The 71,500-nt window shown below is 47.1% G+C and overlaps 1 protein-coding gene and 1 pseudogene across 3 annotated transcripts; both read right to left on the bottom strand.

The window, feature by feature from the left end:
• Window positions 1-23,368: 23,368 nt before the first annotated feature.
• Window positions 23,369-60,902, bottom strand: NT5M (5',3'-nucleotidase, mitochondrial). 2 transcript variants are annotated; one of them, XM_082706856.1, is made up of 5 exons: window positions 59,972-60,902; window positions 56,714-56,814; window positions 44,547-44,607; window positions 25,799-25,931; window positions 23,369-24,207 (listed from the first exon to the last, which is right to left on the bottom strand). In XM_082706856.1, exons 1-5 carry the CDS (start codon window positions 60,239-60,241, stop codon window positions 24,065-24,067), a joined length of 708 nt encoding a protein of 235 aa, XP_082562982.1. In that variant the 5' UTR covers window positions 60,242-60,902; the 3' UTR covers window positions 23,369-24,064. The 2 variants fall into 2 exon arrangements, with proteins under 2 accessions (XP_082562982.1, XP_082562983.1); XM_082706857.1 differs by having other exon boundaries at window positions 25,817-25,931.
• A 2,114-nt stretch (window positions 60,903-63,016) lies between these two features.
• LOC309851482 (serine/arginine repetitive matrix protein 1 pseudogene) lies at window positions 63,017-66,435 on the bottom strand (annotated as a pseudogene). The gene has a single exon. The product of its transcript is annotated as a serine/arginine repetitive matrix protein 1 pseudogene (transcript).
• Window positions 66,436-71,500: the final 5,065 nt, after the last annotated feature.

The raw sequence follows: 71,500 nt of genomic DNA, 5'->3' as shown, positions 1-71,500 counted from the left end.
CTATCCAATGGAAAAAAGACAGTCCCTTCAACAAACGGCATTGGGAAAACTGGACAGTCACATGAAGAAGATTGAAACCAGGCTATTTCCCTATACCATACCTACCCACAAAAATAGACTCAAAATGAATGAAAGACCTAAATGGGAGACAGGAATTCTTCTAAATCGTAGAGGCAACAATCTCTGTAAGCTTGGCCACTGCAACTTCTTGCCAGACACGTACCCAACGGCAAGGAAAACAAAGGCAAAAATGAACACTGGGACTTCATAAAGATAAAAAGTTTTTGCACAGCAAAGAAAACAGTCGACAAAACCAAAAGACATGAGATGCTTGGGTGGCTCAGTCAGTTAAGCATCTGTCTTTGGCTTAAGTCATGGTCCCAGGGTCCTGGGATTGAGTCCTTCATTGGGCTCCTTACCCAGTGGGAAGCCTGCTTCTCCCTCTGCCTCTGCCTGTCACTCTCCTGCTTGTTCTCTCTCTCTCTCTGACAAATAAATAAATAAAACTTTATTTAAAAAAAGACAATGGACAAATGGGAAAAGATATTTGCAAATGACAAATCAGATAAAGGGATGTATCCAAAATCTATTAAAAACTTATCAAACTCAAAACCCAAAGAACAAATAATCCAATCAAGAAATGGGCAGAAGAGGGGCGCCTGGGTGGCTCAGTGGGTTAAGCCTCTGCCTTCTGCTCGGGTCATGGTCTCAGGGTCTTGGGATCTCTGCTCAGCGGGGAGCCTGCTTCCCTTCCTCTCTCTCCCTGCCTGCCTCTCTGCCTACTTGTGATCTCTCTGTCAAGTAAATAAATAAAATCTTAAAAAAAAGAAAAAGAAACGGGCAGAAGACATGAACAGACATTTATCCAAAGAAGACATACAAATGACACATGAAAAAATGTTCAACATCACTTGGTATCAGGCAAATGCAAATCAAAACCACAATGAGATAGCATCTCACATAGGTCAGAATGGCTAAAATTAACAAGTCAGGAAATGACAGATATTGGCAAGGATGTAGAGAAAGGGGAGCCTCTTACACTGTTGGTGGGAATGCAAGCTGGTGCAGTCACTCTGGAAAACAGTATGGCAGTTCCTCAAGAAGTTGAAAATAGAGATACTCTATGACCCAGCAATTGCACTACTAGGTATCTACCCCAAAGGTACAAATGTAGTGATCTGAAGGGGCACTTGCACCCCAATGTTTATAGCAGCGAAGGCCACAATAGCCAAACTATGGAAAGAGCCCAGATGTCCATGAGTAGATGAATGGATAAAGAGGATGTGGTATGTATACACATTGGAACACTACTCAGCTATAAAAAAGAAATCTTGCTACTTGCAAGGATGTGGCTGGAACTAGAGGTTATTATCTTAAGTGAAATAAGTCAATCAGAGAAAGACAAATGTCATATGATCCCACTCATATGTGGAATTTAAGAAACAAAACAGAGGATCATAGGGGAAGAGAGGAAAAAATAAAACAAGACAAAATCAGAAAGGGAGACAAACCATTAGAGACTCGTAATCATAGGAAACAAACAGGATGGGTAACTGGGTGATGGACATTAAGGAGGGTACGTGATGTAATGAGCACTGGGTATTATATAAGACTGATGCATCACTGACCTCTACCTCTGAAACTAATAATACAGTATATGTTAATTAATTAAATTTAAATTAAAAATTAAAAAAAGACTTGCTGTAAATTTCTATTCAGTGAGATGGTGTGGGCTTGACACAAGGATGGCCAAATACACTGAAAGAATAGAATTGAGTCCAAAAACCAAAACAAACAACAACAACAAAAAAGAATTGAGCCAGAAACAAGTACACATTCAGGTTCCCTAAGTTGTGATAAAGTGCGATGGGAAAAGGTGGTCTTTTCAATAAATGGTGCTAAGTCAATCGGATATCCTTATAGAAGAAGTAGTATCTTGACTCTGACCTCATACCAGATTCAAAAGACAGGCTCCAGATGGACTACAGATACAGACAGAAAGTAAAACATTAAACCTTTAAAAAGAAACCATGGGAAACATATGCCCATGCAGGAATTTTTACATAAATGTTCAAAGCAGCCCTATTTATAGTAGACAAAATGTGAAAGCAACCCAAGTGTCCATCGGAGGATGAATGGGTAAACAAAATGTGGCATACGTATGCAATGGAATATTATTTGGCAACAAAAACGAATGAAATTCTGACTCGCGTTATCACATGGATGAGCACTGAAGACATTACATGAAGTGAAAGAAGCCAGATTACAAAAGCTCACATAGTGTAAGATTCCATTTACATGAAACATGCAAAATAGAGAAATCTATTGAGACAGGAAGTAGAACGGCCACTTAGGCCTGAGAGTGAGGGAGGGATGAGGGTAATGGTGTGATAGTTTAAGGATTTAGGATTTCTTTTTCAGGTAATGCAAATCTTAAATGGACTGTCATGACGGTTGCACGACTCTGTGAATATCTTACAAGTCACTGAATTATACACTTTAGATGGATGGATTGTATGGTATGTGAACTATTTCTCAATAAAGCCAACTTTTTTAGGGGTACCTGGGTGGCTCAGTTGCTGAAGCATCTGTCTTTGCCTCAGGTCATGGTCTCAGTGTGCTGGGATCAAGCCCCACATCAGGCTTCTTGCTCACCAGGAAGTCTGCTTCTCCCTTTCGCTCTCTTTCTGTGTTCTCCCCACCCTCTCTCTCTCTCTCAAATAAATAAAATCTTAAAAAATAATAAATAAATAAAAATTTTAAAGGGAGAGTATTTTCATGGTCTTGGAGAAGGTAGTGGTTTCTTAGGACACCGAAAGTGCTAACCATAAAGAGAAAAGTGATAAATTGAACTAAGCTAAATTAAGAATGTTTGTTGATCAAAAGCACTATTCTGAGAATGAAATGGCGACCCATAGCCTGGAAGAATATACTGCAACTCATATCCAGAATATATAACATATCCCATTTTTAGGCTAATTTTTTAAAGTATTGTATTTATTTATTTGAGAGAGAGAGTGAGAGAGAGCATGAGAGGGAGGAAGGTCAGAGGGAGAAGAAGACTCCCCATGGAGCTTGGAGCCTGATGTGGGATTTGGTCCTGGGACTCCAGGATCATGACCTGAGTTGAAAGCAGTCGCCCAACCAACTGAGCCACCCAGGCACCCCTAGGCTAATTTTTAAGTCCCTTTGCCTATTCTGTGTATGTCTTGATTTTGAATCCCTTCACCAACCTGGTTGTGTAGACACTGCTGATGGCTCTGCCAAAACCCACCAGCAGCCCCTCTTTCTTTGCAACTTCCTACAACAGAGCCTGGGAAGCCCCCAGTTCACTTCCCCAGTCTTCCTTCCAGTTAATGTGATCATCTTATCTCATTTTCCCAGGGCTTGTCCAGTCTTAACACCAAAGTCCCTGGATCTCCCTCCGTCCCAGGCAAACCAAGATGGTTTGTCAACCTACCTACAAGTTCAAGGACCTATATAACCCAGTTCTGGACCAAGACCTAAATGAAATTTCTTCAGAAGATCTGGAAAGGCTCCTGCACCCAATAAGAAGGATGGTGTGGGAAGGGAGTCTGCAGGTTTGATCTGTACCCCATCCCCCTGCTTGAACATAGGTATTATTTCTGGGGCTATGACAGTCATCAAGCAATGAAAGAATAAAGGTAAGCACACCAAGAGTGGAGACGCAAGAGTACAGATGGAGCCCGGCTCCTTGGGGGAACGTTGCTGGACAGTTCAATTGTGCCAGCCACTGGGAGATCCTAGGATTCTGTCTGTTTTATTCACTGTTGGTTGCATTTTCTGTGATTGGCAGCCAAAAACATTTCTAACATCTATACCATTTTTTTTTTCATTTGTTGTGATATCTCTTAAAATTCAGCACTCAGAATTGATCTCAACATCCATTTCCCTTCCCTTCCTCTCCAATAATCCCCGGTTGCAATTGGGATGCATATAGTTCTGGCTCCACACCTGGATCCTAGGGTAAAACTAATTATAGGACTCCATCTATGCTAATTAGAACATTCCATCCCCAGCCAGTGTCAAGCCAGTCCACCTGAAATCCCTTCTTCCTGGGAACAGTCCTTCTGAAACTGAGCATGGGAATAGTCAGCACCCATCATAGGGCCAGGAGGAGCTCCTCCTCCTCCCTAGGACAGGTCTCCACACAGAAAGGAGGGCAGAGAGACAGGGAGTAGGACCTCAGAGACCTCACTGAAACAACACTGTTGGGTATTTTCTTTCAAGATAGTTGAGACAATGAATTCCCTTTCTTTTTACTTGAAAGTAACATAACAGACACAGCAGCCCCACCAACTTCTTTGATAGAGGTAAAATACCTAGAATACCTAGCTATGGTCACGTCAGACTTTTAGCAGTTGTGTCCTTATTGAATTATCTCCTAGAACTTCACCCCACTTGGGACTCCCATTTCCTCCCATGTGAAGTTAAGAAGCCTGGATTAATCCTCCCCCTCCAGGGGTGGGTCACCAGGGCCCCAAGCCCCACAAGTGATAAGGGAAGCCTGCTTCCCCCTGGATTGCCCCTCTCCTGGGTCCTGCTACCAGTCATAGCACACCACCCCACGACAGCCCTCACTCCCCTCCAGGCTTTGTCTCTGCAATGCCACTGCCTGTAAACCCCTCTCCACCCTGCCCTCCTGGGAGGTCCGGCTCAAAAGAAGTCTTCAGTTCCTCTGTGCAAGTATTTACTCCCCACTCTGGCTTCCTATGACATTTTGTTCAACCTCTCCTAAGACCACATTCATCGATACATTATATTTTAAATGTGTCACAGGTGTAGGTTTTTCCACAACACCATGGGCTCATATGTTACCTTGTTATTTTTGTCTTGTGAATTTTACATATACATTTTCACTATGGTAAAATACACATAAATATTTTACTTTTTTAACCATTTTTCACCTGTTCCATTTCTGACCTGGGTAGATTCAGCTCTCCTTGCACAACCTATGGCTTCTGGACTCAAACCCTCCTGCCCCAGCCTCTCGGATTGCTGGGACTACAGGTTTGCAGCACTGGGCCCGGCTTAACTAATTTTAAGTGTATAGTTTAGTAGAGTTAAGCACATTCACATTTTTGTGCAACCATCTTTATCATCCATCACCAGAAGTTTTTGTACCTTCCCAAACTGAAACTCTGTCTCCATTAAAAACTAACTCTTCCTCCCATTTTCTCTAGCCCCTGGCAACCACTATTTAACTTTTTTTTTTTTTAAGATTTTATTTATTTGACAGAGAGAGATCACAAGTAGGCAGAGAGGCAAGCAGAGAGAGAGAGGGAAAGAGGGTGGAGGAAGCAGGCGCCCCGCCTAGCCGAGAGCCTGATGTGGAACTCGATCCCAGGACCCTGAGATCATGACCTGAGCTGAAGGCAGAAGATTAACCCACTGAGCCACCCAGGCAGCCCCCACTATTTTACTTTTTGTCTCAGGTGTCTCAGGTAAGTGGAATCAGACAGTATTTGTTTCTTTCTTTCTTTCTTTCTTTTTTTTTACTCAGTATAATGTCTTCAAGGTTCAGTCATGCTGTAGCAGGTGTCAGAATTTCTTCCTTTTTTTAAGGCTGAATAATATACCATTGGATTGTAGGCCCTATTTTGTTTATTCATTTCTCTATCAATGGACACTTGCATCATTCCCACATTTTGGCTATTGTGAATAATGCCTCTGTGTACAAAAACCTGTCTGAGTTCCTGCATGTAATTCTTGTGGGTTTTTTTTTCCCTTCGTTCTGTGAATGTGTTATATTATTTTGACAGATGTTTGTATATTAAACCATCCTTGTATTCCTGGGATAAATCCCATTTGGTCATGGTATATAATCCTTTCAATATGTTGCTGAATACAGTTTGTTAGTATTTTTCTAAGGATTCTTGCATCAATATTCATCAAGGATATTGGTCTGTAGCTTTCTTTTCTTGTAGCTTTTCTTTTCTTTCCTTATAGTTTCTTTGCCTGGCTTTGGTTTCAGGGTAATGCTGGCCTCATAGAATGAGTTCCCTTCTCTCCAATTTTTTGGAAATATTCAAGGAAGGTTGGTGCTGGTTCTTTAAATGTTTGGTAGTATTCACCAGTGAGGCCATCAGATTCAGGGCTTCTCTTTGACAGGAGGGTTTTGGGGTTTTTTAAAGATTTTATTTATTTATTTGACAGAGAGAGACACAGCAAGAGGGAACACAAGCAGGGAGCCCGAGGCAGGGCTTGAACCCAGGACCCTGCGATCATGACCTGAGCCAAAGGCAGACACTTAATGACTCAGCCACCCAGGAGCCTCTGACAGGAGGTTTTGATTACTGATTCAATCACCTATTCAGATTTTCTATCTCTTTGTGATTCAGTATTAATAGGTTGCATGTTTCTAGAAATTTATCCATTTCATCTGGGTTATCCAATTCATTATTGTAAAGTTTTTCATGGTTCACACTACTCTCTTATAATCAGTTTTATTTCCCTAGAATCATACTAATGTCCTCACTTTCGTTTCTGATTTTAATAACTTGAGTCCCCCCCCCCCACTTGGTCTCTCTCAGTCCACTTAGCTAATGTCTTGTCAATTTTTTAAAATTTCTTATGTTTTAAAGAACCCAGTTTGGTTTTACTTATTTTCTCCCTTTTTTCTTATTTCTTATTTCTATTTTATTTATCTATTTTTATTTTATTTTCTACTTTATTCATCTATCTGTTTCATTTATTTATATCTAATCATGTTTCCTTCTTTCTGCTAGCTTTGGGCTTAGTTTATTCTTTTTCTAGTTCCTTAAGTTGTGAAGTTCTGTTGATGATTTGAGATCTTCCTTCTTCTTTAAGGTAGTCATTTACCGCTATCAACTTCCCAATTAGTCCTGCTTTTGCTGCATCCCACAAGTTTTGGTCCGTTGTGGTTTTGTTTACATCCATACCTCTTCAAAGTCATTTTAAATCCTATTTCAGCTGTCAGTTGCCCATAGATAAGAGGAAGTCAGAACCAATTAATGTTGGGATCTCTTCGCTCCCAGACGTGCAGAACAAACAAGAACTTGGTGCTCCAGAACCATGGGCAGGTCCTGACTCTCAAGTGAAGGTTTCTCCATCACCCCATGCTAAGGCCACACTGAATGCCTGGTGGCCTCCAATTCTCCCAGTCTCCAAGTGCCCCATGGCCCAGTCTGGTTTAGTCAGGTGCACGTGGGCGACGGGCAGCAGAGAGGCAGAAAGATGAAAGGTGTCATGGATGCTGGCACCGGGCAGGAGTGAGGCTCGGCGACTGGGGCCCAGCCGATGTGCAAGGGGCTCACTCACATGGCACACGGTCACAGTCACTCTTGCAGGTGCATGCCAGACAGTCCCTTCCTGCCCAGCTTTCCGTGTTGGACCCCGAGGCCTGTCCTGGTGTGCACTTCTCCCACCTGGAGGGCAGGCGATCCAGGCCAGTCCAGAAGTTAGGGGGTTGGGGTTGAGCTCCGGTCTGCAGCACCCACCTCTGGAGCCCCACCTCCTGGCTGTGAAAGCAGATGCTTCCCCTGCACCCACATTCTGCTTCTCCACTCTAGCCCCTGGTCCCTAGACCCCCCACCACCCAGCAGCCCTCAGCTAAAGAACAATGAGTGTTGAGGGGCAAATCCCCATCTCCCTCCCTTCGGGGTTGGGACAACTTGATGCACGCTGAGCGGTCTCCCAGAGGTCTGGGAAGAACTGAACCCCAACTGCACACAGCAGTAACTGGCTAGTGCCTACACACTATAACTGAACCCCCCTTTCTTTCCCATCTCATTTCCACTCCCCTATCTATGCTCCTTGGAATCACTTTCCAGATACACTTCTTGCATTCAGATCTTTGTCCCAGCATGTCCCAAGATAGGCAACTGGTATTTTAGCAAGAACTAGCATTTAATTGAATGCCCACAATGACTCAGACTCTCAACAATACCGTGAGAAACCTTTATTATTGTTGGTTTTTATCAGTGCATCAGTCAAGATAGTTACTTCATGCTTCAGGAACAAACCACCCCCACATCTCAATGGCTTCATACCACAGAGGTTGGGCTTAGTGGGAAGGGTCTCTCTCCTTACAGAACTTCACAGAGTAAGATGTGTTTGGTGTCTTGTGACACCATCATGGTGACATGAGTCCAAGTCAGAGGCCATGGAGGACCACACGTGGGCGTTTCCTCGAGGATGTGTCAGCTGTCACTTTTGCTTTGGTTTCCCTGGTCAAGTGACGTGGCCATACCTCCTCCGGGGAGTGAGGTAGGGGGGAGGGATGGAAGTTCGGGTGAGCACCAGTAAAGCTGATCACAACCACCATCTTGCCATCACTCCCTTGACTGAAAAGGCTCCCGGAGCCCCAGAGAAGCCAGTTCAGCAAGGGGTCCACAGCTAACCAATGTCAAAGCCACCAAGGAATTAGAAAACTCATTGCCTTTTTTGTCCTAAGCTTCAGATTGCTTTGCACACTCTATTGCCCCTAAGCGAGTTCACGTTCACCCAGATTCAAGGGGAAAGTTGAGGAAACTTTGCAGAGAAGATGTAGGAGAGAGATATTGCTGTGGCCACCACATCCTGCAAAGGAAGAGGTCATCGGGGTGAGCCCTTACCCCATCCTGGCGACCCCACCCCCACAAGGGGAACTGAGAGGAACCACTCCTCCTCACCAGGATGACCTCAGAAATCACCTTGCCCAGGTAGCTGCCCCCATCCTGAGTGTCAACCCTGACGAATTTTTCGGTACCTGAAGTGCTCCATTGGTATCTGAACTAGAGTACATGAAATTTGGTGGCATTGAAGGGACCCTCAGTCTCATCAACTACATACATTTTTTGTGACACTGGAGTCCCACCACTACTATGTAAAGTAAGCAGAGTAGGCACTGTTATTCCGCTCCCCCCTTTATGACAGATATGGAAACAGACCCAAAAGTTTGCAAGGTCAATACTAGGACTTGGGAGTGCCGATCTCTGTCCCCCAGCCTCCCAACCCATCACAAGGGTCTTGGCAGGACCTCTCTTCCAGGGTAAAAAGTGAAGTTTTTTTTAGGGGAATTAGTCAACGGGATGGAGAAGGAGGGGATGTTGAAACAGAGAAAGGAAGCTGCCTCCCCATCACATCTGTCTCCCGCAGGGAAAAACTTCTTGAATCACCCAAATTTAAACAAGAATCAACTTGTCCAAATTTCTTTTTTATTACATAATGGAAACTGAGGTACAGGACAGGAAGGGGCTTAGCTAAGGTCACACAGAGGGTACATGGCAAAGTAGGTGTTTGAACCAGGTTTCTGAAGCCCCTGGGCTCTTAGGGTGGGGGTTGGGGGCAGGGATAGTGTCCCCTCCCATGAGACAGAACACAGATGTCATCCTGCTTTCCAAATAGAACAGCTGGCAACCTGATTTCTAAATTTTTTAATTTTTGTGTCTCTTTAAATGTTTTCGTCAGCCATCCCCAGGACTGTAAAAATAGAGCTGCACAGACGCAGGCAAGGCTGAGCCAGGAGCCAGCCTGAATATTCAACTAAGGGGTGCAGAGCTTCAGAAAGCGGCAAAGCCTGATGAATTAACCAGTGTCCCTGAGCAAGGCGACTGCCTTGTTCCCACTTCCTGTTGCTCCCTCCCAGGCCACAGACCAGAGGAGAGGAGCCCCTGCCAGAAAGCGAATGGGCTGGGTCTCTGGGTTCAAGGGAGAGTGGGTCAGAAGCCCAGTGGGGCAAGAGGAGCCAGCTACATTGGGATCGTCTCCTCCAGGGACCCTCCAAGTTTTCAAGAAGGTGTTTCTTATGAAACCTGATTTCTCTTTCTCCCTATCTGGCTCCTTCCTTCCTTCCTTCCTTCATTTTTAAAGATTTTATTTATTTATTCGGGAAAGAGAGAGACAGACAGACAGACAGACAGAGTGAGAGAGCAAGAGAGGGGAGGTCAGAGGGGGAAGCAGACTCCCCATGGAGCTGGGAGCTCGATGCGGGACTCGATCCCAGGACTCTGGGATAATGACCTGAGCCGCAGGCAGTTGCTTAACCAATGGAGGCACCCAGGCACCCCCGTCTGACTCCTTTAAACACTCTTTGGCATCTGGAAGCTCCAACCAGGGGGCTGCCCTATCCATTGCAGGAATTCAGGGTTATAGCAGGGACACGGTTCCCTCAACCTCACCTAATCCTGGTTTTTATCTCTCTGTGAGATTGGATGGTTCCTTCAAACATCTATTTATGTATGGGTCCTGTAGACAATCACCAGGCGCCAGCCAGTCCCCGTGTCGGGTACAGATGAGGCTAAGAAGGGCAGGCTGACCTGGAAGACACTTACAGTCACCCAGGGGGATAGGGTGTGGGCGGGTCACTGGAATAAGCTGGCTGATAGCTAAAGGTGCCATAACAAGCTAGGGACCAGGTAGGGACACAGCGGAGGCTCTGCCTACCCCTGCCTCTTCCCCCACCTGTTTCCTGTCCCTGTCTACACTAGTCGCTATACGGGCCTTGGTTCAGGGCCCCACCCACCAAGGTCATGTCCCTCCTGCCCCGGCGTCTTCACACATCATCCCTTTCCCATCCCCATGACCACCTCCTCTGCCGAGAGAACTCCTTCTCCTCCTTCTTGTCCCAGTTCATATGTCTGTCCCTCCCTCCCTTCGGCCCTCGTTCCCTCTCACGGAACCCACAAAACAGTGGGTGCCCATCAAGGTCTCCACCATCAGGAACTTGATCTTCAGGTTCTCGGATCCAGAAACCATTTTCCAGAGGCTCCAGTGGGGAGGAGTTTCCGGGGCCTGGAACCTGGGAGACCACTATAACCACAGGAGAGCCGAGGTCCCCCAGCCAACTGGATGGCTCAGGTTCAAGGTCCTGGTGTCCTCTCAGTGCTGGCATATTTGCCCTGGGGCTCTGGGGCCTCTTGAGCATCCTTGATGTCCACCCCTACTCGGAATCCATACAGGGGAGAGAGTGGGGCTTGTCATGGCCCACCATCACCTTCTCCTTTGCTTGTGTGGCCTATGCTCAGGAAGGCAGGGTTGGGGTCTGTCTTCCTACATGATCCCGCACCTAGGACAGGGCTCGGCATACTGAAGACCTCTTTTTTGCCTTCCGCCTACAGGGATCAGCTGGAACCTGAACCAGAGCCCAGACTGAGAAGAGAGCAGGAGTCCTGGCTCAAGTCTAATGCAGCCACAGACGAACGCCAAGCCTTCCTACCAAGGAAGAGGAGGAGGCCCACCCAGAGGCCAGTCACTGCCCCTGGAGGCTGGTTCTTCATCTGGAGGAAGGGCTTGGGGAACGGCCACCAGCTGGGTGTTCATGTTGTGTTCAGGCCTGGGCACATGTACATGTAGGCATGTAGGCACCCTCTCCCACCTCCATGCACTACCTGGGTCCTTGATGGGGCTGTTGGGGTGTATCCTTTCACTCACAGCCTGCCAGTAGGGATACAAACCATCTCACCAAGAAGTCGCATGTTGTGTCCCAGTCACACTGGATAAAAATCATAATCTCAGCTATCTCTCAACTCCCCCCAGGCTCAGCAGACCCTTGAGGGCCATAGTAGCCAGGAAATATGGGATCTGATGACAGCCGGCCTGAGAGGACCCTCACTCTGACCTCACTACTCCCACTCACCCAGAGAGAGACACTTCTCTCAAAAGCCATCATCTCTCCAATATTTGCCCAGGTCCTAATCTCTGACCTTTTTTTCTGAAAGAGGGATTTTCTGTTGTTCCCAGGAGCTCACTGATCTGTCTTAACTCCTGAGGAGACAGACTGCTTGTTTCAAGCCCACACTCCACCCCTTACTAGCTGTGTGGTCTTGGGCAAGTGGCTGAACCTCTTTGAGCCTTGGTTCCCACATTCACAAATGGAGACAATACTAGTACCTGCATCAGGCCTTGCTGTGAAGATAAGTGGGACAATATGCATAGTTAGACCAGCAGCACACAGTAGGTTACCATCCTTACCCTCATGACCTGTGGCCCAGGTGCCAGCCTGAGGCGGGGGCTTGTCACCTGCTGGGACCCATGCTGTAGCAACACTGAATGTCAGAGAAAAGAGGCAAGCACAGTTGGAGCAGATTTGAGAAAGACAATGCATTTGGGAGGTCTGAGGGGTCATGCAGGCCCCAGAGGTGGGTGTGGAGCCCGGGAGAGCAGGTGGGGCTGCTGGGGGCGGGGTGCGGGGGCGGGGGGGGGGGGGGGGGGAGGGTGCTGTCCAGGAAGAGGGTGCTGAACGCAGAGAGGAAGGGCCAGGAAAAATCTGGTCTGTTGTGGACTTCAGTTTGGTGGTTCCTCAACAAGTTAAGCATAGAGTTACCATATGACTCAGGAATTTAGCTCCCAGGTATACGCCCAAAAGAACTGGGAGCAGGTGTTCAAACAAAAACTTGTACATCAGTGTTCATAACAGCACTAGTCACCATCGCCAGAAGATGGAAACAACCCAGGTGTCCTTCAAGAGAAGAATGGTAAACATTAAAATGTAATCTGTCCACACAATGGAATATTATTAGGTCATAAAACGGAATGAAGTCCTGGTGCGTGGCATAGCACGGATGAACCTTGGAAATATGCTAAGTGAAAGAAGACAGACATGGAAGGCCGTTGTTGGATTCTATTCACATGAAAATCTCCAGAATAGGCAAATGAGCATACAGAAAATAGGTTGGTGGTTTCCAGGGGCTGAGGGAGGGAAGCATGAAAAGTGACGGCAAATGGGTTTGGAGTGATGAGAAAGTTCTGGAACTAGATGGTGGTGCTGGCTGCACAGCATGGCAAATGTACTTAATGCTACAGAATTGTGCATTTTTTTAATGGTTAAAATGGTAAATTTTATGTTATTTGTATTTTACCACAATTTTAAAAAACCAACCCATTTGGCCACAGGATGACCTATTCTTCTGGTCCCTTTGCTGCCTCACAGGTTCCCTGTAGAACTGGATTCTTCCTTCAGCCCTGGATATCACATCATCGGAGGAGAGGCTGGGCCATCGAGATCATAGCAGTGAGATGGGAGGGTGTTGACTACTCAGCTGCTGTGACCATCAGCCACTAACCAGCTATAGGACAACGGGTGACTGGGGCACCTTCTCTGAGCTTCAGAGGCCTTACCTGTGATGGCAGGGTTGGACTAGAAAGAGACTGTCAGAGAGTCTGTCTCTCCTTTCTCTGAGAGCTTAAATGGAACCATATGTTCTGTCCTGACCCATGAGAGCATGAGAACAGGCAGCACAGTCTATCCCAGGACATCTTGCCCAGGCTTACAGTGGCCCCAAGGGCTGTGAGGCCAAGACCCTCCCCCTGCCAGGCTCTCAGAGTTCCTCCTTTCAAATTCTGGAAAGTAGCCCAACATGGGAATCGGGGATTCTCAATATTTCCTGGATCATAGACTTCTTTGAAAGTCAGATAAACCCAACAGACACTATCCCTAGAAGGGTACACAGAGCAGGGTTAAAAGCACCTGTTTATGGGATTTATATTCTTCGTATGGTTTAGAGATTAAGAGCAGTGTCGGTATAAGATGGACCAAGTCCAAATCCCAACCCTACTATGATTCACTATCCCTGTGTACATCCTGGGGTTTCCATCTGCAAAATTGGTGTATTAATAGTACCCACCCAAAGATTAGATAATTCATATATACCACTTGGGAGATGCTTGGCACTCACTAACCATTGGCAAGCCCAGATTCATCTGCTCTGTGCCTTCCCTTCACTTGGGAGACAATCCATCCCAGCTCTCACCTCTTCAGCCAGAAAAGGCTTCCCTTTTTCCTCTTGTCCTCACCCTCCCAGGCCCCTTTCCCTGCTTTCCAAATGTCATCCCTCCTAATTGTCCTGCTTTTTCCCTTTCCCACTGCCAGGGAATCAGTGGTTCTCGCATGTGGTCTTACAATCCAACAACTCTGCCATTGGCTCTTTCTCCCTTTTCTAAGAAGAAATATTGTCTAAAAAATATTGTCTAAAAAATAATTTGCTTTATGTCTTCTTTTTCAAGACTTCAATTTCATTCCCAGCCATTCCATGTATATTTGAAAATAGTGTAATTTCTTTTTTGAATTCTCTATATAAATATATGTGTAATATACATATATTTTTGCCTCTTTGATTTGTCAGTTTCTGAGAAAAGTGAATTCAAGTTTCCTGCTCTGATTGCGAAATTTCCAATTCCTGGTAGATTGTCTCTTTTAGCAACATGAATCCAACTTTGTCCCCTCTTAATGTTCTTCTTTGAATTTTGTTTCATCTGATATTGATGTACACTCACCAATAACACTTTGTTAGGACTCGTGCAGTATGTCTATTATCCTATGCAGAAACTTCCTGGTCATTACCATTTATATGTGTCTCTTGAAGGCAGGATTGTTTTTTTTTTTTTTTTAGAGTTAAAAAAAAGAGTTTTATTAACATGTAATGTATTATTAGCCCCAGGGGTACAGCTCTGTGAATTGTCAGGCTTACACACTTCACAGGACTCACCTTAGCACATACCCTCCCCAATGTCCATAACCCAACCACCCTCTCCCTACCCAGGATTGTATTTTTTATGTGGAGATTCTTCTTCAAATTTTAATCCATTCACATTTATTGCAAATATTGAAATGTTTGAAATTATTCCTGATATTGTTTTCTAGTTATGTTTTTTTTCTCTCAGTTGCTAATATCATGATCTTAGCTCCAGATTGTGATTAATTCTTACACAATCAACACTTACTTAAATTTAATAACTTTTATTGGCTCTTGGTTACTCATTGTTTCTTGTACTTAATTTCTTGGATTAATTTTTCTTCTTGCTAGAGCACATCAATTAGCATTCTTTTTAATAAAAGGGAGTTTTTTCTTACATTTAGCTGGGTATAGAATTCTGAGTTTGAAATTATTTTCCCTTAGATTTTGAAGATAATTACTTCATTTTCTTCTTTTTTCTAACATTATGTTGCTTACATGTAGCCTGGTTTTTATCCAGAAATATTTAGAATTTGTTATCCTCAGTGTTCTAAAATTTCAATACTCTGTCCAATAGTCAATCTCTTTCATTCATCCTTCCTGGCACTGGTGACCGATTTTAGTCAGAATTCTAGGACACTGTCAAGCCTCAACCCTGGACAATTTCTCCCCCACATTCTTGTCTCCTTTTGGACTAGGAAACATAATCTCATTCTTTGTATCTCCTTTTATTTTATACCTTCCGTCTCTTTGTCCTTTTAGTGTTGCATTGTAAGAGTCCTCAGCTTAATCTCCCAACTCACTATTTGCTATTCCGCGATGTCCACTCTGCTATTCAGCCTATTTATTGAGGTTTTTTCCCCATGACTAGATTTTAGTTTTCTAAATTCATTAATTGATCTTTTTGAGGGTCCCGTATTCTACAACATCTCTCTAAGGACATTGACCACACCTGTTCCAAATTGTTGTTCTGGCTACATAACTCTCCTTCCTTGGGTCTCAATTCTCTTGTTGAGGAGTGTGATGCCATCATTCATGGACTCATCTTTGTATCTATATTTCACTCTAGCTGGAGGCACCACATCGACTTCCCACAGCCTGCCTTCACTCATTTGGGGAGAACAGAATGTACCATTATGCGATCTCTAGTGTTCTGTGTTGGGGGGGTCTCCATTCACCCTGGATGTCACCAGCTTTCTGGGACACGCCTAACTCTTCAGCTGCAGCACCCACACTTGCTCCTCCACACTTCCCCAAAACCCAGATACTGGAGTTCTCTGTTTGGCCCAGTTGTGTGCATGTGTGCATGTGTGTGTGTGTGTGAGAGAGAGAGAAAGAGAGAGAGAGACAAGCATGTGGGTAGTAGGGAAGAGGGTTCAACTTACCTGGTGGCTCCCGCTGTGGTACCCTAAACAGTTAAATAGTTATTCTGCCAGGAGCACAGGGCCCTCTTGAGCCTGCAGATCCCCCCTCCAGGACCTCTGGCCACCCCTCTTCCAAGGCTCCCTCCTTCCACAAGGCCCAGCTACCTTCCACCTTTGAGGTGTTAGGCATGTCTGTTTCACCAGCAGCACCACTCTTGTTTTTCACATCGTTGGGATTTGGGACCATGCTGGGAGGCTTCGGTGTGAGTCAGCTGCCACTTGACTCTCCACTGGTGTGTGCCTGTGGGTGTTTTCCTTTCTACTCAGAGCAGCGGCTCTGGATAGCAGGAATGGTATGGCCTTCGGAGTTGGACAGAACCCAGGCTCCACTTTCGCAGCTTTAATTTTCACAAAATTAAAACCAGATTATCCTGGTCTGACTTCGTAGTCATGTGGGAAGATTAATGACGTGATAAAGCGTCTGGAGTACACTCAGTAAATGTGGGGTCCTTTCCCTCCTCCCGACTCTTTCATCTGCTAGACAGGAAACGCCTCCCTAGTGGTTCAGGCGGTTAGTGCTGAGGGGGTCAGAAGAGGGAGATGTCCCTGCAGGGCTAGGGCAGTCTGTGAGAACTTTCTGGCGGGGGGGGGGGGGTGGCAGAGACAAGCAGGGGTGAACTGAGTGGAGAGGAAAAGGGGGGGAGTTGCAGGCTGTGGGGGTGGGGGGGAACAGGACAAGGTCAAGAGTGGGCATGTTGGGCAAACAATGGTAAGCCTTTTTAGGGTCAGAGGCCAGGGGCTCAACTGCCACCAGGGGCCAGGAGATGACTCAAATGTGTGGAGAGGCCTGGGTGGGTCATGGAGGGAGTGGAGACAAATCCTCCAGGGCACACAGGCGTGAGCCCGTTCATCCATCATCTCTGCCCAGCACTGCCCACCCAGGACAGTCGCCAGCTGTCCCTGGCCAGGCTTGGGGCACTTGAGTGGGAGGGTATAAAAGCTCCCCTGAAAAAAAAACACCGTTAGCCAATAACACGTGCCTCAAGACTCCAGCTTGTGCCTCAGGTTTGTGTGGGGCACCTTGTGAAGGAGAGAATGCAGCAAGCTAGGATGGGATCCCGCAGCAATGCCATCTCCGTGGAAAGAGGGGCCCATAAGGTCTCTCAGCGCCTGCATTCTCCCCTAGCCAGGCCTGCCCAGGACTACAGTCTCCCACCTGCTCTCTCCCTGGAGCTTGAACTGCTCCCACTGACTCTGCTCTCTTAGGTCAAGGTTAGAGCAGATGCCTTTGACCCATCTACTCAGTAATCAGTAGCTGAGGTCCCCTCCGGGCACAGCCCAGGCTCAGCCCACAGGAGTTTCCAGAGTGTACAGGGGTTCAGAAAGAGAGGCTGGTGGTTGGGAATACCAGTATGGGACCAGAATATGGGAAAGTCTGGTCCAGGAGGCCAATGTCTCTCTTGGGATCCCAGGGAGGCATGGAGCTGTCGGAGCTGGTCCTCTGGCTCCATCCTGTGGCCATCTGTGTGAACTGCAACTCCCGCTCTCCAGCCGGTCTGAGCCCTAGAGGATCCCAGCCAAGGTAGAACACTGAATGCATCACAGGCTTGGTCACCTCAGTCCCGCTTCTCCCCTGGCCTCTAAACTTTAAGTACCCTGATGATGTCTGCCCTTTTTTAGACTCCAGCCTATGCTTCTGAACCAGCTTCGTGGAATTTAACCCAGGATTTTAAAAAATTTATCCAAATTGCCAATAGGGCTGAGGTGTTTGCTGGACAGGTGATTTGGTTCCTATTTCTATGAATTTCTATCCTAAAGAGCCATTTTGTCAGCCTAAACCTCATCCTTGGAGGGCTGCCACTCTGGGGCTTGGGCTGACATCTTCGTCTCCAAGGCCTGGCCCCCAGGGCCTGGGCAGCTTTGGGTAAAGACCTGCAAATGTGGTGGGGGGTGCCTTGGTGGCTCAGTCAGTTAAGCATCTGACTCTTGATTTCCACTCAGGTCATGAACTCAGGTTCATGAGAACTCATGAGATCGAGCCCCGCTTTGAGCTCCACAATGAGCATGGAGCCTGCTTAATATTCTTGCTCTCCCTCGCCCTCTGCCCACTGCTCACAGTCCCCCCGCCCCCGCTCTCTCTCTCTCACACACACACACACACCCCTGCAACTGCAGCCACCAGCTCAGTCCAACCCTTCATTCCTGCAGATGGTGCAGGGCTGGGAGAGATGGCAGTCTGCCTCCCCACCATGAGGTCAGAGGTCAGGGTTGGCCCAGAAACCCTCCAGCAAAGGGCAGCAAACAGCACGTGTGAAGACACAGATAAGATGCATTCCAGGAGCTGCAGGGGTCCAGGTATCTGGGAGATGCAGGCAGAGGCAGGTGAGGAGGGGTCTTTCTTGAGCTCCAAGGAGTCTCCCCCCGTACCATCAGGGAGCCAAGGCTGACTTGGGATCTGCACAAGCTCCTGACTTTTCTCTTTGGGCCCCCTGAAGTTCTTGAGGGTGGTTAGTGTTTGAGGTTTTTGGCCTGAGGGTATCCTGCCCACCAGGCAGGCTGGACAAGGGTCCTCGGCCTGACACCCAGGGCTCCACCTTGTCCGCAACAGCCCAGGAGGAAGGGGCAAGAAGAGCTGGTCCAGGAGGGATCAGGGAGTTTAGGGAATCTGGCCCTACCCCCCCCGCCCCCCCCCCCGCAATGGCCTGAGTACTCACTAATCGCTAGCAACCCGTCCCAGCCCCGCCACCTAACCCCCAACAATTCCAAGAGTGGGCTGTGCTGCCACCTGGTGGTCAAGCCAGGATACGCGCCCCTGGATCCCATTCAGTGTCCAGAACTCACCCCTCTGCCCCAAGGTGAGCTCCCCGCTACCCACTACCTTGTTTCACGGACACGGAGCAAGTCAGTTTCCTCCAGGGACCAGAAGCATCGTGGAATAAAAGTCCCTATTTCCTGCAACCCTTTCTCATGCCATCATGGAAGTTGACCAACTCTGGAACAGGTTGAGAGAATCGTGGCTTTGCAGAGCTCCCACAGCAAGCGGGTAGCAAACCCACGCTCCAGATTCCCTGTTCCCAGGTCCTCCCGCTGCCAGGCTGCCCTCTGGCTCTTTCCTGCAGGCTCTGGGAGCTGCCTTCAGAGCCCATCTCCGCCCACTGGCTGGCCCAGGGCTTGCTTATCAATTAACCTCCCTGAACCCTGCTTTCTGGGCAGATTGTGGGAAAAACCAAATAAACCAAATCTCTATAGAGCTAAAACTCTATAGATAAGCAGACACATATTTGTTATTATTTGTTATTAACTATAACTGATAATCATTTTTTTAATTGCCAACTAGAACTAACTCAGCCTCTTTCCACCTAAAATGGCCTTCTTTGGTGTCATCTAACTCAAAGTCCTCATTCCTCGGAGGGGCTGATATCCCCCGTGGCTTTTCAGAGGGTCTCCCTCGTTTCCGTCCTGGCCAAGAGGACGTCTGGATTCAGGAGCTGGCTTCTGTGTGGGGCAAGGGTGAGGTCTCATGTCTCCTGGTTTCAGGTCATGAGCTTACCCTACCTTTCGGCCTTCCTGAGTCCCTCCTTCAGGGGTAATGAGGGTCTGCTCTGGGCCCCAGCCAGATTGGGGGGGGGGGGTCCCCCTGCAGCCCTCAGCCCTGGGGCTACTTGGTCCCTCCTTGGTGGCTGCCTAATGAGCTCCCAGCCAGGGTCCTCCTCCATCTTCTTGTATAGGCATGCGGGGACCCTGAATTCATTCCTTTCTGGGCCACAGGGAGAGCCAGGATCTCAGGGGCCACCTTGGCCTCACCAGCTCAATGGCTCCCCTGCTTGTGAGACTAGCCTCCTCAACCAGCTGGGTTGGCTGCTGGAATTGCTATCATGTCTCTCCCACACCTGACACACATTTGCTAGAGGGTGGGGGGGGGGTCCCTTTCCAGGAACCCTGCTCATCCTTGCTCTATCTGTGGTCACTTTCTCCAGCAGGTCACTTTCTCTCTAGTAGGGACTGACCCAGGCCATCTCCTCCTTGCTCACATCATGCGTTTTCTGATCTAGACAACCTGTGCCTGACTTCCCTTGGGACAGTGGGACTCCAGGCATTGCCTGAATGCCAGGATGTAGGGGAGGACCACAGGCAAATCAGGTCCACAGGTCATGTACCAAGTGTCACACATGCTATGTTACATTCGTTCTTCTGCCTGGCTTGCAGGGGAATCAGTGAGCTCCCCCTCCACCCTCCCCTTCCTCTTTCTCCTTTTCTTTCTACCTCTTCCTCTTCTCCCCTCCCCAGCACCCCTTTCCTTGGGCTTGTGACTGAGGGCCAACTTGGCCAACTCTTCTGACTTCTAGGCAATGCACAGGTCTGGCCTGATCCTTTCCCACCTCCCATCAGGTCTACTCACCTTCAGATAGAGGCCCATCCCTGGACCACAGACACCGTTTTCCCACGGACACCTGAGCCCTTAGAGAATTCTGGATTGGAGTACGGTGTTATATAGAGGTCACAAGCCCCAGAGCACAGACACCTGGGCTACAATCCTGGCAGCACCAATGATGCGGCACAGCCTCGGTCAGGATCCCAGACTCTGCTGAGACCACAGCCCCGTCAGTCAAGTGGGAGTGACCCCAAGGGTTATGAGGCCACAGAATATGCCCATCAGCTTAGGGTCAGTGCAGAGGAAATGATCATTACGACAGTTATGATAGTGGAATGTGTCCCAGTGGGGATAGTGTGACCCAGAAGAGTGAAGGAACTGTACTGAGTTTTTTTTTTTTTTGCCTAAAACCCCTGGCTGACCCAGAGGTCGTCACTCCTTCCAGGGGCTCTGGTCCTAGGACCCAGACCATTTCCAATATTTTCGAAGGGGTAAATCTCCACTTCTGACCAGGGCCACCTCATCTCAGGGCAGGACAAGCTGGCTTTCCTACTGGGAGGGCGGACTTCCTTCCTTGTAGGCCATGCAATGGTTCAAAAGCAAAACATATGCCTCTCAGGCTTCTAAGAAAGTCACCTTCATCCCAGTTGTGCGTCTCCGTTCGGCAGCAAGAACAAAATCACGACGCCATGCAGTCCCGGTGTCTGTCATTGGCTATTGCAGGTGTCCCCCGCCCCTCCTAGCATCATGAGGGCGGCGGCCAGTGCCTTGGCAGAATGAGAGCCACCGGGTGGGCAGCCATCCGCGCTGGTTTCAGCCCAGGTTCCACCTCCCACCTCCCCTTTATCTTCTCCAGCTCCCCGTTCTGCGGATTCCTCCCTCCTGTACTCACTCCTGCTCTTTGGCCACACTCTCCAGCCCCAGGACCTCTGCACGGCCTTCCCTCAGGCCAGAGGGCTCTAACCTCAGCTACCCAGACCCCAGCAGTGCCCCCTGCCGGAAGGGGCCTATCCGGGACGTCAGGCAGACCAGGGTCCCACTTTGCTTGACCCCGCGCAATGCCCAGGCCTCTCCTGGACCGCTGGCTCTAATTACAGTGAGTTCTGGATGGCCTGGGGGTGGGGGGCACTTTCCCAAGCACTAACTACAGCAACTTTGCCCCGCAATTATTTTTTCTCCTTTAAATGAACGAGGCATCTGAAGTGGTGAGTGTTACCTCAGGGCGAGTGTGCCTTGAGGAGCCAAGAATGGATTCAGCCATGTGTAGCTCTGGAGTTTTTGGACTGGCCTTTAAAGCTCCTGGTGCCCATCAGCTGAAAAGGGAACGCTCTGGAAGACTCAGAGCACTGCGCTCTTGCCGTAGCTCCATGAGGAGCAGACCTAGAATCAGGCCTCTCACAGGCTGGGAGCGGACAGCAGGGGCTGGCAGATGCAGGGGAGGGAGACCCTGAGAGGAGGCTGTGACCTGGCCTCCAACCCCACCCCTGCTCAAGCCCATGGCCCTAGATCTCTCTCTAGGAGCCAGGAGCAGGGGGAGGAAAAGCTGCAGGAGGTGAGCAGGCAAAGGGGTCTCCCTGCCCCCAGCAGGGTACAGTCGGGGCAACTGTTTCCCTGGGACCGAGGTGGCCCATCCCCCAGACACGGGGCCCTAAAGCTGACTTCGGGGAGACAGGCGATGCCAGTGCCAGCACCCATGGGTCCATTGACACCAGAGCGAGGATGAGGAGGGGGTTCCCTTCACCGCTGCCATCACTACACTGAGAAAAGTGCCCCCACATCCAAACATGCCCACCGCTCCATACTGGAGCCACTCCCCAGAGAATCTCAGATGTGGTTGAGAAAAGCCTGATGGGGTTATGTTTCCGTCCTCAGCAGAACGAGGCCCCAGGACAGAAATGAGCAAGTGGCTTTTTTGTTTTGAGGGCGCTGGGCTGGCTGGGTCTGGTCCGCTGCAGTAGCCTTGAGCTAGCCCAACCCCACGAGCGGCAGATGCTCTGCGGGTCCTCCTCCCAGCCAGGTCAAGTCCAGGGAGATGGTGGTTCTTGCCAAGCCAGCAGCTGTGATGACTTTCCAGTCCCGGGCCGTGGAACCCCAGGGGGTCCCTGCCCGACCACCAAGTGGGGGAGGATTTTAGGAGAGGGCATGAAGGCTCAGTGGGCAGGCCTCTGCCCGCGACTGGGGCTGGAGGCCACAAGCCCCAGACACAGGCAGAAAGTACATCATGCAGGTGACATTGTCTCACGGCTCTTAGACAGTGGCCTGGTCCTCGAGTGGGCAGCAACGGAGGGTCTCCGGGGAGCAGCTGGGAGCCAGCCTTCCGGGTCTAAGTTCTTCCCAGAGCCTCAGGCTGGCCAAGACCTGCCCACCCGCCCCAGACGCTGCCCAGCTTGGTCAGGTGACGCAACCCTGAATACACTCCTCGTAGGTGGGGACCTGTAGAGCCGCTCGCCACTGCTGGAGGGATACAGCCGACGTGGGGTCAAGGTGGGGCCGTGCCACGGAAGACTGCCTTTGACCCAGAAGACTGTGCTTCCTCCTCATCAGGATGGCCAGGCTGGCCCGAGAGCCACGGAGCCAAGACGGTCAGCCAGCCCGAGCCTCGGAGACTTTCTCTTGATGTCACCAGAGACGCCACCCGCTGGGGCAGCCCAAGTGTGTCCGTGATGGGACAGTTAGGGGTTCTCTGCAGGGCAGTGATGGGGAGGATAGCAAGGGAGCAGCAGGGGGGTGGCAGGGCGAAGGCCTGAAAGCCTGGGCAGGTGAGGATGGGTTCAAGTTGCCACTTCCCAGTGGGCTGAGAAGAGAGGCCGGAAAGAACAAAAGGAAGATAATAACATCACCCAGACCCTCCCCACACAGCTTTTGGGATTTCAGGAGGAACTTGGTGTGGGAGGGGAGCAGAGAGTGGGGGGCCTGCTCTGAACCGGGCAGGGCAGGGGAGCTGAAGGCTGGAGGGCGGGGCATGCATGGGAAGGAGGCATGTTGGTGGGGGGACAGGTCAGCATGGTGGGGGGCCTACCCAGGTGGCCACCATGGCCACCAGCTCCTCCTTCAGCCGCTTCCTCCTCGGTCCCATGCAGCGCCCGTGGCAAAGTGGGCGGTGAGGCCGCACCCTGCTCAGCCCCCTCAGGAGTGCAGGGGGCCACCCAAGCACTTACAAGATGTGCAGCGCAGTGCCCGGGGGCCAGATGTCAGGGCAGGGACTAGAGGGGGCCACATTATGGGGCAACACTTGAAACCCATTTATTTTGCCAACTTTCGACAAATGTACAAGGCTGCTGACTGCTGGGCCCAGAGCAGGGCCCCCGGGTCATGGGTACGAGAAACTTCTGAGCAGGTCCAAGGCAGGGCAGCCTGTGGTGCCAGCACAGAGCCTGGCATGCCCTGGAACTCAAGGAGTGTTTGCTGAATCCATGGTGGGCCCCCGCGGGGAACGGAGACCGGGTGGGAGGGCAGGGGAGGAAGGGGTCGCGGCCCAGAATGTGAGGGCTCGCCCCATCCGCTCCTGCTTGTAGCCTTCTCACCCCGGAAGCACCTCACTGCTGGCTCCCTGGCCGAGGGGCCGCAGATGGGGGGACTTCCCTGAGGGACGGGAAGAGGCCTACCGGCCCTCCGCTCCTTGAGGTCTGGAGCCCCTAGTCCCAGCCTGGCCATGGCCTGAGGTCGGCCTGAGCTGCCTGGCTGGATGTGTCCTGTCCAGGGACCTTGGGCGAGCCAGCCCTGCCCCGAGATCAGTTTAAGGCCTGGCAGGGCTGGGGAGAGCGGAGAGACATGCAGTGGGCCTGGGCCATGTGAGAGGGAGCCCCCCGCCACCCAGGGGCCAGAGTTCTAGGCGCCCCCCACCCCCACTGGGGCCCTGAGCTGGGAGCCCTGAGGTCCAGGGCCCCCTGGAGAAGCCCAGAGCACAGTCCAGCTCAGCGGGGCCGCTTGCTGTCCAGAATGGCCTTCCAGTCGTCTGCCCATGAGTGCAGCCTGCGGCCGGGGGGCTGCAGCTGCACGTGCCGGTTGTGGCAGGCCGTGAAGAGGATGTGCTCCCAGCTGGGGTTTGGCTCGGCCCCTGTGGGCAGGAAAGCAGCACTTCAGTCCCCCGAGTACAAAAAGTGTCCTCTTCCCCATCATGAAAGTGGTGACTGAGCTCGCACCTGTCTTGTGGCAGGTGGCCCGGAGTATGGGAGCTGGCCCACGGGAAGCAGGGGCGTCGGGGAGGGCTGTACCCAGCGGAGGCACAGCACACGGGGACTTCTGTGCCAGCCACCATGGCGGCCAGCATCAGAAGCTGAGCCCCGCTGAGGCCCGGCCCGTCCCCTCTGGCAGGCTCAGCCTTCCTGCCCCGGCCAGGGCCAGCTCCCGCAGCTTCCCTGCTCTTGGCCATGAGCCCCACGAGCCCCCCTAAGCTCCCATCCCTCATATCCACCTGTCTACACTGGCAAGCCGGTGCTGCTCCTGCTCCTCTCGTTCTGGCCTGACCCCCCGCCCCCATCCCCACCCCCATCCCACTCCCCATGGCTGGACATAGAAGCGGCTCAGGGCGCTGTGCGCCCCATGTGCTCTGACTCTCCTTGTGAAACCATGTGGTTTGGGAGGTCACGAGTGGGCACATCCATGAATTATCCCCTCTGGACACTGTGACTAGTGCAGAGATGGACATGCTTCCAAAAGCCATTAGGGAAGCAATATTCTGGAATCTTCCACTGAGGTGTCCAAAAGAATTGGATTTATCCCCCAAACTGCTAATGGCTGCCGAGAGGAGAGAGCTGGCCTGCGTACAAAGAAAGCAGAGCAGAGTTGGGAGACAAAGAAACTGAATTTAGACTGATGTTGTTTGAGCTCCTAGATTCATCGTGCCCAAAGCCTTCCTACCTCACCTTGCCAGGTAGATACGCTGATATATTTCCCTTCTCCTTTCTAAGTCAGTTTAAGTTTTGTTTGTTTGTTTGTTTGTTTGTTGGGAAGGAGTCACCTATAAGGGATAAATACAATTCCAAAACCACCTTCAACTAAAGAAATGAGGCTTTGGGGGCGCCTGGGTGGCCCCAAAGTGGGTTAACCCCTCAGTGGGTTAAGCTTCTGCCTTGGGCTCAGGTCATGAGCCCAGGGTCCTGGGATCCAGCCCCGCATCGGGTTCTCTGCTCAGCAGGGAGCCTGCTTCCCTTCCTCTCTCTCTGCCTGTCTCTGCCTACCTCTCTGCCTACTTGTGACCTCTGTCAAATAAATAAATAAAAATTTTTAAAAAAATTTTTAAATGATGCTTTGCATTTCCATTTTATACAGTAGGTTCACTCCAAATTGCTCTTGGGGGGGGAAATGGCTTTGAGGCTAAAACCAAATGTTTGGAAGCCAGTCTGGCCCTCATTTTACATAAGAAAGGCAAGGCCTAGAGATATAAAGGGAACTCATCCTAGGCCACCCAATGAGTTACCCCAGGAGCTAGGACCTGCTTTTCCTGACTCCTAGGAGCACCCCTTCCAAGGCTGGATGCTGAGAACAGCCTTGTCCTCCTGGTAGGGAAGGTGGTCAGTGCTGGGCTGGAGGCTGGAGGCCCACTACACTGCTGGTAGCCAAGTGGGGACCACCCAGGACAGGGGCCGTGAGGCCAGCCCCATGTGCTGTTTGTCCCGGCGGCTCTCAGCTCCGCGCTCACTCCTCACCTGCCGCAGGCCACTTGCCTGTGATGTCTGGCCGGTCGTCTATGAGAAGGTCTGCAGAGACCACAGTCTTGTCTGCGGCCAGCACGACGTGATCCAGAAAGTCAGGGCCAAAGTGCTTCTCCACCCAGGCATACTGGAACACAAACAGGTAGGGGGGAGAAGAGAGTGCCATCAGACCTGGACGCAGAGGGAGCGGGGGCCCAGCCAGGCTTTCTCCAGGAAGAAGGGCCGCTGTCTAGGATCTGTGATGATCCCACTGGCAGCAGAGCAAACGGACACTCTGGAGATGCTGTGACTTGTCCCTGGCCCCACAGTTCCAGTCCTACACAACACCATCTGCCCAGGCCTGGTCTACACAATCCAACACTCGTGCCAGGAGTGCCTCCTCCATTCCCCATGTGTATGCACTCTGTTGGGCTCCAGGGACAGAGACAAGGGGGGACAAAGCTTGAAGACACATTGAAGCAGTTCATTAGATGACACAAAGGAGACTGCCGCCCAGCAGTGTGGGGCAGCATGGTGGGAGGCAGTCATGGCCTGGGGTCCGTGTTTCCAGCATACCTACTCCACAAACTCACCTCCCATCACCGTATCTAAGCCTCACACAGCCAATACAGCAGGCAGCGCTCTCTGCATTCCATCCTTATGCACTAGTGCTACTGGGCATCCACTTGGACGTGGGAGCCCATGGTGTGTGGGAGAGATGCTCTCACACGGTCCGCACTCTAAATGCAGGAGACACGGCCCAGAAACAGACAACCAAGTTCAGGTGGGATGAGGGCTCCAAAGGAATACAGCCAGGAGCTCTGACAGAGGGAGGCGACAGGAGGCCTCTCTGAGAAGGGACACCTGCCATTGACTGGGCATGACACGGTGGCGACTGGGTATTAAAGGTCTAGAAAGTTCCATAAAGAGAGAACAACAAATGCAAACGGTGCAGGGCAGGAACATACTTTGATGTTTATCTGAGTGGCTGGAGTGCAGAGAACAGAGCAGCAGGAGGAAAGAGAGAGGCGGGGGGGGGGGGGCAGGCCAGGTCCCGTGGGGCCTCGCAGGACTTGTGGAGAGAGACCCCTTGTTCTAAGTCTGCCAGGTTATCTATTAGAGCTCCGTTTCACAAACTGCCTATGGCCGAGGACTGGCTGTTTTCTTAATTCCCAATTTCTTGTGGACCCCTTTGTCTGTGAGATATGAAACCCATGTCTTCTGCCCATTTCTTGATTGGACTTTTTGTTTTTTGGGATGCTGACTTTGATAAGGTCTTTTCTTCAAAGAAGACACACAAATAGGTCAACAAGCACATAAGAGAATGTTTCACATCACTCGATCAGGGAAATACAAATCAAAACCACAATGAGATACCAATTCACACCAGTCAGAATGGCTAAAATTAACAAGTCGGGAAACAAGAGATGCTGGCGAGGATACAGAGAAAGGGGAACCCTCCTACACTGCTGGTGGGAATGCAAGCTGGTGCAGCCACTCTGGAAAACCATATGGAGGAGGTTCCTCAAAAGGTTAAAAATAGAGCTACCCTACGACCCAGAAATTGCACGACTAGGTATTTATTCAAAGGATGCAAGCATAGTGATCCAAGGGGGCACTTGCACCCCAATGTTTATAGCAGTGATGTCCACAAGAGCTAAAATATGGAAAGAGTCCAGATGTTTATCAACAGATGAATGGAAAAAGAAGATACAGGGTGTGTGTGTGTGTGTGTGTGTGTGTGGCTGGATACAATGTCAACACACAATAACTACTTGTATTTCTATGCATTTGGATATTGAAATGAAGGAAATAATACCTTTTATAATAGCACCAAAAATATGAAATAGGATGATTACACACTTAGAAATAGTTCAGATGATACATTCCATGTTATACGCACTTTGCCACAATCATCAAACATTTGTGGGGTTTTTTTTGGAGATTTTATTTATTTATTGTAGAGAGAAAGAGAGTGTGAGCAGGGGGAGGAGCAGCATCAGGGATCGAGTCCCGCATCGGGCTCCCTTCTTGGCGGAGAGCCTGCTTCTCCCTCTCCCTCTGCCTGCTGCTCTACCTACTTGTGCTATCTGTCAAATAAATAAATAAAATCTTTTTTAAAAAATGTGACACAGCTAGACATCCCATGCCCTGCTGGTGAGCATGCAAGATGGGACAGTTGCTTTTAAAACAGCTTGACAGTTACTTTAAAAGCTAAACACACATCTATCATACAAGCCAGCCAATCCCACTCTCACTATCTGCCCTAGAGAAATGAAAGCATACATCCACCCAAAGATGTGGACCTGAATGTTTATAGGAACTTTATTCATAAAAGCCAAAATCAGGGAACATCCCCAAATGTCCATCCATTAGCAGATAAACAAATGATGCTACAGTCATACAGTAGAATTATATTCAGCAATAAAAAGGAATGTGCTACTGATATTTGCAGCAACAATGAATGAATCTCAAAAATATTATGTCTTTAAATGAAAGCCAGGGACAGACTGTATGAGTCCATACTATATGACACTGTGTAAAAGGCAAAACTGTCGCAATGGAGAATACATCAGTAGCTCACTCATACCAACAACACCCAGAGAGGGAAAGCACAGGGAAAAAGGCTGATTGAAAAAGACACAAACGCACTTTATTTTTTTAATTTTATTTTTTAGAGCGATTTCAGGTTCACAGCAACTGAGCACAAAGTACAGAGAGTTCCCATATAATTCTTATCCCCAAATATATACAACTTCCCCCTTACTGACATCCAACAACAGGGTGGGACATTTGTTACGCTCAAGGAACCTACACTGACACATTGTTATCACCCAAAGTCCATAATTCATATGGGGGTTCCCTCTCAGTGTTGTACATTCTTTGGGTTTGGACAGAGGTAAAAGGACATGCATCCACCATGAATAATTTCACTAATTGGAAAATCTTCTGCTCTCCATTTATTCATCCCTCCCTCCCCACTAGTCTCTGGCAACCACTGATCTTTTTACTGCCTCCATAGTTTTGCATTTTCCAGAATGTCTTATAACTGTAATCATACAGTATTATAGCTTCTTCAGATGGGCTTCTTTCATTTAGTAATATACATTTAGGTTCCTCCATGTCTTTTAATGGCTTGAGGGCCATTAAATGGCTTAGTGTTGAAAATAGTTCACTACCTGGGCGTAACACAGTTTATTTACCCATGCAGGACATCTTGGTTGCTTCCAAGTCTTGGCTATCATGGATAAAGCTTCTATACACATCTGTATAGAGGGTTTTTTTGTTTTGTTTTTTAAAGATTTTATTTATTTATTTGACAGAAAGAGATTACAAGTAGGCTGAGAGGCAAGCAGAGAGAGAGAAAGAGGAAGCAGGTTCCCTGCTGTGCAGAGAGCCCGATGCAGGGCTCGATCCCAGGACCCCAGGACCTGAGCCGAAGGCAGAGGCTTTAACCCACTGAGCCACCTAGGCGCCCCTGTATACAGAGTTTTGAGTGGACATACATTTTCAACTTAACTGGATAAATACCAAGGGGTGTGATTAGCAGATCATACAGTTAAGAGCAGGTTTAGTCTTGCTAGGATGTGCCAAACTATCTTCCCAAGTGGCTCCACCATTTTGCATTCCCATCAGCAATGAGGGACAGTTCCTGTTGTTCCACATCCTCTCCAGCATTTGGTGTTGTCAGTGTCCTAGATTTTGGCCATTCTAATAAGTGCACAGCAGCATCTCACTGCTGTTTTAATTTGCAATTACCTAAGACATAGGATATTGAACACTGTTATGTGTGCTTCTTTACCATCTGTAAATCCTCTTGGATAAGGTGACTGTTTAGGTCTTAAGACCACCTTTTCATCAGGCTCTCCACTGCCTTGTCATTGAGTTTTCAGAACGCTTTGTATATCTTAGGTAACAGTTGCCTGTCAGTTGTCTCTTGCCAATATCTTCTCCCAGTCTGTGACCTGTCTTCTCATTCTCTTGACATCATATTTGGCAAAGCAGAAGTTTCTCGTTTTAATGAAGCTCAGCTTATCGATGATTTCTTTCATAACTTGTTCCTTTGGTGTTGTATCTAAAAAGCCATCATCATGTCCAAGGTCATCCAGACTTTGCTATACATTGTCCACTAAGCACTGCTTTCACTGCATCCCACAAACTTTGAAACATTTTCACTTAGTTCTAGTGAAACATTTTCACTTAGTTCTAGATATTTGTCTTATCTTCTATTGAGCTCCTTCTTTGTTATTTTTAAGTGTGTTGTTTAATCTCCAGAAATTTTTGGATTTTCCAGCTATATTTCTATTACTGGTGTCTCGTTTGAGAACATGTATGATTTCTATTATTTAAATTTGTAAGGTGTGTTTTGTGGTTCAGAATGTGGTCAACCTTGATGAATGATGGTGCCATGTGAGCTTGAGAAGAAAATGTATTCTGCTGTTGTTAGATAAAGTAGTCTATAAATGTCAATCATATCTAATTGATTGATGGCATTATTGAATCCAACCATATCTTTACTGATTTTCTACCTTCTGGATCTGTCCATTTCTGACAAAGGGATGTTGAAGTCTACAACTGTAATAGTAAATTCATCGAATTCTCCTGAAGTTCTATCAGTTTTTGACTCACATATTTTGACACTGTTGTTAAGTGGATACACTTTACACTTTAAGGATTAGCATGTCTTCTTGGAGAATTAACACCTTTATCATTATATAATGCCTTTATTTATCCATGATAATTTTCTTTGGCCTGAACTCTGTTCTGTCCTAAGTTCATATAGCTACTCTCACTTTCTTTTGACAGTGTTAGCATGATATCTCTTTCACTATCTCTATAGTTTCAATCTGTCTATGTCTATATATTTAAACTGTGTTTCTTGCAGACAGCATAAATGCGGGTCTTGGTTTTTTGATCCACTATCAAAATCTTTTAATTTAGACCATTTAGACCATTGATGTTTAAAATGATTATTGATATAGTTGGATTAATATCTGCTGTATTTGTTACCATTTTTGACTCTGCCCTTCTGTCTTCCAGTCTTTTCTGCCTTTTATGATTTTAATTGAGTATTTTATATGATTCCACTTTCTACCCTTTCTTTGCATACCGAGAATCATGTACTTTTTCTTTTTTTACTTTTCTGAGTGGTTGGCCCAGAGTTTGCAGTATACATTTATAACTAACCCAAGGCCATTTTCAAAAACAAGTGTGCTGCTTCACAGACAGTGAAAGTACATTATAATAGCAACAGATTTCTAGTTTCTCCCTCCCATCCCATGAATATATCATTGCTGCAATTCATTTCACTTGCACAGAAGTTAAAATCATCAAATACATTGTTGCTAATGCTATTCTGAAAAAACTGTTAGATGAACTAAAAATGAAAATTTTTATTTTACCTTCATTTATTTTCTAATGCTCTTTCCTCCTTGATGTAGATTTGAGTTTTTGACATATCATTTCTCTTCTCTCTGAAGAATTTCTTTTAAATTTTGTGCAAGACAGGTCTATGGATAATAATCTATTTTTGAAAGTCCAAGAACATATTTATTTCTCCTTCACTTAAAAAAAATATTTTTTTATTTATTTAACAGATACACAGCAAGAGAAGGAACACAAGCAGGGGGAGTGGGAGAGGGAGAAACAGACTCCCCGCCGACCAGGGAGCCCCTCGGCTTAATCCCAGGACCCCAGGATCATGATGAGAGCTGAAGGCAGATGCTCAATAACTGAGCCACCCAGGCGCCCCTCTACTTCACTTTTGAAAGAGGATTTTCCTGGAGAAAGAACTATAGGTTGGTTGGGTTTTTTTCTCTCAATGCTTTAAATATTCCACTCTACTCTCTTCTTGTTTGCATGATTTCTGAGGAGAACTCAGCTAAAATTCTTATATTTGTTCCTCTACAACTAAGGATTTTTATTCCTCTGGCTTCTTTCAAGGTTTTGTCTTCATCTTTGATTTCTGTAGTTTGAATATGATATGCTTAGGTATGGGTTGTTTTGTTTTGCTTTTCCTATTTATCCTGCTGGGTGTTCTCTAAGTTTTCTGGATCTGTGCTTTGGTATCTGATACTCATTTGGTGAAAAATTCTGTCTTATTGCTTCAAGTATTCTGTTCCTGTCTCTTTTTCTTCTCCTTCTGGTATTCCTGTTACATGTCTGTTATACCTTCCCATGGTTCTTGGATACTCTGGAGTTTTAGTTTTGTTTTCTTATACTCCTTTCCCCATTTGCGTTTCAGTTACAGAGTTTTTACCAGGATATCCTCCAGCTCAGAGATTCTTTCCTCAGCGGTGTCCAGTCTATTTAACAAGAACAAAGGCATTCTTCATTTCTGTTACAGTGTGTCCATCTCCAGCATTTCTTTTTTTATTCTTTCTTAGACTTGTTTGCTCTCTCTACAAACTCTGTTCTTTGCCTTTTAGTATGCCTTGTAACTTTTCCTGAAAGCCACACAGGATGTACTACGCAGAAGGACTTGTAGTGAACAGACCTTTAGCAACGTGGTAGTGAGGTGTGCAGGAAGGGGCAGTGTTCTCTAGTCCTGTGAGGAGGCCTCAGTCTGACCATGAGCCCACGCCCCTGGATTCTGAGGTTCACCTGTGTTTCACAGTACTTCCCTCTTAAGTGGGATAGGATAGCTAAACGGGTTGGAGAAAGGTCAGGTAAGTTCTGATGAAATTGCAGCAATTTGGACTTTTGTAAAAGTTTTTCTTGCAGGCAGGCCTTGTTAAGAAGAACAGAATATCTTGGTGTATTTCAAAATAGTTACTTTTTCCTCCCCCTGCCAGAAGCACAAGGGAATTTCTTTTACTCTGAGGTTTACTATGAGAATCTGGCAAACCTCCTAAAAGCAAAACTCACAACAGTGTGGGTCCCCCTATGACTGGGGCCCAAGAGGAAGCATTTTGTTGTGCTGGGCATTTTCTCTATCTTGATTGTGGTGGTGATTACCCTTTAAGGAAGTAAATTTGTTGAGTTTCAATTATATCTTAATAAACAAATGCAGGGACGCCTGGGTGGCTCAGTTGGTTAAGCAGCTGCCTTCGGCTTGGGTCATGATCCCAGGGTCCTGGGATCGAGTCCCACATCGGGCTCCTTGCTCGGCAGGGAACCTGCTTCTCCCTCTGCCTCTGCCTGCCTCTTTGTCTCCCTGTGCTCGCTCACTCTCTCTCCCTCTGTCTCTGGCAAATAAATAAATAAAATCTTTAAAAAAATAAAATAAAATAAACAAATGCAAAAAATACAGCAATAAAGGCAAATTTTAAGGCAATTGAGATCTCTGCTAAATTGCCACCCAGAAAGGTTTTATATTTATTTCCATCAGCCATATCTGAAAATGCAAACATTTACCTAATACTAGTTATTATAATTTTTAAACAATTATCCCTAATAGCAAACAAACAAACGAATAAAAAAACAAAACAAAAAAACGATTGAAGTGTAATTTCTTTCTTAATAAAGTTAAGGGCTCTGTGTGTAAGTTCACTGCAGGTTTTTGCTTTCTATTCACCTCCACAGCCCATTTGTCTCTAGGGTGTTCACTGTTCATTTTTCTCTATGGGTGTAAGAAGCCTCTCAAGTCATCCCCATGGTAACAGTTAAGTCTGTGTGGGTCATTGTCACTGTCTTAGCTTGGGTCTTCCTTATAGCCCATCTGGGTCACTGCAGCAAGCTCTATGTGGCTTCACCGATGAATCCCCTATACCACTGCAGTGAGTGTTCAAAGACATCCATTACAACAGCTTTGCATAAATATCCTTCAAAAGCCTCTCAGATCCTGTGGCCTAAAGTACAAACTCTTGATTACCAAAGGCCCTGACTCTTAGTCTCATCTCTAGCCTCTCCCCTCTCAACCCAACTGCTCACCCCTGCCAGCACCATCTCCTTCCTTCCCATGCCTCTCTGCCCTTACCCCTGCACACCCCATACCCACACCAAGATCCCTGGAATTCCTCTTTGCCTTTGTGCGTGCTGTTCCCACCACTCAGAGCTCGCTCTCCCACTTCTTTGTCTTCTCATCTCCACGACTCAACTCAATTCTTCTTTTCCCCAAGAAGCTGAGCCTAGCCTCCTCCTCTTGGGTGACCACAGAACCTGTGACGCAGTGATAACCACCTATTTTCCTAAAGCAGAGACGGGGCATTTTGTAAGCACTGTAGCAGATTGCTCAGTAAATGTTTGCTGAATGAATGCCAACCAAAAAAGCATTTACATTTTTTTTATTGCAAAAATAATGGCTTATCAAAAAAATTTGGAAAATCAAGAAACGTTAGAGAGAGAAACATCTATAGCTGGCTGTACTTCCTTCCTTCTTATTATTTATTGTTTTTAAAACACAGCTATAATCAAACTATATAGACAACAGACAACTATATACAGAACTTGGAGCCAAGAATGCAGAAAAACTAATCAACCATAAAATTGTTTGACTTTCTGGTTTGAGAAATGTATGTTGAAGTTCATTCTTTCTTTACTGCTGGGCAGGAGCATTTGGGGACAGACAGAAACAAGGGGACGACACCTACTGCTATCAAGCATAGTGCTAGGTGGTTTGTGCAAATTTCTTCTTCGGCTTTGTTTTTAAAATTTATATTTATTGAGATATGATTGGCATGTAACACTGTACAAGTTTAAAGTGTATAATGTATCGACTTGATATATTTATATAATGCAATTTGATTTCCAGTCAATTTTCTTTAAAAATGCCCATGAAGGTATTACTACAACTGTGCTGACAAAGAAGCCAAGTCCCAGAGAGGTGAGTTGAGAAGTTCACAGGTAGGTCCACAGACCCAAAAGTGAAAGTGTGATGCTCAGGTTCAGCCAGGGTTCAGCAGGGTCAGGTGTCTGAGGGGCACCTTTAAGGATAAGTCAAGGCTTGGGCAAGCGTCTTTCATTACTTTTACTAGCTGCTGTTGTGGAAGAAAGGCATTATTTACTAGTCACCTGATCACAACTTCAGTTCCTAAAAATACTTGGGGGATAAAATAGTTTGGCCCAGAGGAATGTAGAGCTATTCAAGTATAAAACTGTGTTGCCATTCCTAAATCAGAATCTGTCAAAATGACTGAAACTGAATCCAAACTACATGTTAGCAAAAGAAACACCAGAAGGATCTCTCAAGACATAGGTCATGAGCAGCAAGCTCATAAAACTGGCCACTGCAGGAGTGAAGAATTCAGTGTGAAGATGATAAAGGGGGGTGCATGGGTGGTGACGAGGCTGGTGCTGAGAAAGGACAGGGGGCAGAACATCCAGGGCAGTGACAGGACCTAGGGCAGTGACAGGACCTGGAGCAGCTCCCTGACACCTCCTCAAAACCCTCTCAGAGCCATGTGGGTCCACATGGCTCAGAAATGAAGATATGAAAGTAAGACATGGTCCTTGCTCTTCAAATGTTGGGTGGACTTCCCCCAAAGTCCTCCTCTGCTCAAGTGAGCAGATCCCAGGACAAGCCCCAAATGAGGGAAGGGATGCAAATCCTGGGAGATGGTGGGGACATGCCATTACCCAATGACAGGTGTCATCATTACCAGTCTACTTCATTTAGTGGAAGATGTGAAAAATGTTGCCATTAAGCCCAAGATTTTCAGGGAAATTGGCTTGACCCAGGGTCCTGCACAGGTTATCATGCACTTCTGTCCACAAACCCAATTAAGATAATAAAATAACCACATCTAAGCAGAAGAATAGAGTTGGTTTTGGAACTATCAGCCATTTGAATGGCCAAATTTCTTTAGATATAATTCATATACCATAAAATCTACTTATTTAAAGTATATAATTCAAGGGCTTTAGCATGGCTTATCTTGCTAAATGTTCTGTGTGCACTGGACTAGAACAGGTATCTACTGTTGTTGTGTGAGGTGTTATATAAATGCCAACTTGGTCCAGCTGGTTGCCAATGCTTGTTCAAGGCTTCTACATCCCGACTGATTTTTTGGGGTGGGGGATGTCTACGTACTCTATCACCTATTAAAACAGATATATTAGTCTCTGTAAAAATTATGAATTTATCTATTTCCCTTTGCAGTTCTATCATATTTTTAAATTTTTATTTAATCAAAATAAAACAAACAGTTCACCCATTTCTCCCACCCATCACCTCCAACCTCCAACAACTGCCAATCTGTTCTCTGCATTTATAAGTTTGGGGTTTTTTTTGTTTTGTTTTGTTTTGTTGTTTTTTTGTTTTTATTATCTTTTTTTTTTTTTAAGATTTTATTTGTTCATTTGAGAGAGACAGAGAGAGCACAGGCCAGAGAGAGACAGAGGGAGTGGGAGAAGCAGTCTCCCCACTGAGCTGAGAGCCCAGCCTGGGGCTTGATCCTAGGACCTGGAGATCATGACCCGAGCTGAAGGCAGATGTTTAACCATCTGAGCCACCCAGGAACCCGTATGTTTGTTTGTTTTCAGATTCCACATAGAAGACATCATACAGTATTTGTCTTTCTCCATTTGTCATTTCACTCAGCATAATACCCTCGAGGTCTATCCATGTTGTCACAAATGGCAAGATTCCATTCTTTTTTATGGATGAAATCACATTCCTCTGCATATAGTAACAAAATTTCTTTATCCATTCATCCATCCAAGGATTCTTAGGTTGTTTCCATAGCTTGGCTATTGTAGATAATGCTGCAGTACACATAGAGGTGCATATATCTTTTCAAATTAGTGTTTTTGTTTTCTTTGAATAAATACCCAGAAGTAAAATTGCAGGATCATATGGTAGTTTTATTTTTAGTCAGTTGAGGAACCTTCATTCTGTTTTCCACCACAGTGGCTACATCAACTTATATTCCCACCAACAGTGCACAATAGTTCCTTTTTCTCCTTATCCTCACCAGCACTTGTTACTGCTTGCCTTTCTGATAACAGCCAAACTAACAGGAGTGAGGTGGCACCTCATTGTGGTTTTGATTTGCATTCCCCTGATAATTAGTGATGTTGAGCTTCTTTTCATGTACCTGTGGGCCTCTGTATACCTTCTTTGGAAAATGTTTATTCAGATCCTTTGCCCAGGTTTTACTCAGATTGTTTGGTTTGGGGGTTGTGTGGTTTTTGCTATTGAGTTGTGTGAGTTCTTTATGTATTTTGGATATAAGCCCTTTATCAGATATAGGGTATGTAATTATTTTCTCTCATTGAGGAGGTTGCCTTTTCATTTTGTTGATGGTTTCCTTTGCTGTGCAGAAGATTTTAGTTTGATGTAGTCCCATTAGTTTGTTTTTGCTTTTGTTGCTTTTGTTTTGGTGTCAGGTTCAAACCACTGCCAAGAGCTATGCCAAGGAACTTACCACCTATTTTTCTTCTAGGAGTATTATGGTTTCAGGTCTTATATTCAAGTCTTTAATCCATTTCAAGTTAATTTTGTGCATGGTATAAGGTAGAGGTTTCATTGTTTTGCATGTAGCTGTCCAATTTTCCCATCATCATTTCTTGAAGAGAATGTCCATTCTCCATTGTATATTCTTGGCTCCTTTGTTGTAAACTGACCATAGATACAGGGATTTATTTCTGGACTCTCTTAGTTCCATTGACCTATGTGTCTGTTTTATGCCAATACTATACTGTTTTGATTACCACAGCTTTGTAATATAGTTTGAAATCAGGGAGTGTGACATCTCCAGCTTTATTTTTCTTTCTCAAAATTACTTAGGCTATTGGAGTCTTTTGTGGTTCCAAATTTTAGGATTGCCTGCTCTAGGTCTGTAAAAGTTACTACTGAAATTTTCATAGTGATTGCATAGTGAATCTGTGGATTGTTTTGGGGTAGTATGAATATTTTAACAATATGAATCCACAAGTACAAAACATGTTTATGTTTATTTCTGTCTTCTTAATTTCTTTCATTAATGCCTGATAATTTTTAATATATAGGTCTTTCACCTCCTTGGATAAATTTATTCCTCAATATCTTATCCTTTTTGATGCAATTATGAATGGAATTATTTTCTTAATTTCTCTCACAGTTCATTATTAATGTAAATAAATACAACAGATTTTTGTGTATGGTTTTGTATCCTGTAACTTTACTGAATTTATTAGTTCTAATAGTTTCTTGATGGAGTCATTAGGTTTTTCTATATATAATATTATGTCATCTACAAATAGTGCTAGTTTTAATCCTTCCTTCCCAATTTGGATACTTTTATTTTTTTTTCTTGCCTAACTGCTATGACTAGGACATCCAATATTATATTGACTAAAAGTGTCTTGTTCCTGATCTTAAAGGAAAAGCTTTCAGCTGTTCACCATTAAATATAACATTAGTTGTGCATTTATCATGTATGACCTTTATTAAGTTGAGGTACATTTCCTCTATATCTGCTTTGTTGAGAGTTTTTTTTTTAATTAAAATGGATGTTCAGGGGCACCTGGGTGGCTCAGTTGCTTGAGCGACTGACTCCTGTGTTTCGGATCAGGTCATGATCTCAAGATTGTGGGACTGACCTCCATGTAGGATTCTGAACTCAATCTGGAGCCTTCTTGAGGTTCTCTCTCCATCTTCTTTTGCCTGTCCCCCTGCTCACACTCTCTGCCTCAAAACAAATAAATAAAATCTTTTAATATAAACAAACAAATAAATAAATAACAAAATGGATGTTGAACTTTGTCAAATGCTTTTTCTGCACCTATTGAAATGATCATATAATTTTATCTGTTTTGTTAATGTAATTTATCACATTGATTGATTTGCAGGTGTTGAACCATCCTTGCATTCCTAGAACAAATCCCACTGGTTATGGTGTATGATCCTTTTAAAGTATTGTTGAATTCACTTTGCTAATATTTTGTTCAGAAATTTTGCATCTTTGTTTATCAGGGATATTGGCCTTGAATTTTCTTTTTTGTGGCATTCTTGTCTGGTTTGGGTATCATGGTAATGTTTCATAAATGTGTTTGGAAGAGTCCCTCCAGCCCCCTTCTATTTTTTTGGAAGAGTTTTAGGAGGAAGGGGATTAATTCTTCTTTGAATGTTTGGCAGGATTCACCAGTGAAGTAATCTGGTTATAGATTTTTATTCATTGGGAAGTTTTTGATTCCTGACTCCATATCCTAGGTAGTAACTGGTCTGTTCAGATCTTCTATTTCACCATGATTCAGTCCTAGAAGGTTGTGTTTCTAGGATGTATCCATATCCATTTCTTCTACAATGTCCAATATGTTGGCATGTAATTATTCTTAGTAGCCTCTTATGATCCTTTGTATTTCTGTGATATCAACCACTGTTGCATTAACTCTCTCATTTCTGGTCTTATTTGAGACCTCTTTTTTTTTTTTTTTTTTTTTTTTTTTAGTGTATCACTTTTCTATACTATAAAAGGCTGCTTCCTTTTATTTCACTTTATAGTCATTTTTATATAAAATTTACATACCATAAAATTCAGCAAGTTAGAGTGCACATTTCAGTGTTTTTTTTTAAGTAATCCTCTATGTTGTACAACGATTGCCTATCTAATCCCCAAAAGTTTCCATCATCTTACAAAAAAACCCTATGCCAATTACCATGAACTGCAAATTATTTTATAAATAGTAGTTTGAGCCAAAACATAGCATGAGCCCCAGTTTTAGACACTGGGTAGCACACAAAGTGGAAGGTACCACCAGAGGAAGTTCCTGGAAGGCTGGAGTGTGGCTCTCACTGCTCCTAAAAGAATCTATGGTTTCTGCTGGTGGCAAGAGAAAGTGATGCATATTTTAGTGTAAGTCTTAAAAGAAGGTTCAAGTTCTGGGAGCAGCTGGACAAGTTGGTGTGAAATGTGTGATGAAATTTAATTCATTATCTACATTTTTTTTACTTGAGTTTAAGTGGAGAGGCTTGATGATGTGATGGAAATGTTTAACATTTATTCTTCAATCCAAATACAGCATCTGGAAGACATCATCAGGAGACCAGACTTCAAATGAAAAGAACATGTCCCACTGTTACATCCAAGCATCTCACTTAATCCCACTTGTGATCACTCACTTGTGGAATCAGGAAAAGGACAGTAAAATGTCATGCTCAAGTATGGAGAATTTAACATGGATTTTTAAAAAATCTCTTTGGGGGATAAACTAGTAATATCGTGCAAAGTTCTGAGTGAGGTGGAATCAGAAAAGGGGGTCAGCATAGCACAGAGGTGCAGAGCACAAGCTCTGGAGCCAGACTGCCTAACCCTGACTCACCATGTCTTGCTGCCAACCTTGGGTAAGTGATTTAACTTCTCTGTGCCTCAGTTCCCTCATCTGTAGAATGGGGATAATAATAGCACCTACTTTACAGGGCTATTATGAAGGCTAATGGATCAATACAGGTGAAGCCCTTGCATATATTACTAACTCATGAGTTAGCTACTACCGAGCCGGTTTGGCTTTAAAATGTCAGTAAGCTCCAGCCAGAAAGAAGGTTCTGATAAAACAAACAGCACTTAAGTCTGACTTCTTGGGTGTAATAAAGAAGCTGAACTCTTAGCAATTAGGCTTCCCTCCTTTGACTGGGTCTCAAGAGGAATCAACTAAGGAGGAAAACTCCCACTTCGGCTGCCCAAGGCTGATGCTGCTCTGGGGGGCAGGAGCGGAGGGAAGAACTCTGTGAGAGGTCCGGTCTTGTGCCCCGACTGAGACCACCATGAGAGCAAACATCCATCTCCAGTTGATGTCCTGAGAACCAGCCCAATACTCCCCCACCACAGGTACCAGGCAAAACAATCATCAGCCCCCATCTACACCCAGCCCCAACTAGCCAAGGACACAAGGTCTACTAGGGATGGGAGGGTGCGTGGATGGTGGGAGAGGATGTGGCTGGGGCTATTTTCATCTCTTCACAAGACACCCTCCGTCTGTCTTCTCCACTGAATTAGTTCCAGTGTATGTGGATCGGGGGAGGTGAAAACGTGGCTGGGAGAGACACTTGCAACCCAACCTGATCCCAACTCCACAGGCTCTAAGGCCACCAGCCAAAACAATTCACCCAAAGTTCCTCAAACATACTCCGCATTTTGCTGTCTTCATGTCTTTGTTTGATGTCCCACTTCCTCCACTGACCGACCTGGTGGTCAGTCTGGCCCCTGGGTGGGGAGGGTGCTCGGCCGGCCACCAGCACAGCGACAACAGTATATGCCCCTCCCTGCAGTGTCACGATGTGCCTTCCTTGTGGGAGCCAGGAATTCTATCTCCTGGAATCTGTCCTATGGACATAATCGCACGAAGATGTTGGTACAAGATGACTTCAGCTCTTAGCAATCAAGTTTTTGAAGAATATTTGGGGACAGAAAAAAGACTAAAACTCCATTAAGGAGAAAATGGGTGCTAAGCTACATGAGTTTCAAGTTTTGTTAAAATGTATGTATTATGGGGCGCCTGGGTGGCTCAGTGGGTTAAGCCCCTGCCTTCGGCTCAGGTCATGATCTCAGGGTCCTGGGATCGAGTCCCGCATCGGGCTCTTTGCTCAGCAGGAAGCCTGCTTCCCTCTCTCTCTCTCTCTGCCTGCCTCTCCATCTACTTGTGATTTCTATCAAATAAATAAATAAAATCTTAAAAAAATGTATGTATTATATTTAATATGCATCAAAGAAAAACTAGAAAGAAACACCTCAAAATGCCAACAGTGTTTCTAATGCTAAGTGGTAGGTCTGTAGCTGGGGTTTTGTTGTCCGCCCCCACGCCCCACGTTTGGTCAGGGCATCCACCATCCACTATCACTGTGCCCCTTCCTCTGATCTCAGCACCTTGATTTTTCTCTGCAAAGACCCCTGTCCTTAATGGGACATCAGTCAGGATGCCCACCCTCCCCTGGCCAAGGGTTGGGAGTGTGACCTGAGCTCAGCTGGTAAGCTTCCCTCCTGGGAACGTGAATCCCAGGCAGAGACACCCGAAGATAGAGAATGAACCAGTCTGTGGTCTTCTGCGAGCACGTATGCTTGGGGAGACCGCCTACTGGCTCTGGCTCCCAACCTCCTTGTCAAGGGGCTGCTCTCTCAGATTCTGTGATTCTCTGAGCAAGCCAACAGCGTCCTCGTAAACTCTACTTTTGTTCAAGTTGGCGGAATGCCATTCCTGTTGCTGCATCTTAGGGGTCCCAAGGGATATCCTCTTCCCACGTGTTCACTGGACTCCAAACTCTTGGCGGTGAGCATGCGCAGCTCGTGGGAGGGGCTCAGGGCGCAGGCTCGGGGATGCATGGGTCAGGACGAAGCCCTGCCACCTGTAGATCACTAGACCCAAGAGACCAGTTGCCTTGCCCCTCAGGGCCTCCTTCCTCCTCCATCAGACCAGAGGGGTACTGTTTCACAGGGAACTGCTATACTGATCAGAAAAGTATAAAGCAGGGCGCCTGGGTGGCTCAGTGGGTTAAAGCCTCTGCCTTCAGCTCAGGTCATGATCCCAGGGTCCTGGGATCAAGCCCCGCATCCGGCTCTCTGCTCAGCAGGGACCCTGCTTCCTCCTCTCTCTCTCTCTGCCTGCTTCTCTGCCTACGTGTGATCTCTGTCTGTCAAATAAATAAATAAAATCTAAAAAAAAAAAAAGAAAGAAAAGTATAAAGCTTGGCACATCGAAGGCACTGGATAAATGACAAACATTCTTACTAAGATATGTTTGATAAGTGTCTGTTGAGCTAATTAATCTATTCATTTGACAGCATGCCAGGCACCAGGACCAACAAGACAGACATGCTCGCTGCCCTCATGGGGGTTGCAGTCCACTGGGGAGACAGACAGGTAACAGGACAGAGACAGAGATGCAAACCCATTTCAAGTGTTTATACAGGAAACAAGGCTGATGGCTGGAACAGCAAGGCTGTAAGCTTTAAGATACGGTCAGGAAATGGGGCTGGGGCAGCTGAGTGAGGCCCGAGGGATGAGGAGGAAGGAGGTACACAGCGGGCCCCACAGGTTTAGGGGTACAAAGCATGTTCAAGAAACAGGAACATGGAACATCATGAAGGCAGAATCAGGAACTCCGGTGAGGCGAGAGGTGGCTGGGAGAGGCCTTGCAGGTTTGGGTGAGGAGTGTGTGTGTGTGTGTGTGTGTGTGTGTGTGTGTGTTTAAATTCCATTTTAAGTGCAGTGGGGAACTGTTAAAAGGTTTTCTAGTAGGGGGCTGACATGATCTACTTTAGGAAAGACCTTCACTGGCTCTGGGTGGGAATGAAATGATCAAGCAGTGTAGAAGGCTCTCTTAGTGGTTCTGGGAAGAAACGCAAAGGTGGTGTGATGGAAAGAAAGTAGGCAGACACCAGGTACTCTGAGCAGGACACACAACTTGCCGATGCACTGGGTGTGAGGGGTAGGAAGGGTGTCACCAGGATGGCTCCCTGGCTTTCAGCCTCAGAGGCTGGTGGACAATGCCAGTCTACCGAGAGGGGAGGGACGGTCATGGGACGGGACGTCAGGAGCCCAGGGACAGACGCATCGGGTTCGAGTTGTCCAGAGCTCAGAGAGCAGCCCTGGGCTGAACTGCACATGTGGGATCATGGGCAGAAAGATGGAACCTGGATCCACAGAAATGCCTGGATGACTTCCCTCAACAAGCACGGGCCCCACTACAACCACAGCAGAAGCAGGTGCTCCAGCTCGACAAACACTTACACTCAAAGGTGCACCTGTGGGACTTGTTAAACCACACCTCGCAGCTCAGACGTTCCCAGGAGGGTCTAGAGAACATCCATGTCTATCAAGTGTCTGGGGGACGTGGATCCCACTGGTCTGGGGACCTGAGTTCAGATCACTGCTCTAGTAGAAACCTAGGACCAGGGAGGACCAAGCCTCAGTCCCCACTCCACACTTACTGATGGTAAGTCGTTAACTCCCCTGAGTTTAGCTAACTCCTGTGACAAGACACAGGAAATGAGCGCGGGAGCATGAGATGACTCAGTGGCCGCCAAGCACCTCTCCAAACTCTCCGCTTTTAACTACTGAGTAAGGAGGAGTCCCCGTTCCAGTCAACGCAAACCAAAGGCATTAAACATTGGCGGACTGTGTGCATTTTGTGGAGTTGGAGAGAGAGAGATCATATGAACACACTTGAGAAAACTCATGCCTAGAGGTCTGTGCTGAGAGAGCTCTGCCCCAGTCTCCCAGCCTGGAGAGACTGGGACCCTGAGACCCTCTCCAGAGCAGAGGGGTTGTGGGGCCCCCAGTCCTGCCTTCCTGGACTGGGAAGGCTGCTCCCACTTCCCTTGAACCCACCTCTGGTGCAAATGCCCATCTCCTGGACAACACACCTTTCCTGTGGGCTTGGCAACCAAGGAATTTATGGAATTGGTTCCCAATTTCCATAAAAGCCTCAGTTTTACGTAATTCTATTTCTTTTCAATGAAGATGAGGGCATGAGTGTGGAGCAAAATGCAACATAACCATTTCACCTTTGTTAAAACTTTTGCATAAATAAATTCACGCATAATGTCTGGGTTTGGCTTTGGGTGGCTTCCGGCGCCTCCCGCCACACATTTTCTCTCCTTGCCTCGCCCTTCGCAGATGATCCCTCACTACTGTGGGCGTGGACACCTTCCAGAGAACCTGGCATCCTCGCCAGGCTCCCTGCAGAAAACATGCTGTAATGTCAGACTGGTGCTAGCGAAGGTCTTTGGGAGAGGAGAGCCAGGCACAGACAGGAGGGACAGACGGGAAAAGAGGCAGCAATGAAGCTACCCCAGCTGCTGCAGGCGGTGCTGTGAGGGTCCGCACCTCTCCCCCCAGGGCGTGCTGAGCGTCAGCACCCTTTACCCGCAATCCATGGGGTCAAGGTGAGAGGAGGCTGCACATCTTACCTTTTCATAGGGACAATACTTGTATGTCCTCATGGGGCTCGTGCAGATGAAGACATCGGTGCTGTGAGAGAGAGGAAGGAGAGTCAGACTGAGCCCCCACGTCTGCTCAGCCTTCGCCACCCCTGCTCCCCTGCCCCCCTGCTCTGCGGGCGTCAGGCCCTCCGGGTGTGCGCCCATTACTGGAACAGGAAAACCCCACTGCCCCACACTGCTCTCCCAGCCAGACACATCCTGTCCCCCAGCCCTGAGCAGCCGCGTGTGACCTCTCCTCTGGCCCAGCGAGCAGGTCGGGGATGGGCGTCCATGCATGGCAATTCTGCATGGCCGGAGCCCGAGCTTAACTGGGTGAAGCACCCGTGCTCTCTGGAATCTGAACGGAGAAATATGGAGAGAAAGGAGCATCTGCCGTAAGAGGGGCATGAAAGGGGTGCACAGCAAGTCACTTGTGGGCCTCGTGCATTGCAAAGCAAAGAACCCCGCGAGGGACAGTCTTCTGGTCAAGTGTGCCCGCTAAGCCCACTGGCAGAGGGGGAGGGAGGAGGAGCCCCCTCCTCTCGGCCAGGCTCAGCTCCCTCACAATGGGCAAGGGGTCTGCTGAGGACCGCCCCCTCCCACAGTCTGGTGACAGAGGGGGAGCTGACTGCGAGGGCCCCAGGCCCCAGAACCTCACCAACAGAGCCCTCTGGTCCCCAACACCCACAGAAAGCCGCCACGGACGGCTCCGCACACTCAGCCTGTGGAAGGCTAGATTTTCCAGGCTCCTTTGCTCTTTGGCAAATTAGTCCCCTGAGAGTCCTGCCTACATCAGACTGCCAGGTCCCTCGGCAGAGAGCACGGGCCTCCTAGTTACCCCGAGACTCGGTTCTCTCGGCCTCTGCCAACCTCACTGTCCCCTCCCGTGGCCGGTCCCCTAGGTCCTCGGCCTCTCCTCCCTGTTCTCTTGCCTCCTGCCCGTGCTGAAAGCTGGCCCCACACGAGGAAGCCACCTCCCCTGTGCGCATTGGAGACGAAGCTGTGTTTCCCCTATGCCCCACCTGCTACAGACACACAAGGTGTGGAGGGTCTCCCTCGCCCTCCCTTGTCACTTCCAGACCATTCCTCCCGTTAGAGTAGGACTTAATGGGATGCCTGGAGGCCGGCCGAGAAGACGACATGGTCAACTAGGAGCAAAGTCAGAGGCCTGTCCAGGCAGTACTCCAAAACAAAACCATGAGAAATCGGATCCAACCAGACAGGCTCCAGACGGCTGACAAAGCATCATTCCTTCATCATGCTACATAACCATAGTCTATGAAGCTTTTCTCCAAAGGAGACCAAGAGCCTCCAGCAACATTGTTTGGTCGGGTCACCTCGGCCCCCCAGTCCATCCAGCAAGTCCTTCAAAATCCCTGACTCGGTGAAGCCCTTGCCCCGTGACTACGTGGGCTGAGCCTGGCCGAGAGGAGGGGGCTCCTCCTCCCTCCCCCTCTGCGTGTGGCCATTCCCCCTGCTGTCACCACCCTGCCACCTGCCGTCCTCCGCCAAGGCTCAGCGTGCCTCCATCCTCCCTGGGGCCCCTGGAGCCCCACTGTCATCCCCCTGCTGGTTCTTCCTCCACTGGGAACGGAAAGAACCTGACTTTCCAGCTTCTTCGACCTGCACCCAAGCAACCACATGATGCTGGGGGGTAAAAACCAAAACCAAAACCAAACAAAACGCTCACATCATCAGGTTTGGGCATTTTCACCTTAAATTCATAACCACAGCCCCAAGGCAAGGGTGCCATCGCCAGGCAGCCTGTCCCCAGGGCCCTGGCATGTGATCGCCTTACTCGTCTCCAGCACAGCCGCCACACACCACACCCGTGACCGCCACCTTCTCGGTTCTGAGACTCCCTGGCTTCTCATGGTGGAATCTAGAACCACGTCCATGTCTGATCTTCTTTCTACCTTTCCGCTGCACGGAGGAACAGCCATCCCTCCCGGCTGTCAAGCCAAGCCCTTCATTTGTGCGCTGGATTCCATCCCCCCCTCTTCACAAGGAGGAGCTACCCTTCCATATTCCCTTTCCCGGGACTGCTCTTCCCCACAACTCATTCAAACATGTGCTGCTCTCTTGCATCTCAAAACATACATACATACACACACACACACACACACACACACACACACACACGACCTTGACCTCATACCCGCTCCTGTGACCTCCCATCTCTCTGCTCCCAAGACATCTACCAAGCACCCTGCACCTGCTGACCCCACTTCCTCACCTCCTGTGTGTGCTTCGATCCACCCCAACCTGGGGTCCATCCTCTCCACTCCCCAAAAAGTGCCTGTTGTCATCAAGGACCCTCACATTACTGTAGCCAACGCACACTGCCCTCTCCTTCTCTGGCCCACCAGCACTCAAGTCGCCCTGCCCTCCTCTGTGGGAGCTCCTATCCCGGCACACCTGCCTGCCCATCGTTAGCCACCTCAGCATGATCTCCTGGCCTCCCTGGTGATTCTGAAGAACCACTCAGGGATTCTTCATCTACAGTTCCTGCTCCGTGATGTCATCCAAGGCTTTACACAAGGTGCCCTATCCCAACGTACCTTCACCATTCAGCCCTGTACCCAAGGGCCAGCCTTACGTCCTTAATATCCTGCCGAATATCTCTGCGTGTGCATCTCACCAACCCTTGGTTTTTCCAAAATGGCACATGACATTCTCCCTACTCCCTAAACCTGCTCCTTCTCCTGTTGATGGCACTATTACATAGAGCCAGCTGCTCAAGCAAAAACCTAAAGATCACCGCTTTTCTTACCCTTCCCCCAACTCTCAGTATCCATCGCCAGATCTATGGGTTCTTCCTCAACGTGTGTTTCATTCCATCAACTTCCCTCCGTGGTCGCCACCCCAGTCTTAAGGACTGCCACCTCTCATGGTTCCTCTCCTTCCAATTCTGCCCCCGCCAAGCCTTTCTCCACCCAGCATCCAGACTGATGATTTTTTTTTTTTTTGAGATTTTCTTTTTATTTATTCGAGAGAGAGAGAGCGCGACTGTGTGAGCGGAGACAGAGGGAGGCAGAGGGGGAGGCAGAAAGAGAGAGAATCTGAAGCAGACTCAGTGCTGAGCAGAGTCCAAAGCAGGGCTTGATCTCACAACCCTGAGACCATGCCCTGAGCCAAAACCAAGAGTCAGACGCTCAACTGACTGAGCCACCCGGGGTCCCTGGACGGATCATTTTTAAATAGCTTCTCTGAGGTGTGATTAACATGCAGTAAACTACACAGGTAGAATGTGGTAAGTTGCATGGGAAACACAGATCTCCACAATCGAGATAATAAATAGTCCCCTAAATTTTCCGGGCCCCCTCCTGTATTCTCTCCACCTGCCCCTCCTTGTCCCTACCCCGGCCCCAGGCCCCAGGGAACCACTGATCCGCTCTCTGTCACCACAGACCAGACTGTATGTTCTAGAATCTTATATAAATGGAAACACAGAGTATATGCTCTTTTTGTCTGGCTTCTTCCGTCCAGTAAAGGTATTTCTGGGACTCACTCATGTTATTAAATTCATCCAAAATTGGTTGTTTTTGTTTTCTTTCATTTTGGGGCAGACTCGTTTTAAAAAAAAAAAAAAAAAAAAAACAGTTTCATAGGGGCACCTGGGTGGCTCAATCAGTTAAGTGGCTGCCTTCAGCTCGGGTCGTGGTCCCAGGATCCTGGGATCGAGCCCCGAGTCAGGCTCCTTGCTCAGTGGGGAGCCTGCTTCTCCCTTGCCTGCAGCTCTCCCTGCTTATGCTCGCTCTCTGTCTCTGCCTCTCTCTCTCTTGTTTTTTCTCTGTGTCAAATAAATAAATAAAATCTTAAAAAGATAAATAAAAAGTAAAAAACAGGGGCACATGGGTGGCTCAGTGGGTTAAGCCTCTGCCTTTGGCTCGGGTTGTGATCTCAGGGTCCTGGGATCCAAACGCGCATCAGACTCTCTGCTCAGCAGGGAGCCTGCTTCCCCCTCTCTCTCTGCCTGCCTTTCTGCCTACTTGTACTCTCTCTCTATCAAATAAATAAATAAAAAGATTTTTTTCTTAAGTCGGAAAAAAAGTAAAAAAAAAACAACTTCATGGAGATTTAATTCCTAAATCTTAACAGCCGCCCATTTTCAGTTTGTAATCCAATGGATATTACTACATTTGCAGACTTTGACAACAATCACCAGAACATTTCCATGGCCCCAAAAGGAACCTTTCGTCCACTAGCAGTTACTCTGCGTTCTGCCCTTGGCCTTAGGAGAACACCAACCTACTTCCTATCTCTGTTCCAGATATTTCACATACACAGAATCCGATAGTGCACGATCTTTGCTGCTGGCCTCCTTCATTCAGAAAAAGGTTTCCAAGGGTGACCCACACTGTAGAACGTACCCGGGCTTCACGCCTTTTACCTGCTGAGTAATATCCCAGTGCGTGGGGACGGATGGACCTCATTTGTTCACACATGTATCAGCTGATGGGCATGTGGGTTGTTTTTACATTTTGGCTATTACGAACAATGCTGCTAGCAACATTCATGCACAAGTTTTTGTGTGGACTCATGTTTTCATTCCTCTCAAGCATATGCCCAGGAGTGTGACTGCGGGCTCATATGGTAACTCTGTATTTACCATTTGGAGGAAATGTTTTCCCAAGTGTTTGCCACAGCAGCCACACCATTTTTCCAATCCCATCAGTGATGATAAGGAGTCCAAATGTTCTCCATCCTTGGTAACACGATTGTCTTTTTTTTTTTTTTAAGATTTTATTTATTTGACAGGGAGAGAGAGACAGCAAGAGAGGGAACACAGGCAGGGGGAGTGGGAGAGGGAGAAGCAGGCTTCCCGTGGAGCTGGGAGCCCGATGTGCGGCTTGATCCCAGGACCCCGGGATCATGACCTGAGCCAAAGGCAGGCTGTTAATGACTGAGCCACCCAAGTGCCTACCCCCCCACCTTAAAGATCTTATTTATTTATTAGAGAGAAAGAGAAAGAGAAAGTATGAGAGAGGGGAGGGTCGTGAGCAGGGAGCCCGATGTGGGACTGGATCCCAGGACCCCAGGATCATGACCTGAGCCAAAAGCAGATGCCTAATTGACTGAGCCACCCAGGTGCCCCCTCTTTTTTTTTTTTTTTTTTTTTACATTATTGTCATTCTAGTGGGTGTGAAGTGGTATGACTGTGGTTTTGATTTGCATTTCACAACAGACTAATGATATTAGGGCCAATTTTCATACATTCATTGGCCATTGGTTATCTTTTTTGGAGAAATACCTGTCCAAACTTATCACCCCAAGCCCATATTGTTTTTAAAATCTAAGTTAAGGGGCGCCTGGGTGGCTCAGTCGTTAAGCGTCTGCCTTCGGCTCAGGTCATGATCTCAGGCTCCTGGGATCGAGACCTACATCCGGCTCCCTGCTCAGTGGGAAGCCTGCTTCTCCCTCTCCCACATTCCCTGCTTGTGTTCCCTCTCTCGCTGTGTCTCTCTATGTCAAATTAATAAATAAAATCTTAAAAAAAAAAAAAAGAACTAAGTTAAATCACATCACTGCCTCTTCAGTCCACCAGGGCCCTGTCCGTCCCATCCCTGTCAAGCTCACTGAACTCTAGCCATACTGGTCTCCTCCAAAATATTACTCAAATAAGCAAAATCCTTGCCCATCTAAGGACCTCTGCACTCTGGCTTCTTAATAACTAGTTCATCTTAACATTAAGTTCTGAAGTCCCCTGTCACATTCTCAGAGACACCTTTCCACCCCGCCCAAAGTAGCCCTTTCCCCCATTTAGTTTCAAACACATCGCCTATTTCTTTCATGAAGCTTGCTGCAAACTAAAATTACCTTTCTTCTTACTTGCCAGCCCCCCCCACACACACACTTCAATGAAAACTCCTCAAGACCTGAGACCTTAGGTTGGGTCTCTTATTTACAAATAGATCCCCAGGACTAGCACAGTGGCAGGGACATAGTAAGTGACACAAAACAGGGTGAATGAATACATCGCCTGCTATACCAGGCTCCTGTAGGCGGGCTGACAACACTGACTCCATCTTGTTCCTGTCCACATAATGACCTCCCTTAGGGATACGTGTTCCAGGCCTCTGGGAGGTTAACATGTGCCCTGACCGGAACGCGGGAAGGCTTTTTCTGATCTCCCTAAAGTTGTTTAGATAACTAGAAGAGGTAACATAGTTTCTTCCCCACCCTCTTTCAGCACACAGATGGCACCATGAGATCTGTCAAATGTTTGACTTCACGATCCGCTCTGTACATCCCCTTGCTCTATAAAATCTGTGGCTTAAGGTCAGGACTTTGCAGAGAACAACAACACAACCCAGGATCCTCAGCCACCTGATCCCCCATCAGTGTTACCCTGAATGAAACTAGTAAACTGTATGGAGTCCCCAGCGCCAAAGTACTTGCTCAGGGCACCCAGGGGGCTCAGTGTCCACCTCTCGCTTTCCGGTGTCATGATCTCAGAGTCATGACCTCAGGGTCATGAGATCAATGCCCTCATCAGGCTCTGATCAGCCGGGAGTCTGCTTGGGGAGTCTCTCCCTTGGTCCCTTCCCCCACTCGTGTGCACATGCTCGCTCACTCTCAAATAAATAAATATTTAAAATAAAAGACTACACTTACGGGAATGAGCCTGAGTAACGTATACAATTGTGGACTATATGGCCCACCTGAAACTAAGAGAACTCATGTGTTAATTATACCTAGACAAAAATTATTTTTAAATGCATAGGCCTTTGATTCGGCCAGCCCAGTGTTGCACAGAAACACTTGCACACGTACGTCCACGCTCCCTGCAGCTCTGATGCACAGGAAGGAGGAAGAACTAACTTCAGTGTCTCTGCGGAAATCATTACCTTACACAGTACACGGTATACAATAAGATAAGATGCTACGCAGTAGTTACAAAGAATAAAATAATTCCATAGTGCTGTTATGGAAGGATAGCGAACACATATTGTTAAGTAAAAGAGAGAAAGCAGTGTCGTCCTATAGACGAGAGCAATCCTATTTTATAAGCAACAACTATGATGCTGTGATGTGAATGTCTCTTCAGCAGATGCCCAAGTGTGTGCCACGTGCCAGGCAGCACTCTAGGGATGATCCCTCAGGGAGCTGACATTTGACAGAGGAAGGGACAAACACACACACACACACACACACACACAACTTTGGCTTAGCCGGGGGCGGGGGGTCTTGGTTGGTTGGGGGGAGTGCGGCAGAATGACTAGCTGGGGACAGCAGCGCCTTTAGCTATGGCAGGATGGCCTCTCTGAGGTGGTAACACACAAGGTGTTCAGAGCGGAAGGATTAAAAACAATGTGGCCACGTGCCAAGTACTCGGGGAGATCGGGGAGAAACATTCCAGGAGGGTGTGTTAGGAACAAAGGCTGTGAGATCAGAAACGAGCCTGGCGCATCCACAGGCAGAAACTCAGCCAGTGTGGTTGGAACAGGTGCAAAGAGGTCAGAGGGTAGCACGGCCAGGTCGCAGACCACCTTGCAAGCCTGGCTGAGTTCGGGTTTTATTGGAGTGTAAAAAAAGAAGCCAAGAGAGAGTTTTAAGAGGGGACACACATCAGCAGAATTCCATTTAGAAATACCGCTCTGGCTGCCGAGTAGAAGGGATAAGTTTACAAACCTACATACAAATACCTATGTAAATGCATTTGAGAAGGTCTGGAAGCACGTGCCCTGCATTGTTCACCAGGACAGGAAGAGCAGGATGGGGGGAGTTGTGCATGGGGAAAGAGGGACAAAATGGGCAACTCACATTTTTTTCACGTATGTTTCTACTGTTGGGAGTGTTTCATACGAATACACTCGTATATACTGAATAAAGGGTAGTCGCCCCTGAAGATGTTCCAAGGAAGCTCTTGGACATTAGATGAGGCCCAGGGAGACACAGCCTTGCACTGAGTGCTCCACGAGCCGGTCCACAGCCTTCCAGGGAGGCGGTTCTAGGACAGCGGGCAGATAAGGTGTTTGCTCACTGTTCCCCTCCTACCGGGAACCCCTTTGCCTTCTCCACCTGGCAGATCTCTTTTCATTGTTCAGCACAAGGGCTCCAAGGTCCCTACCTTCCCCCCCGCCTGTCTCCATCTGCATACATCTACCACATCGCTTTTGTATCTATATTCTAGTCCTTGGTTTCCTAGCGAACTCCTCAAAGGCCAGAACTGTGTCTTATCTACTTCTGTATCTGCGGCATCTGGTAGAGGGTCCCGCCCATAGCAGCTGCCTTACAAATATGCCTTCAGTAACATTTTATTTATTTTTTATTTTTTTTTTATTTTTTTTTATTTTTTTTAAGATTTTATTTATTTATTTGTCAGAGAGCGAGCGAGCAAGAGCGAGCACAGGCAGACAGAGTGGAAGGCAGAGTCAGAGGGAGAAGCAGGCTCCCTGTGGAGCAAGGAGCCCGATGTGGTACTCGATCCCAGGACGCTGGGATCATGACCTGAGTCGAAGGCAGCTGCTTAACCAACTGAGCCACCCAGGCATCCCCAGTAACATTTTAAATCTTGGTTTCTGACTACATCAGCACCAGACACAAAGCTATCCACTTAGTTACAGACTAGACCTCTGTCTCTGTTCACACTTTGGGCGTGAACTGACCTTGGGAAGCCACCCCGTTGAGAGCCAAAATGGAGGTAACAGACCGCTGGTATGGTCTAGACTTGCATTTTTACAAAAGGGTTCACAGGGAAGCTATGGGAAAGAGAGTTCTGGACTAGAACTAGAACTAAAACATGTGAAGAAAAGCTTCATCCTCTGCTTGTGAAGAATCACAATGCATACTAGCAAACCTGAAGCCCTTCGAAGTCCTGTGGTAAAGAAACCTTCTAATCTAATGTCCCTCACACTGTTATACTTAAAGAACGCTTTTTTGTTGCAGACCTATTAAATCTTGCAGAATACTAACAACTGCAACTAATGTTTACTGAGCACCTACTATGTGCCAGGTGCCATAGTGAGGTTTTTTTGTTCCCCTCATTTCACAGTTGAAGAAACTGAGGCCCAGAAAACTTAATAACGTGCCCAACATCTGAGGATTAGGTTCTAGAAAATCCCAGGCTCGAGCCTGGGCAATCTCACTCCAGTTAGGACATAACCTCTACCACTATGCCATCTAGCGCCTCAGGATACAGTTGGCTGAATGTGGTCCAGGAAATGCTAATCCAGACACAAATAGGGTTTTGAAAAGCTGCAGTGCAAATACACTGATTTGCCTCTCTGGGCTCTTCCTGCAGCTGCAAAATGTTATACAAAAATACTCCACTATAAATCAAGTTCAAATCCTAAACCAGAATGAAACAGACTACTCCGCACGGCCTGACTCAAGTCTAAAAAATAAATTGCTGAACAAGTCCACAATTCAACTCAAACTCTAAGCATTTTGTGTCCCACTGATGCCAATTTATCAGGTCAGAACTTTGAACACTGATGATTTTTGGAGGCATTTATATGACACAATAAAGACCAAGCCATACCTTGTGTTTCATTGGTGTTTCAGATTGGTAAATTCAAGCAAAACTGTGACCAATAAAAGTATATACAGACCTAAAAATAAATTCTAACATTGATGGGCAGTCCATGTTTGCCAAGGAAACCAAAACAATTCAGTGGGTGGGGTGGGGGTGGGGAAGAGTCTTTTCAAGAAATTGTACTAAAAAGTGGGTCTCTACATGCAAAAGAATGAGGTAGGATGCCTTCCTCACACCATATTGAAAAATTAACTCAAAACGGTTCAAAGACCTGAATGTAAGAGCTAAAACCATAAAACTCGTACAAGAAAACATAGGAGCAAGTCTTTGTGACTTTGGATTAGGCAAACAATCCTTAGATATGAAACCAATAATACAAATGACCCAAGGAAAAAAAAAAAAACAAACACAGGGGCACCTGGGTGGCTCAGTCAGTTCAGTCTGCCTTTGGCTCAGGTCATGATCCCAAGGTCCTAGAATCATGCCCCGTGGCAGGCTCTTTGCTCAGTGGGGAGTCTGTTTCTCCCTCTCCCTCTGCCTCTGCCCCTGCTCATGCTCTCTTTCTCAAATAAATAAATAAAATCTTCAAAAAAAAAAAAAAAAAAGAAAAGAAAGAAAGAAAGAAGAGAATGCCTGCGTGGCTCAGTTGGTAAGCATCTGCTTTCTGCTCAGGTCATGACCCCAGGGTCCTGGGATTGAGTCCCACATCGGGCTCCCTGCTCAGCAGGGAGTCTGCTTCTCCCTCTAACACTACCCCCGCCATGTTTTTTCTCTCTATGTAATAAATAAAATCTTTAAAAAAGAAAAAAAAAACCATGTAAATTTAACATCCACATGAAAACTTTGGGTTTCAAAGGATACCACAAAGAGATTAAAACAACAATCCACAGAATGAGAGAATATATTTGCAAGTCATATATCTGATAAGGGACTTATCATCTAAAATATGTAAAGAATTCTTCGTGTGCATGGGTGGCTCAGTCAGTTAGGTGTCTGCCTTCAGTTCAGGTCATGACCTGGGGGTCCTGGGATCAAGTACTTCATCAGGCTCCCTGCTTCCCAAAGAGTCTTCCCTCTCCCTCTGCCCCTCCCCCTACTCATTCTCTCTCTCTCAAATAAACAAACCTTCTTAAAAAAATAAAATATATAAAGAGCTCTTAAAAATTAGCAATAAAAAGATAAATAAACCAATTGAAAAAAATAGCAAAAAAAAAAAAAAAGATAATTCTCCAAAAAACAAAAACAATGGCCAAAAACACAGAAGAAGATGCTCACATCATTACCCATCAGAGAAATGCAGATCAAAACCATGATGAGATACCCCTTCACACCCACTAGGATGGCTAGAATAAAAAAGACCACAAGTGTTGGCAAGGGTGTGAAGTTGGAACCCTCACACATTGCTAATTAGAATGTCAGATGGTACTGTCACTTTGGAAAACAGCTTGGCAGTCCCCAAAATGTTAAACAGGAATTTACCACCTGACCCAGTGATTCTTCTCCTAGGTTTATACAACCTATACATGACAACGGACATTCATAAAAAAGACTCATACATGAGTGCTTACAGCAGTATTATTCTTAATACCTAAGAAGCAGAAATAAACGCAGTGTCTACCAACTGATGAACAGATAGACAAAAATGTGTCATGGCCATACAGCAGAATATTACTCAGCCATGAAAGGGAATGAAGTACAGATTTGTGCTATAAAAGAGATGACCCAGAAAACACAATGTTGCAAAAAAGAAGTCAATCACAAAAGACCACATAGAGTACTGTGTGAAATATACGTGAAATATACACAATATGTTCAGCACAGGCAAATCTACAGAGCTCTAAAGAAGACAGCAGCTGCCTAAGGCAGCAGGGGAAGGAGGGGGAAGAGGTAGTGACTGCTCATGGGTACAGGGTTTCTTTTGGGGCTGTTGAAAGTTTTTGGAAATCGACTACAACTCTGGGCACAGACTTAAAAATCACTGAATTGTACACTTTAAATGGGTGGAGGGTATATGAATTATATCTCAATATGGCTGTTGTTTTTTATGTCATCCTCCGGGAAGCACATCATCTGTAACTGCTAATGGGTTTTAGTGAACAGTTATGGAACTGGGGCTTCAGCTCCCAGAAGCAGCGACTTCACTAGAACGAAACAGAAATACCTCACACACTGCTCCTTCAGCTGCGTCCTCACCATGTGTTGTTAGGTCTTCTGTTAGACCTCATTGTACTCCTTCCTCTGTTCCTTTTCAGCACTTATCACAATCCGTGCTTATCTTTGCTTGTGAGATTCTTTGTTTAATATCTGCTCTGTGAGCTCCATGAGGGCAGGACCACTTTGGTCATCTCTGAATCACTTATGTCCTATAGCATCTAACAGTCGGTTCTCAGTTATTTGCTGAATAAATGCATGTCTGGCACCCAGTCAACCAGGTCCAGTTAGACTCAATATTTTCTCCTGTTACCAGATCAAAACGCCTCACTTGCTTACCAGCTGAGTCCGTTTCACTCTGGGTTTTACCAGGTTGAGCACCAAAGGAACAAGCATGGACCTGTGCAGGGGTGAAGAGAGAGGAGCAAGGGATGCGGTGGGGGGGGGGGGGCAAGAAGCAGAAGAGTAGGGTAGGCGCTGACAAGAGGAAGGCACAAAAGCACAGGCAGGAAGACAAACTTACTTTTCTAGGTTGGCCATCTGCTTCACAGCTTCCACAGCCCCTGGGAGAGGCTCCAGGTCAAGAAAAAAATTTTCTGATTCCCATATGCTAATGGCCTTCTCCTAAGAAGACGAGAGAGAAGTGGGTGACCTCAGGGGATTCCGCACATTGCCTCACCACAGAGACGATGTCACAGCTGGGAAGAGCTGTTGACAAGAAGAGTGTGAGCCTTCCACATTCCCCCCCTGCAAACACACACACACCCAAGGTCGTATCCTAGGGGGAGCACCTGTGTGTTCCAGCCCCTCTCCAGGGGGTCTGACTTCTGCAAGGATCCAGCAGAGACCAGGTAAGGGATCAGGAGCTATGGGTTCCAAAGCCTGCTCTCCTTTAGGCATGGCTAGAGCTGTCTGGGACCAAAGGCAAGTCATCGTGAATTGTGTGCTTGCTTGATTCTAACGGCTAGAGGCATCTCACTCAGGGCCTCTGAGGTAGACCAGGTCTTGCCATGGCTCTAGAGTCCTTAAGTTCAAGAGCTGGAGAAACTCAGAGATTCTTAAGAGCCCAGTTGTGCCGTGTGGGGTAAGGGGGGCCGGGGGCCGAGTGGCAGGCCAGATGAGCAGAACTCTAGGTTCCTCCCCCACCTCAACTGGAACAGCTCTTATAACTGTCTTCCGCATTGGTATATCATTAAGTACTTTGTTTAAAAAGCATTCTACTGCTTTTAAAGTCTGAAAGCCAAAAACCCAGGCCCTCATTGTTCGTATGAGAAAATCAAGGCTCTGAATGGAGAAGGGATTTACTCAAGGCCACACGGCAAAACATTGCTTAGAGCTGAACACCATCTCCCAGCTACGAAGCTACAAGGTTCTGCCTTATGTCACTGGGCTAAAATTGAGTTTGCAGAATGTTACACTTTTCCAGGCCCAGGACAAGGGGAGGGAAGACAGACCCCCCAGACTCCGAGGAACGGGACCTAAATCCCATGTGGGCAGCTGGGGGTGTCTCTGCCAGGCCAGAAACCGCACACTCTGGAACAAGCACCACCACCATGTCCCCCTTAGAGGCGGAGTGCCCTGAGATCACACTGGCATTATGCCTTCGAACTATGTGGGCTGAAGCAAATGAGCAGTGATTGCTAATAGACGGTCTCTCTTGTTAGGCCGTCACCTCCTGCAAGGGGCAAGAATCACTATCCCAGTTTACTGATAAGGAAAGAGGCTTACAGAGGATTGTTTACAAGGCCACTTACCGGTGATACTATCAGAACTTGACTCAGGGCTTCTGACTCACAGGGAGGCAGTGGGACTCAGGGGAAAGCGTACATGATGCAGGATTAAGTCGGGTACTGCATGGCCCCAGCTGCATGACCTTGGCCTCACCGCCTTTCCTCAGTAATCGGTGTCCCAGCATCCCCTCTCTCCCTCTATCACTAACTTGGCTCTGAAACCCTGCTTAAGACACTTCCTCCCTCTGGGCTGAATTCCTCAACTGTCTTAACACTGCAGGATTCTAAGTCAGTTAAAATGAGCTTTGCCTTCCATCTCCGCTCTCTTTACCTTTCCGAGCCCTGAGAAGATCAAAGGGGATACCAATAGAGTGGTATTTTGTAAAGCAGAAATGCCTTCATAATTAAGGTGGGTTGGTGCATCAGCTGTTTTTAACTCTAGGTGCTGGGCCAGCTCAGCCAAGGGGAGACCCAGGGACATCTGCTGGGAGCTTTGCTGGGAACCAAGGGGATGTGTTCATCTATGAAAGTCTTGCAATGTTCCCAGGAGCAGAACTGCCTCCTTCGTGTCCCAGGAGCCCCTTTCCTTTGCCTCGCCCTTAGAAAATGGTGAATTGATCTCCTTAGATGTGGAGCCTGCATGTCTGTACAAAGGACTACAAAGACTTCTGTCCTTTTCAGAGTTGGGGTAGGCTTTATGTCCTCACCTCAGTATACTCCTGGGAGGGAATGAGGTGCTCAGACTGTCAGCACTGTGTACTGTCTATACACCAACACCCACACGGAGCAGGGGAGTCTGTTACTGAGGCTACAGAAACCACGAGGGTATTCTCTCCAGCTTGAAGTTGGTAATTGGGTGTTAGAGTTGGGAGAAGCAAGCATGCAGAGCTCTGGGAAAGTCACCTTCCTCAAGTACCTGGTGGTGAGGAAGAGCCGTGGCACTTGATTTTCTGTTTCACAGCTGCCAATTATGGTTAAGTTACCTTTTTTAAGTCAAAAGAAATGCCACTTGTTAGAGCAGGACAGAGAAGAGGACTTTGTAGATGGGGAAGGCTAAATGTGCTTGGGCAGGCAGGCAGACGGGTTGGAATCCTAGCTACGGGGCTTGGGACTAGTTTCCTCATCTGCATAATGAAGATAACAGTGTCTGCCTCACATGGGAGACAATGCAGTCAACCTGTGGTACAAATTAGGCTCGAATATCATCATCATCAAATTTCTGGTGGTGACCCTGGGTAGGCAAGCAAAAGATGCCGGAAAATACCCCGCCTCTTTAAGTTTGTGCAAGGCAAAATTCCGTTCCTTTCCCGAAATAGTTTCAACTAAAAAACTAAGCCATCTGTCTAGAAACAAGCCTGGATATTTCCCCTCCATCCATCCTGGACTTGGAGAGCAAAGCACAGCAGGAGTCAGGGAGATGTGATGGGCTCAGGTTCAGCAGGGCCACCCAAGCAAGGGGGTAAACCAAGGAGTTGAACCCTCCCCATCTTGACTACTGACTCATTGTGTGATGTCCAGAAAATCATTCAACGTCTCTGGGCCTCAAATACCACTGGGAGCTATGCATTCACGGAAAAGGGGCAAAAAAGAACGGCAAAGACACTCATCAAATTCGTGAGGATGAAGAAACGGGCGTGTGACTGTGGCCGGGGTCAAAGAGGACTTTACTTGTGACGTTTATTTCATTTAAAGAATTTCAGGACTTGCGGCCAAAAATTTAAAAGTCAGCTAAAGACAGAGTTCGTATTTTACGCTTCGCATTCTCCTGACTTTTGAGAAGCCCTCGATGACAGCCAACAGTTCCCGCGCGTGGGGCTGCGCGGGGCGCGGCGCCCTGGGTCCTCCCCGGACCCCTCCTCAGGCCCCCCTGTCTTACGAGAGGACCACTCCGAGGCTCGGGGAGGTGACCCAACCAAGGTCACGCGGGCTCCCGGTCCAGGACCGGGAAGGAGGGCCGCAGTCCCGCCGGGCTCGGCTGGGCTCGGGGCCCCGGAGCGAGAACGGTGGCCCCGCGGCGGGCGACGAGCGGGGCCAGGGCGGGGGATGCTCACGCTCAGGCCGGGCTGCAGGCGGCCGTACTGCTCGGACAACCAGAAGCCGCGCCGGTCCTCCAGCGCGATGAAAGGCTGGTCGGGGAAGCGCGCGCGGAACTTCCTGAGGAAGCCGCCCTCGAAGTCGGCCAGGACGCCGTCCATGTCCACCAGCACCCGCAGGGCGCGGCCGCCCGCCCGGCCCGCCGGTCCGCCTGACCCCCAGCGCTGCCCCGCCGGGCACGCCGCGCTGCGGGGCCGCCGCGCACACCAGCCGCCGAGCCGGATCATGGCCCCAGGAGGTCGCTCGACGCGGGCGCCGGGACCTGGGCCGCGCCACCCCGCCGCGCCGGGCCCGGAGACATGACAGCGGTGGGGTAGGAAGGGAAGAAACCCTCGCCGGCCGGGGCGCGCGGGGAGAGCGAGGAGCGCGGGGGGGCGCGGGGCGCGGGGCGCTCGGAGCGCGAGCGCGCAGGCTCTGGCACCAGATCGAGGCTGCGGCACGCGCCCGGGCGGAGGCGGGGCTCGGGGGCGTGGCTTTGGGGACTGTCCACAGTCCCAGACTCTCCACTAGCATCTTCTGCCTGGACCGTGGACCTGGGCTCCCTCCTCCCACTGCAGCAGCGAGGCTGCGGGAGCTGTGCCCGCTGATGGAGCAAGGATGTGTCGCTGAGCACTTACTGTATGGGGCTGCGGACAAAACGGACAAGTTCCTGCCATCCTGGAACGTCCCTCTTAGAAGAAGAGACAGGGGGGAAGCAACCAAGCGTACAAAACAGGCAAAAAAGATGACAGTAGTATGAAGGAACGAAAACAAGGACGAGGTTCACTCGGAGAGCCTCCCTGCTTTATAGTGAACATCTGGGGAGAGACTGATACTAGTAGGACAAATAAATACCTTGCAAACATCATGAAGCCTCAATAAAACTGGTGATTTTCAAATAAATCTATAAACATATTGTTTGGTACCCTGGTATTGATTGCTCTGAGTGCCTTCTTCTTTTTTTTTTTTTTTAACAGAAAAGAAAAAAAAAAAAAAACCAAAAAGCAGGATGACATGACCTTGGAGAGGTGGGGAGACAGGCAGGGCGCTCAGGGAAGGCCTCTTGCAGGAGAGGATGCTGGAGCGAAGACAGAAATGGTGAGAAAAGAGGATGCAAGAACCAGAGAGACCTAGGGGTCCAGACAGCTTGAGCAGCAAGCCCCAAGGCCTCAGAGAGTGGAGAGGCCAATGAAACCACAATTTTCATTCTTATATTTCTTTGGCGCAGACTTGCTGAACATTTCCTGTGTGCTCGGTGGTGGATATCAAGCGGTGAACAAAGTCCCCGCCCTCACGGAGGGACAGTTTTGGATCTGTCTGAAACTATGGTGAAGGAAGGGTAGGGAGGTGCACTCTCAGGCCAGAGAGATAATGAAGGCCACAAGAAGCAGCACAGCACAGTTTGAGAAGTATTTGGGGGTGCCTGGGTGGCTCAGTGGGTTAAGCCTCTGCCTTCAGCTCAGGTCATGATTCCAGGGTCCTGGGATCCCGCCCCGCATCAGGCTCTCTGCTCAGCAGGGGGCCTGCTTCCTCCTTTCTCTGCCTGCCTCTCTGCCTACTTGTGATCTCTGTCTGTCAAATAAATAAAATCTTTTTTTTTTTAAAGAAAAGTATTTAAGCTGTGGTGTCCCACAGACCCATGCTCCAGCTGAAGCACACAGTAGGTCCTCAGCACCCTCACACAATGGTTACTCTCATGGAACCAACTGGATTCAAGGGAAGAGACCAAGTGTGATTCATCCCTGCATCCTGAATGAATGAAAAAATAAATGTGATTCTGGAAGGAACCTTTTCTGGTTATTCTCTGACCACCTAGCTAAGACCCCCCACTGTGTTTCTCTACCCTGATTTTATTCTTTAATTATGTCACCTTGTTTTTCTTCTTAATTGTATTACGAAAGTTTTCACACAGATGAGTTGAAAGACTTGTATGAGGAAGATACGTGTACCCACCACCTGGATTCTGTGGTGAACAGTTTGCTATATTTGCTTTACCATACATCAGTGCATCTCCCGATCCCTCCATCAGTCCATCTTATTCCTGGAGGCATTTCAAAGTAAGCTGTAGACATCAGTATATGTTAGCCTTAAGCACATCAGCCTCTATAGCTTAAAGCGAGTTCAATGTATTTATTTTTTTAAAGATTTTTTAAAAAGATTTTATTTATTTATTTGACAGAGAGAGATCACAAGTAGGCAGAGAGGCAGGCAGAGAGAGAGGAGGAAGCAGGTTCCCCGCTGAGCAGAGACCCCCCCCCCCCCGCCCCGATGTGGGGCTCGATCCCAGGACCCTGGAATCATGACTTGAGCAAAAGGCAGAGGCTTAACCCACTGAGCCGCCCAGGCACCCAGTTCAATGTATTTAAACGTAAATTTTACAAGTGAAATGCAAAAATCTTAACATCATCATTCTGTGACTTTTGACAATGATCCCCAAGGGATGCATCCTTAGGAAGATGTGGAACAACGCTATCCAGATACAGTAGCCACTGGCCATATGTGGCTGTTGAATAATTAAAAGGTGCCTACTGCAGCTATGGGACCAAGTTTTCCATTTTAGCTAACTTTAAATAATTTAAATAATCCACATGTCTGGTCAGCATGTCAAACAGTGCAGCTGTAGAACATCTCCATCTTCCCAGAAAGTTCCATCCCGCTTCTTCTCCTTCAGCCCCGTCTCCCACTATTCTAATTTTTTTCACTGTGAATGAGTTTTGCCTGTTCTAGGACTATGAGTGGCATCCTATGCTGTGTACTTTTTTGTGACTGACTTCTCCCACTCAGCATGTTTTTGAGTCACTCGTGTTGTTGTATGTATCAGAAATTCCTTTTATTGCTGAGTTCTATTTAAATGCGTGAATATATGTCAGCTTGTCCATTCTCCCATTGATGGGCATCGAGCCATTCCTAGTTTTGGAGTATCATGGATAAAGCAGCTATGAATCATACAACTCTTTGTGTGGATTTTTTTCTCTCTCTCTCTCTTTTTTTTTTCATAAAACAAACTTTTATATAACTGAAGGATCCTTCCTGGGACTAGTTAATTGCCTTTACCAAAAAAAAAAAAAAAAAAAAAACAGAATAGAATGAAATTCCAGTGTTCCAAATCAACTTGTTACACATCAGTATAAACCCACAGTATCCTGGCAAACAACATGCTTTCATTTTCTGTCTCATCCTAGAGTTCAAATCCTGATTCGTTTCAGCAGAGACTCCACAGGCAACAGGAAAGATTGTGGCATTAAAATATTCATTTATACTTTTGTGGTAGTTCAACAGTGGTCTTATTTCTGGGCAAGCTTGCAAACCATACAAGGTTGGAAGCATCATAACTTAAATGGGTGCTAAGACTCAAATGAGAAAAAAATAAAGAAAAAATGAAAAGAAAGGAAAACCTCTGAGAATAGCCAAGGCCTTTAAAAAGAAACCATAAGAATGCCAACAATATTGAAACCCCCTTTTTTAAAAAGGGGAATTTTTTTTGACTTAAAATATTTCACTATAAATGAATTTATGTCAGCTGTCAATGAAAGAATGTCACTAATACACTGTGGACACCTTTTGCAATGTAAATCCATGCCCCCCCTTTTTTTACATGGGGAACTTCAACCTAGCAATTATTACAACAAATGTTATAGTCTAAAGCTCAAACACATTTCAGCAATTTTGAAATTGAATTGTGTACAAACCAAATAAAATGTACATCGTGACACATATTGCCACCTAAGACTGTGGGGACACTTGAGCCTTCCGCATCGATCTCAGCGCCTTTTCACGCAGGTGCTTTTCTAAGTCGTCGAGGTTGTCTTCAGGCTCGCTTTTGGTCTCCTTCTTAGGCTCGGGCTCTGCCTCCAGTTCCTCCTGTGCTGATGTGGTCGTGGGGGCAGTGGGGGCCACAGGGGTGATAGCTGCTGCTGCTGCTGCGGCTTCCACCACGGCCTTTTCCTTCTTGTGTTTTTTTGTGTTTCTTGTCCTTCTTTTTCTTCTTCTTCTTTCCACCTCCTTCTGGGTCTGAGTTCCTCGCTGGAGATGGGCTTGGTGTTGGGCTTTTAGCCTTTTTGACTGGTACCGCTGGTGACCAGTTGGTTGAGGGGGACTGGGACTGGACAGGAGACTGAGATGCTGGGGGCTTTTTAGCTGCTGGCTCAGGAGATCCTGAGACAGATCGGGAGGATGAGACCCTCCTTACAGACTGAGGGCTTGGTGAGGCAGCCTTTTTTGTCTTTTTGGGTTCCAGAGTCCTGGAGACTCTCCTAATGGGCCTAATACTTGGAGAAGGGGACTGCCTTCTTTGGGGTGATGACGACGCTCCTCTTCGAACAGGTGGATGGCTTGAGGAGGTTTGAGGAACTCGAGGCCGTGGTGAGGGTGAATGCCTTTTGTTTGGTTGTGGTGACCGGGGCTCACACACAGACCGGCTCGGGGAAGACCCTTTCCTATGCTTTGATGATAATGAAGGCGAACGTCTCTTGGTGACTGAGGAGCTTCTTTGTTTGGGAGGTGGAGAATGGGAGACCTGACGCTTTGGTGGTGGAGATGGTGATGCCCTTCGTTTAGGAGGGGGAGGGGGAGAAGCTGTTCTTCTCTTTGGAGGCGGGGAAGGAGAGTATCTCCTCTGTATTGGAGGAGAGTATCTTCTTGGAGAAGGTGAGTGCCGGCGGGGTGGTGGAGGAGTCCTTCGTCGTGGTGGCGGTGTGGGAGATCTGCGCCTACGCCTACGAGGAGGAGGAGGGGCAGGAGAAGGAGAACGTCGCCTTCTGGTGGGTGGTGGGGAGGGACTCCTCCTCCATCTACCGCGAGGGGAAGTCTCCTTCTGGCGCTTTCAAGGTGATGGAGAGGCACTCCGGGAAGGGGAATGTCTCCGCCGCCTGCCTACCTCAGCATTCTTCACATGGGACCTCTTGGGTCGCTCATCTTCTGAGGAAGAAGAGGAGCCAGAATCAGATGAAGACTGCTGGTTCTGTCGTCTGTACTGACGTCTCTGCTGCACAGAATCTGCGGCAGCCATTTTGCCACCTTTATCTTCTTCCGATTCAGGTAACTCTACTTTTCTAGGCTTAGGTGCTGGTGAAGGGGACTCTCTTTTCTCAGTACCTTTATGTTTTGTCACTTTACCTGAAGGTCTCCCTGGAGAGACAGAAACACGACTTTTTCTTGTACGGTTTGACTGCTGGGGTGTTGGGGAATGACGAGTTTTTGGCAGTGGAATTGCTGGAGGTGATGGCCTATGCCTTTGCCTGGGAGGACTCGCTGAAGGAGATAACCTACAAGTTTTTCGAGGGGGGCTGGATGTCCTCTTAGGAGGCCTCTTTGGCGGTGACCAGGAACGAGACGAAGAGGATGATGAGCTACTTCCAGACAAGGATGCTGATGAACGCCTTCTTCGTCTCACTGGAGATCTACTCCTTCTATGCCTGGGTGGAGGTGGCATTCGTCTTGGTGGGGTTCTTCTTCCAGGAGATGGCCGCCTTCTCGGACTTGGCCTCCTTCTAGGTGAGTATGATCTTGATCGGGATCTATGACATCGTCTAGGTCGAGTATGAGAAGGAAAGCGACACCGTGTCCGGGATCTTGATTTGGAACGTGACCGAGATCTTGGTCGGGTCTTCTCCTTCTCCTTTTCTTTTTTGGAATTTTTCTCTGGAGAAGGTTCTTTAGGCTCTGGTACAGGTTCAGGTTTGGGAACTTTCAGGATGTCACTAGTAGAAGTGGCCTCTTGTACTGAAGGTTCTTTTACTTTCACTGATGGTTCTGGGAGCTCTGGAGTTTTTTCCTTCTTTTCTGGAGCAGGGGAAGGACTCCGGCTCTTGGTTCTGTGACGGGGAGATCGAGAATCACTGCGCTTTCTCTCTCTCCTGACAGGGGAAGATCGTCTTCTAGGGGAAGGAGATCTGGATTTGCATCTTCTTGGGCTTCGAGACCTCTCCCTTTTTTCTCTGCTGCTTTCTTTTTCTTCCTTATCCCTCTTATCCTTGTCTTCATCTTGCTTTTTCATAGAAGCCAACTTTTCTTGTTCAATTTGTCTCTGTTTTATTTCTTCTTTCTTCAGTTCTAGAAAAGCAGAAGGGATTCCAGCGATGTTTTCTTGTGCACTTAAGAGGAGGGGCCACAGTTCTCCCATAAATTCTCTAGAATTTTTTCCATTCAAAAACTCAGTCAGGTTGATTTGCATCATTTTGGAGTCTGGATTCTTCACTTCCAGCTGGTTGAATATAAACTCAATCACAACATCATCTTCAAACCCAAGGATTTCCGTTACTCGTTTTGTTATCCAAGGCTTTATAATCTCCAAATTTACTTTGCTCATGTCCACCTTTTTTTCTAGGCATTCTGCAAATTTCAGCGGCTTCAGTAGCTTCTTCTGTTTATTGCTGAACCGATTATCCTGCTCTGCACTTGTTTCGCGGAAGAATCCCGCGTCCATCTTGCTGCCTCACTCGGAGATCGCCTTTTTTTCTCTCTTGAGTAAATACCTAAAAGTGAGATCATTGAGTCCTAGAAAAAGGTTATGTGTTTAGGTTTTTTTTTTTTTTTAAATCTTGTTTATTTTTTTGACAGACAGAGATCACAAGTAGGCAGAGAGGCAGGCAGAGAGAGAGGGGGAAGCAGGCTCCGAGCAGAGAGCCCGATGCGGGGCTTGATCCCAGGACCCTGAGATCATGACCTGAGCTGAAGGCAGAGGCTTTAACCCACTGAGCCACCCAGGTGCCCTAGAGATCATTTTAAAATAAAATCTTAAAACAAACCTGGCAGATATTTTTCAAACCAATTGCACCATTTTACACACTCACAGGGAATGTATAAGAGTTCTGTTTGTCCCATATACTTGCCAACATTTGATGCTGTCAGTCTTTTTAGTCATTCTGGTGGGTGTGTTGGTGGTATCCCATTCTGTTCTATTTTGCATACATCGCCATGTTTTTTATTTCTAAAGTGGTTTGCTTTAGGGGTGCCTGGGTGGCTCAGATTGTTAAGCGATTGCATTCAGCTCAGGTCATGATCTCCAGATCCTGGGATCAAGCCCCACATTGGGCTTCTGGCTCAGCTTCTTGCTCCCTCCCTCCCTCTCTCTCTCTCTCTGTCTCAAATGAATAAATAAAATCTTTTTAAAAATAAAATTATTTGCTTTATTGTTTACTCATGGGTTTTTATTTTTTGTCTCTACTTTAGAATGTATGTTGCACAGGGATAATGTGTGTTGCATGGTGTGTTTGGTTATATGTCCCTAGTGCTTAGAACAGGGCCTGGCATACAGTCTGTGTTCAATAAATTCATTCGTGTAAGTATTCAACAAATAATTTTTGTGTGCCTTGAACACAGCAGATATTGCTGATCTCATTTGACAGGTGACAACACTGGGACTAAGGGACAAGAGGTACAGCCATGTTTGAATAGCTGATAATAAATGGTAATCAGAGCTAACATACAAATGCTTACCTACTCTTGTGTCAGGCACCATCTAGGCTCTTTGTGTGAATTGTCTGACTTAATTCCACAAAGTTGCCATGAAGAATACTAATATTAACCCATTTTAAAAGATAAAAGCACTGAAGCACTGAGAGATTGATAATTGCCCCTTGGTTTGGTCATTTGAAACAAATGATTTTAATATTTTTTCCTTCAAGAAATGGAGACGAATTCCTGTGCCCTTAGATATGGGCTGGATTTACTTCTGATTAATACTATGGTGAAAATGATGGTTTGTGACTTCCAAGAATAGGTCATATAAAACATTGTGACCTCTCTCTCTCCCATTTCTCTCCCTGCCATGCTTGGCCCATGGAGAGGTCTTCATGTTAAGGAACTCTGACCACCTGCCAACATCCAGAGAGGAACGGAAGTTCCCCTGATGGTCACGTGAGCGAGCCATCTTAGAAACAGACCCTTCCACCCCAGTCAAGCTTTCAGATGATGCAGCTTCAACTGGTATCTTGACTATACCTTCATGAGAGACCCTGAACCACCCACTTCATCTGCTCTCAGATTTATAACTCAGAAATGGTGAGATGGTAAATGTTCGTTGTTTCAAGTCTCTAAGTTTGGGGGTAATTTTTACACATCGATAGCTTGCAAATACACTAAGTCACCAGCAGGCATTAGAGCTGGGATTCAGTTCAGTCCAGTCAGACTCCAAATGACACAGTGGACATAAATGACGTCTACCCTTAAATGAGTTTCTCTCATGCACCGGGTTCCATGCAATGGTCTCTCTGTATTAGTGACTTTGATTGGAGCCTGGCGCCTGATGTTTGCCCTGCAGTGCAGTGACTGGGGACTGCAGCCTCTGGACTTCAACCACCTGGGTTTTAATCATGATTCTGGCACTTTGACACGTCTTTAAACAGATTTCCTCATTTACAAAACGGGAATAATAGTAGCATCCATTTCCTAGGGTTCTTGTGGAATCACATGACTTTTTACACTTACAGCATTCACAACAGAGTCCTGTACAAAGTAGACACTCAGTGTCTATCATTTGTGTCACCTTGAGAGTTGTTGATCTTGTGTTACCTGATACTTGATTTCTATCAAATGTGATGACCTACACACAGCATACAAGCACTTTATTTTGTTGTATCTTCACGATGACCCTATGAAGTAGGCATCATCATTTCACAGGGTAGACATAGCCTCAGAAAGGTGATGTAATATTTCCCAGGTCACACAGCTAGGAACTAACACATTTGACCTGTGATTCAAGCCTGTATGAATTCAAACCAACCCTTCCCATCACATGATCTTCCAATCTCTGCATTAACCTAGATTTTCTGCTAACTGGTTAGGGTGGAACAGAGAACTGCCAAGAGTGCCTGGGGGGAGGTGCAGTCAGTTAAGCATCTGACCCTTGATTTCAGCTCAGGTCATGGTCTCAGGGTCATGGGATTGAGCCCAATATGGGGCTCCATGCTCAGGGGGGAGTCTGCTCGAGATTCTCTCTCTCTCTCTCTCCCCCCCTTGGCCTCTTCCCCCTTCTCTCTTTCTAAAATAAATAAGTAAACCTTTCAAGGAAAAAAAAAAAGAACTCACATTTATTGAGGACTTGCTGTGTGCCAAAGGCTTTCCATATGTTCTCTCTTTCACTCACAGGCCAAAGCTGTGATTCACTACATACTTCCCCAGGTTCCTTCCTATGCTTGGCACACAAAAGGCATGCAAAAAGTTCTTCTTGAATTAAAAATAGCCCAGAGTGTACAAGAGCTGATTTTTATAATAAAAAGGATTATTTCGCCCTATTGGTTGAGGACAAAACATTGTCTTTGGATAAAATAGATAAAGATATCCTTAAAGATAAAGATAAAGAACAGCCCTACCCTTGAGCCTGTTCTTCTTCCAGGTTCCAGGCTACTGTTTACTGGGGATCCCACCCTGCCAACATGATATCCACAAGAAGAAAGCTTAATGTCTCTTTGGTGGTAGCAGGGCAGAAGCTTGGATCTGCCCACTGTTCTTGCTCTCTCCACAGGATATAGCTGCTTGTACTTGCCCCGATCCCTAAGTTGGTCTACCCTGAGGTGCATGTGACCCCCTTAGCCTTTTGTGGTGGTCTGCTTGCCCCAGCTCCTGAAGATTGTGGTCCTGGCCTTTTGATTCTTCACAAAGTCCCCACACTGCAGCCCCCATGTTCTAACCACTCTGCTCGCAGCACTGGGCATGTGTGAGTCACAGCATAACCTGTGAATGATACTATCTCAGGTCCACTTAATGCTAGAGACACCTCCCCCGGATACTGCAGGCCTGCCAGTAAGGGTCTACATTGACCCAGCGCTCAGTTCACATGATCTGTCTCAGAGAAAGCTTAGACTCTTCTGTGTTGATGCCTGGGGAGCTCTGGGAATGCTGTGGTTTCTAACCGACCTGCCCCTTGAGACTTCTGACTCAGGGTGAGAAGAAGCCAGGGCCAACATCTGACTGCTTCCCTACCTAACTTTCTTCTCAAGCTCCTGGTTCTGGAAGATTTCCCCATAGCTCCCTAGGTATCTAGAAACTCCCTTTGTATGGAGTTCTCTCCAAAGCATAGGACACATTCTTTTCATTTGATATATAGAGAGAACTTTTAGAATTTAGAAATCTTAACCTGGCTAAAGAGGGAGAAGCTAGCTGACTGAAAAGAAAAGGGATGTTAGGGTATATTTCAAATATGCCCTGCCCAAGAAAAAATAAAGGATGTCACCACAATTTTATAGCTTTTGTGCTTCAAAAGGGTCTACCAAGAAAGTAAAAAGATAACCCACAGAATGAGAGAAAATAATCGCAAATCATATATCTGGAATAGGACTTTCATTCAGAGTACATGAAGAACTCTTACAACTTCAGAGTAAAAAGACAAATAACTCAATCATAAAATGAGCAACATGCATAAATAGACATTTCTCCAAAGAAGGTATGACCAGGAAGCACAGAAAAGACACTCCACACCATTGCTTATTAAGGAAATGCCAATCCAAACCACAGGGAGATACCACTACACACCTACCAGAACAGCAAAAATTGAGGAGAATGGAAATTCTGAATGCAGCAAGCACATAAAGCAACAAGAAATCTCACACATTACTGGTAGGCTTGTAAAATGGTACAACAGCTTTGGAAAACAGTTTGGCAGTTCCTTGAAAAGTTAAACTTAGTTATCATTTGACCCAGAAATTCCATTCCTTTGTATAAATCCAAGAATATGTAAAAACTATATTCACACCAAAACTTACACAGGGATGCCCTTAAGAGCATTATGCACAATAAGTAAAAGGTAGTAACAAACCCAAATGCCTATCAACTGATGAACAAATAAACAAAATGTGGTATATCCATGCAATGGAATAGTATTCAGCCTTGAAAAGGAAGGAAATTGTGACATGTGCTACAACATGGATGAACCAAGAAAACATGCTAAGTAAAATAAGCCAAACATTAAAGGGTACAAATTGCATAATTTCAATTTGTAATGTCCAGATTAGGCAAATCCATAGAGATTGAAAGTATTAATTGTTGCCAGGAGATAGGAGGATGTAGGAGGGAATGGCGAGTGGACTACTAATGGGAAATCAATGTCTTTTTAGCGTGAAGAAAATGTTCTGGAATTAAGTAGTGATGATGGTTGCACAGCCTTGTAATATACAAAAACCAGCTGAATTATACAACTGAATTGTGAAAGGGCGAAAGATTATGGCATATGTGTTATATGTGAAAAACTAAGTAAAATATACTATGCACTGAGTATGTATGCTTCATAGTTTCCTCAGATATGAAATAAGTAGGAGATACCATGATATTCATTGTCCAGTTGTTTCTTACATAAAAATTGAAGGCTCAAAGATTTTATTTTTTTAAATATTTTATTTATTTATTTGACAGACAGATCACAAGTAGGCAGAGAGGCAGGCAGAGAGAGGGAGAGGGAAGCAGGCTCCCTGCTGAGCAGAGAGCCAGACGCAGGGCTCAATCTCAGGAACCTGAGATCATCACCTGAGCCGAAGGCAGAGACTTTAACCCACCGAGCCACCCAGGCGCCCCAA

This window comes from Mustela nivalis (assembly GCF_964662115.1).
Source record: "Mustela nivalis genome assembly, chromosome: 17".
Lineage (NCBI taxonomy): Eukaryota > Metazoa > Chordata > Mammalia > Carnivora > Mustelidae > Mustela > Mustela nivalis.
Note: the sequence above shows the minus strand (reverse complement) of the source record. Positions and strands in the feature narration are given on the sequence as shown.

Excerpts from the sequence above, each read along its gene's own strand:
- NT5M (XM_082706856.1), bottom strand. The coding sequence starts at position 60,241 with ATGATCCGGCTCGGCGGCTGGTGTGCGCGGCGGCCCCGCAGCGCGGCG. Across the intron at positions 25,932-44,546 it reads AGTATTGTCCCTATGAAAAG|TATGCCTGGGTGGAGAAGCA; the intron begins GTAAGATGTGCA and ends TTTGTGTTCCAG. Across the intron at positions 24,208-25,798 it reads AGGCAAGTGGCCTGCGGCAG|GGGCCGAGCCAAACCCCAGC; the intron begins GTGAGGAGTGAG and ends TCCTGCCCACAG.